At 42.2% G+C, this 72,089-nt stretch overlaps 1 protein-coding gene across 1 annotated transcript; it reads right to left on the bottom strand.

The window, feature by feature from the left end:
• Positions 1 to 25,533: 25,533 nt before the first annotated feature.
• Positions 25,534 to 69,050, bottom strand: si:ch1073-15f12.3 (laminin subunit beta-3). The gene is made up of 16 exons (XM_034167637.1): positions 69,003 to 69,050; positions 68,772 to 68,892; positions 67,564 to 67,752; positions 64,832 to 64,987; positions 61,902 to 62,095; positions 61,489 to 61,585; positions 58,337 to 58,706; positions 57,119 to 57,273; positions 56,749 to 56,960; positions 54,439 to 54,645; positions 52,543 to 52,687; positions 52,111 to 52,318; positions 37,733 to 37,874; positions 34,639 to 34,815; positions 34,047 to 34,206; positions 25,534 to 26,763 (listed from the first exon to the last, which is right to left on the bottom strand). The coding sequence occupies exons 1-16, from the start codon at positions 69,048 to 69,050 to the stop codon at positions 26,624 to 26,626; spliced, it is 2,721 nt and encodes a 906-aa protein (XP_034023528.1). The 3' UTR covers positions 25,534 to 26,623.
• Positions 69,051 to 72,089: the final 3,039 nt, after the last annotated feature.

Here is a 72,089-nt window from a genome sequence, read left to right as displayed (position 1 = left end):
TGCAGAGAGAGCCGTGCCCCAACTACCCACACCTGTGTCCCAATTACACACGTGCTGCACATCAAAAGAAGTATGTTAACTACGATCAGGCACACACACCCACACTCTACCTGCCACCCTGTGACATCTGTACACTACAATACTGTAAACACAAGTTTCATTGTCTTGAATTTGTACTGTACAGTACTCTGTCTTTCTTTAGGTATTTGTAAAAAATTTCTCATTCTTTGTAAAAAAAAAAAAAAATAAGTAAATAAATAAAAACAGGGAAATAACACTTTTGTTGCTAAATACTGTAACTTTCAGCTCTTGTTTGAGAAAAAGTAAATACAAATATATTGACTTCAGTGTTGTGTAAAAGAGAGTGTGTTGCTGTCGATTTGAAAGTGTTTCAAAATGGTGCATGTGTGTATGATTTTGTTACTAGGATGACATTTTTAGAAGAGATTGTTGGGTTTTGACTGTTTCGTTTTGACAGAGCTGTGAGGAGTTTTAAGGTGTTGTGTCTTATCTTGCTTGTGTGTAGAGTTTTGACACAGCGAGCCAAATTTTGCAAAATGTGTTCAAGCAGTTAGCAACAACTGTAACATCACCTAACACGGCCAATCCAGCCATGAAGAGCATCAGCTGCTGGATCTCCACAGGCGTCTTCCACAGCTTGGAGAAGAACCAGACATGTTTGTGGATTTCTGTCATATACTGTCCATCTCCAGGAAGAAAAACGTCCTCAGTAGGACTGAGGCATGGAGAATCTGGAGGGAGATAAAGAACTAAAAAGTGTGTGTGGGCAGTGAAGCAGTTAGGAACCAGACCAGCCTGGTGGGAACTTACGTAGTCCCAAATGACACCGTGTCTGAGTTGCTGTGTACTGTCTGTCTGATCTGGTGGAATGAGTGTGTTGTGTCGCGTGTCCAGGAATGTGATCAGATGGATGGTGTTGTAGGGGTCACGACGCCGCGGTGGCGAATCGCTGCACACAGGGACTTCAACAACGGCATGCTGGCTGATGATGTTCCTTCCCCTCCACCATCTGTTTGAATCCAACCTCATCAGTGAAGACAAGCTGGTGCTCCGCTGGAGCCGCCTCCAGCTCAAGGACTCACACGTGACCGGATCAGACACAGACATGGAGCGCTCACTGCTGTCATTATGATTACAGTACTGACGTGTGTGTCATTTCCTCAGACTCTGGATGTGGGAGTCTAAAGGACTTACAGTTCTGTCGTAAGTCTTTAACTTTTTGTGGATTCTGTAGACCCGCTTCATCCTCACACGTGTTCTCTGCCAGACAAAACAGTGTAAACTGTGTAACAGGTGTGTGTCTGTCTGATGACTGCGTGTGCACAGTCGGACAAATAACGTCACGATTTTGAATGACAGTTTGTTGCTTCTGAAATCAAAAGATTTTCGTCATGAAAACTGTCAAATGCAGAGAACTAAGTGTAGTGTTCTGAAAAAAAAATGTGTTTTTGAAGTGAAATTTGGGTGTAAAGCAGGAAATAAATTCAAATAAATAAATAAATTGATTGATGGACTGGATTGTGTTTGTGGCTGATCAGAGTTGGTTCAGGGGGTTTTGGTTCAGTAGGTTCATGTTGTGGTCATTGTGTCTCAAGTACCAGTATTTGTGTGGAAACAATTGTGAAAAACTGTAATACAGGCAACAGAACAGTTACCATTGTGTCCCACCCAGAAGTGGAGCAATATCTCCACCTAGTGGCCATTTGCCATTAATGCAGGTTCAATAGAGTTTCACTCAGTGTTCTAGTGGACAGTAACTGTGACGTCTGAGTGGACGTTTGTGTTGTTGCTGTTTTGCAGGTTTGATCATATTCTTTGTTGGATTTTGTTCATTTGAGCCTTGTTATCCTTAGTTTGGTCATGGCAGTGCTGAAAAAACTCTCCCTCTGAAAACAAGCCGAACTGTCTTGTATTAAGCAAAGAAATCTGTCAATGGGGTAAGAAAAATGGACTTAATTAGAATTCTCAAAACTAGCAAAAATTTGGAGGCGTTGAAAAATCAAAACATGCCTGAAAACCAGACAGAAATGCTAAAACTGAAGCAATCTGTGCTAAATTCAAGCAATTACAGCACACTTATAAATGGACTGCTTTTATATCGTGCTTTTCTATCTGCATCAGAATGTTGATGCGCTTTACAATGATGCCTCACATTTACACCCCAATGTCAGGGTGCTGCCATGCAAGTCACTCACTGCACACCGGGAGCAACTAGGGGATTAAGGACCTTGGGCAAGGGCCTTTATTTAAGACAGAATTCTTTGAAATGAGTATTTTAGTCCCTGATTGAGCAGAAAGAATCCATATCTTAAAAATAAGATCATAATTACCAGAAACATAAGAAAATAAGGTTTTTATTTTTTTATTTAGCTAGTGTATAGAACTGATGTCGAACTGGCACAAGCTTTACACCAGACACCAGATGCCCTTCCTGATGCAACTCCACATTGCATGGAGAAATGTGGTAGAGGTGGGATTTGAACCAGGAACCTTCTGCACTGAAACCAAGCACACTGGCCACTCAGCCATGACCCCCCCCCCCCCCCCCCCCCCCCCCGCTGACTGATTTTATTTCAGCATTCAGAAAAAAAAAACATTTGGCAGAAGATAAACATAATATCAGCAGAACATTGGACAATTCTGAATGTATAACACAAAGTTAAATAAATGGACTGCATTTATGTAGCACTTTTCCATCTGAATCAGAAGCTCAAAGCGCTTTACAATGATGCCACACATTCACACAAACACTCCAGCCTCAGGATGCTGCCATGAAAGATGTTCATTAAACACTAATTAAGGACCTTGAGCAAAGCCTGACCACTTCCAGCATCTTCACCTCACTGACCTTCTGGTCAGCAGAGGTTTGAACAGAAGACCCTCTGGTCTCAAGTCCAACGCTTAACCCTCTGGGGTCCAAGGGGATTTTTTGGACAGTTCACTCGCCTGGCATAAATGTCTTATTATTGCTGTTAACAGCTCTCCCTGCATCCCACAATCAAGTTTTATGTCTCTTTTTTCAGGACAACCTGTGCTTTCAGAATATATATGTTTTTGTTGTGTTTTATAAGTGTAATAAAGGTTTACAATCAAAATAGGCAAGGAAAAAATAAAGCGAAAAATAATTTTCCACACACATTTATTCAAAACACACAGCAAACTATAATAAACAACTGTTTTGACACTTTATAAAGGTAATTTGAGGTCTTGTGTGAAAGACTGTGCAACAAAAAGGTTCAAATAATAAACACAAATGCACATTTTGAACAATATATACAAAATGGTCTATGCGTTTTGTTGTCCATTGATATGGTAAACAGTGCTTTATGCAGAGAAAGTAATGGTGCAGGGCACACTGAGTATGTACTAATACGTAGTATGTACTCAGAGCACCCAGGGAGCTATTCAAACAGGTAACACTAGTAACACATCACTCCTGAAAATGATCTTTGGCTTTTCACGTTACGTAAATCTGCTCTACAATTGGATTTTGGAAAACCATGTGCCGGTGAACCAATTCCGATTGGACACTCACATTGTGCACGTCATCACAAAGCTTCTATGAGGAGTACAAAGATGGCCGATGGCTGGCTCGAAAGTCCGCGGAGTTAACTTTTCAGCAAAAAAAAGTACGTTTCTATCTCATATCATTAAAAAGCTATTTATAATTTAGTAAAGTTTGGTCTTAGTCGTCGTATACGATGGCATCGGCCCCAGAGGGTTAACCACTAAAGCATCACGGATAGACAGACAGAATCCACTTCTAGCATCTTTACATCACTAAATTTCATTGAAATCCTTTCAAGTCAAAGAAATGCCGGTGATGATGTCACCTTTTGGAATGTGTTAATTCACAGCATACAGTAGCTCCTGTCTGACTGACAGACACCTTGATGACCACGTGAGACTTGGTATCTCCAACTCTGAACCCAAATCCAGAGAATTTCCGAGTACAACAAGGTTGTGTAGGAGTGGCCACAAATCCTGGCTATCATCATCCATTCCTGCTCCAGCTGCAGCCAAGAACACTGACAGACATAAAGGAACATTCCGAAGGTCCTGTTAAACTTTCACAGCGAAAAAAGGTTTGAAAGTGATTTTGTGTTGCCTTTTGTGTTGCCTAAGTACAGTAGTAGTGGGTATAACTAACCAAAAAGTTAGCTTTGATAGCCGTTAATCCACTAACTGAAAAGTTAACTTTTATAAAGCGATAAACCCCTAAAAAATTTAGCAGAAGTTACAGATAAAAACTAAAACAATAACTTTCAGTATTGACTTCAGTGCACGGCAGCTACTGGTACAACAACGAGTCAGTGCTTCTGTCTCAGATCAGCCTTCTTCAGCAAAAGAGACCTAGTGACCAGAGAGAAAAGCGGGAGGAAAAAAATCATTTCCCTTCACACCATACAGAGCTGTCTGCGTATCACTGGAGTCATACACAGGCAGACAGTTTTGACTTATGGTTATAATTTTCAACAAACTAATTCCAGACAAGTTATTGAAATTAACACTATGTCTGTCATTTTACAAAGTGAAAATATCAGCTATATGTTTTAATTTTGAAGGTTTTAGCATTTAGACACACATGCCGCAATGCATTATGGGAACATTAGTTTCCTGATGTCAGTGGTGGTTGGTCGGTATAACCATGTACTGAAACGTGTGGTGGGTTTTACAAATAAATCTGTATTTGTAAATATGTCATTTTTTCATTTGTTAAAAAAGGCAATTTGAAAACTGAAAATTCTGCTTGCTAACTGATTCATCACTTTTAGTGAATGTGTGGCAAATGCTCTTCACACTGCCATGAACATTGCCATCTACTGGCCAGTCGATGGCAGTGTTCATGGCAGTGTGAAGAGCAAGAGTGGCCGCTCCAGCCAGTTGCAAAGGCAATATGTGTTTTTGTGTATTTCCACATGAGGACAGCATGCACACGAACACGCCTCACAGTGAAGTGTTGTAAGGTCATGTCCTTTATAACAAGGTATGTGTTCTCCAGCTGTGACATGCGAGTCCACAGATCCCAACAGCAGCGGCTGGCGCGGACACACCCACTTTACCGAACAAAGTCATCACAAAGAAAAAAGATCCCACTCTCTGTTCCTTTGTTATGTGAATATGTATTTTATGTATTTGTTATGTAATTATGTATGTAGTTATTGTTGTATGTATTTATGTAATTCTCCTGTTCTCTGTGTTTTTAAAACGTCGTGCACTGATGAATGAATGTGGTGACGGCTGTACGAGGCGTTCAAATGCAGCTCAGATTTTCCACGAGTGCCATTTGAGTCCTCCTTCTGTCTTATGTGTGAAGGGGCCCTTAGAATTCTTATTTTAAGATTAGCCTTGTTTGTAAAAATAAGGAAAACAATCTTGTTCCTTTGCTTGGATGATTAGAAATCTGTTGCCTTACCTTCTTACTGCTTAAATACAGGTTGATATTAGCTGGAAAACTCAATTAAGAAAAAGTGAGATTTACACAAAACACAAGTCTAATTTTATTTAAACAAGTCTTTATTATTTTCTTATATATCGTTTTTTGCAGTGAGCGGGTGGCCCCTCTGAATCTTTCCTCGAGAAATGCCTGAGGGTGTTGTTCCTTACCATGGTTGCCTACGTGCTTTCTCTGGAGGTTTCTTAGGTTCCACGTTACCCTTCTGAAGCTCCTTGGGGTGACTTACGGTGTGATTTTGTGAGACATTGAAAGTTCCTGTAGCTGCCGTTTCTCTCGATGTTACTAAAACAGGTGAGGACGTGATATAGAGAATCAAAATCAGCTGTGATAACAAATGACATAACTTCAGTCTTTATTCTTGCTTTGTGGGGTAACACATCAGGGGTGTTCACTTAGTCCTTTACACTTTAGATTTTTTTTTTTTTTTTGGAAGTACTAGCAATTACCATTAGAATCAGCATGTTCCAGAAACTTAAGGAGGTAATAAAGAGTACAAATGACTGTTTTATGCAGATGATATACTGGTGTCTGTAACTGGGTTGGTGTCTTCACTATTAAATATATTTTTTTCTTTTTTTGAGGCAAATCAATAAGCTGGAACAAATCAGAGGCCACGCCAGTTTCAGAAGTTTTGCTTTTCAAATAAGGTGCATAAGTTTAATTTTAGATGGATTCCAGCAGGAATGAAGTATCTTCTAATCAAATTGAGGATTTGGAGGTGAAATCCAGTGTCATTAAAGATGAACACAATCTGTATGAATGGCAAAAGATCAAACTTAACTTATGGGGTAAAATTAACATCATGAAACAGCTCCCCACTTTAATTATCAAACGACCCAATACAATTTAAAACAAAACAAAAAAACTGTAGCAAAATGGACTTGGAGGCCCCCCTGCACCTCACCACCACACCCTGTCTACCCAACACCAACATGAACCGCATCATAGACACATGTTTAAGGTCACACTTTATATCAATAAAATACTTCTTTGACAGTGCATTTGAACATCTGCAAAACCCATCACCATCCCATAATAACCAACATACAAAGAGTGCAAACTGTGTAGTACCTACAAAATCCAAAATACTTCAAAAAAATGTACACAGTAACCGAATCAAACATACTTTAAAAATATTACAGGTGAAGCACCGCACAGCAGCACGAAGCCATGGTACACTGAGTCCCAAACAGGAAGTGCCAAATTTTGAGTCCACAGTGAAACAGGAAATGTCAAATGTTGAACACTTCCTGGATTGACAATAAATGAGATCTCGTGGGATCTCACAGGAATTCAGTGGGAGGTGGAGACTGAAACAGGAAGTGCCAAATTTCGAGTCCAAAGTGAAACAGAAAATGTCAAATGTGTTTAATTTTGGAAAGTTTTTTTTTTTTTTATAATTGCCCCTAGTTTTGATCTGTTTTGTTTTTGTCCTAATTAACCTGTTCTTTGGTATGTTGTTTTTGCTGTTGTATTTAATCCTCTGAAAGGTTTCTGTGTAACTTTTTGTTTGTCTCATTAAATAATAAAAAAGTCAAATGTTGAACACTTCCTGGTTTGACAATAAATGAGATCTCATTGGATCTCGCAGGAATTCAGTGGGAGGTTGAGTCTGAAACAGGAAGTGCTAAATTTTGAGTCCACAGTGAAACAGGAAATGTCAACTGTTGAACACTTCCTGACATGGGTGGAGCTGGGTGGCACTGAAATCTGATTGGACACCCCAGGTGCCATCTGGATGATTGACATGTCACGGCACCATGTTTGACTGAAAAGAGTCATTTTGTAATTGGTGACACTTATTGACTGCTGGGTCCCTCCTGTACAGTAGTTGGTGCTGTGTTCCACAAAAAAGTTCTAATCCAACTTAGGAGAAGAAGAACAATGTTTGAGCCAGTTTTGAATCTGAACACATCATCTGAACCACAAACTCCTGGTTATGTTGGTGAATAAACGGCCGTTTTCTAATAGCAAATATCTTCAACTTGGTATAAATTTAATTAAAAATATAAAATACAGCTTCCTGATGGAGTGGTGTAGAGGAGAGTTTTTCTTAAAAAGAAGATCTGATAGTTCAGCTAATTTGGCCACATTGTGCAGTGCTACTGTGAAGTAGCTGAAAAGTTAGAATCTGAATTTACATCAGCATAAAAAAAAAAATGCTTAAAGTGGCAGGGGGATAAGAGGGTTAGACTTTTAGCCATGCATATGCTCCTCAGAAGCATTTACTGAAAAAAGTTTGAAGGACCTAAATCTGAAGAGCTTCACTCGTTCATGTCTGTGACATACACATATTAATAAAAACAAGCTATGAACTAAAGTCATATTTACATGTGAACAGGCATAAACAGCACAATGGACTGCATGTACAACCACAATTCCAATGAAGTTGGGACGTTGTGTAAAGTGTAAATAAAAATAGAATACAATGTTTTGCAAATCCTCTTCAACTTGGTTATGGTCTAATGGTTAAGGTGTTGGGCTTGAGACCAGAAGATCCTCGGTTCAAATCCCAGCCTGACTGGAAAATCACTAAGGGCCCTTGGGCAAGGTCTTTAATCCCCTACTGCTCCCAGTGTGTAGTGAGCGCCTTGTAGGGCAGCACCCTGACATCGGGGTGACTGTGAGGCATTAACAGTCCAACAGTCCTGGGTCTCTGTTGTCATATTTTGTGCTTCATAATGTGCCACACATTTTCAACGGGCAACAGGTCTGAACTGCAGGCAGGCCAGTCTAGTACCCGCACTCTTTTACTACAAAGCCACACTGTTGTAACATGTGCAGAATGTGGCTTGGCATTGTCTTGTCATGGCTGGAATGTGCATAAATAGTTTTACGCATCCGGCATAAACCTTGTGCCAATTCAACCTGCCTTGGATTTGGTGTGGCAACCCCGAGTGCAAACAAGGGAGCAGCCAAAGGGACTTATTTTTTACTTGATAAAACGTTCTTACCGCGATTGTTTCTGGATGACAATGTTTTGGGGTTTTTTTGCCAGCTTGCACTCGGCCAAGATGGACGCATTTTCTCTTTGCTCCCTCCCTCCTTATCTTTCCTGCTTCTGTGGTGTGTTGTCTGTGAGGCTCCAGTTTTTGCTCTTCTGAAAAGCGACAAAAATGGATCTGTTAAAGTGGTCTCTGAACGCAATTGACACTATTTTTTCTACAAGACATTCGGGGGCAGAGGACCCGACCTGTCCTGCCGGGATGCATGTGATGGGCTACGTGATGGACTCGTGGAGGAGATGGCAGGTCATGTGCCTTTACACGCTGTCTGTGGAGGACGTCGAAGATGTGTATTTATTTGGCTTTCTGGTGTGTTGCGCGGGCATAGCACTGGTTTACTGGAAAATTAAAAAAGTGGAGGCTGTTTTGATTGGGCCATCCAGATTGCCCCACTTGATTGATTCGATTGGAAGGACAGTGACTGCTTAGTCGGCGGGTGTTAACCGCACGTAGGAAACCATCTCTGGGAGGATTGCAGCGCTGGAAAATCGCCTTGACCATCAGTAAATGACCACATCTCCTTTCTACATTCAGATGCATTGAGAGCCACTTTGTTCTCAGAACTGTGGAATCTTTCAGGCGTCTGCTAATCAGACATTCATTTGGCTTCCCCAAGACAGCTGCACTTCAAGGCCACTGCAATAAAAAAAAACCTCCAAGAAGTTTAAACACTCAAGCCTCGCTTCCCTGGTTTCCCCCTCCCTCAGCTTCTCCAGCTCTGACGTTGACTGTGAACAGTGACTGCTCAGAGCTGAACCCCCCTCCCTTCCAGGATTCAGTCATGGCCATTGTTTAGCGCCAAAAGGGCTGCTACCGGAGTGTTCTGATAAACTGGACTTTCAAATCTCGGCTGTCGTCCTGTGTTCTTGTTTGTCTGTGTGTTTACTGTTCTCTGTGCTGATAAGAGTTTTTTCCTCATTGTTGTGGCTTCTCGAAGGCAGCGACCTTGAGGGGTTTTTTTTCTCTTCCTTACCTTGTGTGTGCTTTTTTATATGTGTTTATGTACCAGGCCGGCTTATGTCTGTTACGTGTGTGTTGTTTGTCTTTGGGTCGGTCATGGTTTGCTCAGCCCTGCTGTGACCTAATGCAGGGATGTACATCTAGAGCTGGTCCCCGGGCGCCTTATGGCGACTTCTGCTCCTAACTGGCAATTAGGATGGATTAAATGCAGTAGACACAATTCATTGTGCAGGGAACATGTTCCTTTGTGCATATGACAATAAAATTTGTTTGAATCCTTGCTGTTCATCCCACATATGGATGAGTCATCAGCGATACAAGGATGTTATGCTCAGCTCTTCGGATCTTTAGTTATTGATCCGTTCAGATATTGTCAACATTCAGGCAAGACGCTGGACTTGGGAGGTTGGACAAATTTGGACGACAGTCAAATGGAACACTGACGTTACGGAAACTATGCAAACGATGAGGAACCGTCAACACAGAAAGCAAAATGAAATATGGACAAATTGAGGTTGTTGTCAGGATTCGTTCATATTTTGAACAGTTTGAAAACTCTGACGAAGTGCCAGCTACAGGAACGAAGCTGGATGACAGTCAAATGATGTCTCCAGAAGTCAACATAAGTCCAGACTTCTCGTTTCGTTTTGGCTTCAGTGTCCTTTGTTAGTGCCGTGTGACCGAGGCTTAAGAGGGAGGAGATGTGATATTGTAGATATTATGTTTGTATGTCTACCTATGAGTCCTTTGGTGTTATGCCCATAAGAGTCCAGCAGAGGGCGATGTGAGACTGTTGAGCTGCCAAGTGTACATGTTAAGGTTACCAATGAAGTTGTCCCAGTGTAGTTCAGTAGGTTACTTTTTGGGAAACTCGATTCACAAGTGGACATTAATCATTGAAGAAGATGCAGCGCTGTTAATATAACACAGCCACACAGGTAGTTAACATAAACATTAGATTTTGTTGACACGCAGGCCTAATTAATCCAATGTAAAGTATGAGTTACCGCTGTCCTGCATTTTCTTTTCTTACTCTTCTTTCTTTCCTGGCTTCCTGACAGATAAATCTGCGTCATGATTGCTGAAGATTTATATTTGTTGGTGTGCCATCAAGATGAGCTCCACTGTGCAACTGCACTGTGCATGTGGATCTCTCTCAACCCCGGATTTTACACTTCACCTGTCGAGTTGAGCTGTGTCACGTGGCTGGCTACTGTAGCTCTAAAGAAATACTACAAACACTCATGTCATGCTCAGGTCCTTGGACACAGTGCACGAAATGCATAAGTGCATTATAAATTAATCTAATTATCCAATCAAAACCATTATGTTAAGAGGCACACATTGATTAGATCATTAGATCAGCAAGACAGAAAGAACCCTGTCATTATTGTAATTATTATCATTCTAAGTAATATATATTACTTACTTCTATACTTTATATATATATATATATTAATTACTTACTTATATAAGTTATAAGTATTTAATTCTATAAGTTATAAGTAAGTAAGTTGATAAGTGGAATAACCAACATAAAACCACCAGAGATCTTCCTGGTCATACAGCTTTGAAGAAAAGAAGACTTGAATTCCAGCGCTGTGCAGTTGGGTGACGCAGTCAGGATTGGGTCCAGTCAGGGTCCTGGTCATGGTTTCATCACCTTGCCCTGCTTCTGTTTTTGATGATGTGTTTATCTTCTGTTGTGGTTCTGTCAGTGTTGGGGTTTTCGTCTCCTGTCTCCTCTTTGTTAATCTCTGTTTCCCATCTTTTATCTGTTCTGATCTTCCATCTCTTTAGGTTCTCTTAATATTATTTCCCAGCTTCTTATCTTGTATCACCTGTTTTCTGGTCTGTCAATGCAATCTCCCAGCTTCTTATCTGGTTTTACATCTTTGCATTTTTTTGTTCCTCTCTCTGTTTTTTTTTTTGTTTTTTTTTTAGTTTGATGGAGTGTCTGAATGTTTGCTGCCCCCTGGTGTTCTCTTAAATTCCCTACATGAAAAATCAGTAAGGTACGTCTTCAATAATACATTCCAATTCTAAGGTAGAACTCCACTACTGTATACTAGGGTATATCTTAATATCTAAAAAAAAAAAAAGAAAAAAAATAGTAGAATAAAAGAGCAGAATAGAGTAGAGCCACTTAGGTGCCTGGTCTTGAGAACCAGGGATGTAGGTTATGTCATGTCATGTCATCATGTCTCTAATTTAGTGCACCTGCTTGGCTCTGCACCTGCAACAGTTAAGTCTGGTTTTATATATAGTGACTCCTGCTTGTCCTTTTGGTTGTGGGTCCATTGCCTTAATGCAGGTTTGAATGCTGGTATGTTTGTACATAGAAGGTTGACGGTGTGTTTCCTGCTGCCACTTTGATTTTTTTGCACTTTGGAGTTGAACTCCTTTACTAAGCAAGAAAGACTTTTTTCTGAATTAACGCTGAGGTTATACTTTTTAGGTATGAAGAAAGGACTGTTTTGGTTTAATCCTGTTTTTGAGTTGGAATTCCACATCTAAGAAATAAGAGACATTCCTCAGCTGATCAATCTGAGTTTTGTCTCATTTGAAGCAGTTTCTTCCATTTGTGTGTCACTTTTTGATAAAGAAGACTCCAACGTTGATTTCCACCTACAGAGAAAGATTTCTCAGTTTGAATTCACTTTTATGAAGAAGCTAAACCTCAGTTTGATCCAGTCTGTGTTGACTCGCACCATCCTTGAAGAAAGGAACTTTCAGAGTTTGAATTCTGTCTGACACAAGGTGGCAGGAAGGACTAAGGAGCACACAAACAGAGCTGGACAGTAACACACCCAGTGAGCTTATATAACCCCAGGTGACCAGCGGCATCTCACCAACAGGTGTGCATGGAAAGCACCAGAACAAGGGCGTGGCCAGAGAGAGGGAAACACCCACCACCAAAGAGCAAGGGACAGACGAGAGATAGAGAGAGAGAGACAGACCCAAGCAGAAAAACCCAGCAAGAGAATAAACATACAAAAACCAATGAAATAAGAAAAATAACAAACAGATAAAAGAAGAGAAATAAACACAGATAACTGACACATACACCCAAGCAGTTATGAAGTTTTGTGTATCACATACAATTGACACAATATATTTACATCAACCTACCTCCATGTTCAGTCCAAGGCTTTGCCTTAGTTACATTATGGAGACAGGTGTGTGTGTGTGTGTGTGTGTGTGTGTGTGTGTGTGTGTGTGTGTGTGTGTGTGTGTGTGTGTGTGTGTGTGTGTGTGTGTGTGTGTGTGTGTGTGTCCCCACATCATGTACATTAACACAGATACACTCCAACTAAGCTGTAGAAAAATCTCAAGGATGATCAGTGGAATCAGGATGCACCTGAACTCAATTTTGAGCTTCATGGCAAACACTGTGAATACTTATTTTAAATTTTAACCTTTTATTTAACCAGGTTCACCCCATTAAGATCAAGACCTCTTTTGCAAGGGAGACCTGGACAATGCTAAAGTTTACAATCCACCTAAACTGCATGTCTTTAATTGTGGGAGGAAACCGGAGCACCTGGAGGAAACCCATGCAAACACGGCGAGAACATGCAAACTCCACACAGAAAGGCCACAGGTGCAAATCGACCCCATGACCTTCTTGCTGTGAGGCAAACATGCTATCCACTAAGCCACCGCGTTGCCCTTACTGTATCTATGTGATTTCTTAGTATTTTTTATTTTTAATCAATTTGAAAAAATCTAAAAAAAAAAAGTTTTTTCACATTGTCATTATGGGGTATTGTGTGTAGAATTTTGAGGGGAAAAAAATGAATGTCATCCATTTTGTACTAAGGCTGTAGCAGCGCTGTGAATACTTTCTGGATGCACCGTAAACTCTGAATTCAGAAACGTCACACTGGACACACTGATGACGCTGTTTTTGGAAGTTGGATGTATAAACATAGTCGGCAACTTCCTGTTTGTGTGTTGTTTGTGCATTCCAGAGAATTGTTAGCTGATACGATCAATGCATGTGTGCTTTTTTATTTAGCATCATTCAAAAAGATTCATGGATTCATACGCAAGATACATTAATTTAATTTAATTAATTAAATGAAGATACATTCAAATGATATCCAGTAACATGTCTGAGGAATAATTAAAATAAAGTAAAGGGCACCCGCGTGCACGCGGTGACTGAGCTGAAGAGCGGCAGCAGGTTTTCATTCATCACTGAGGTGTGAAATGATTCAGCCTGCACCTTTTCATTTGGTCTCGTCCACCAGCTGGCTGGACTCCACCATCTGTGACAGCTGAGGCTTTTGAAAAGCAGCCGTTCTGTGACACAAAGCGATTCACGGCACTGATGAAAGCACTCATTTAAGCCATTCACTCAAAGATCTCATTGTGGGCTTTAATTGGATATTTTTTCTGAAATGATTCATCCTCAAACTTTCACTTTTTTCCCTTAAATTGACTTTTTCCCTCTAAAAAGAAATCAGAGTTTCTGTCAGATTAGAAATGCTTCCTGTTGTGTGCTGTAATAGAAAAAAATTAAAATAAAATCCATTAAAAAGCTTTTATAGAACAACTAATTAGGCTTCAGTATAGTGTGTCAAATATTGTACAAGCATGTTTTTTTAATGAATTATAGGGAATATAATTTTGGCAGACACAGGGCCGTAACGAGCTAACACCAGGCCCAAATACAGGCTGGTCAAAGTGGGCCCCTCATCAGACGGCAGGGTGTGAGCAGCGATCTGACCACTTATATTTCAAAATATAAGGCATAAATAATATGTATATGTCGTGGACATGAACAAGTGAACCTCTTCAGCATCAGTAGGGCTGCACAATATGGCCAAATTATCGTATCTCAATGTTGAAGCCAAATATTATATCTCTGTTGATATCAGAGCTCTCACGTCTCACTCATTTGGAGTGAGACTCACACTTTAAAACGGTCCTGTCAGGTCTCATGCACTTGGCATGAGACTCAATATGTTGTCACGCTCTCATACTAATGTCTGACATTCCACCAAAATGACCTGCAAGACCAGATTTGGTGGAAAATAATTCTTTGAGCGTATCTCAACTTGAGAGCTCTGCGATATGATATTATACAATATGACTATGATTTCACACAAAGTGCAGCAACAGTGAAAATGAAGCATTCTGAAACAAAACCACACCCATTTTGCACTCATCATAAGGTTAGGATACAGCGCCCTCCAACAGTCTTGGAACACTTAGTATTTCACACATTTTAATTTGTTTATGCCATTTTAAATACAAAAAAAAAAAACATCTAAAATGATCCTCCTCAAACTGAAAGCAAATTTCGAATACTTGATATAAATTAATTAAAAATATAACAGCCGCGATGATGGTTTACATAAGTAATGGAACTCCAATCTTGGACCAGAGCAGCCTGGTGGAATCCCACATTGTCCCATGTGACAACATGTGGCATCTGCTGGTACATTCTCTTGGTCACTGGGAATGATTATGTGATGCAGGAAATCTAAGAATGTGATCAGTGTTGTTGGGGCCAAGAGTGGCATCATGGTGACTGACTGCAGCACACAGTGTGATGTTACCTGTGATAACGCCTGTTATCTGAGTGCCTGGCAGCTACGAGGACAGTTTTGAACAGGCTATTTTGGCTCCGCCTTCTTGTGCACAATCCCACCTGATTTGTGCGCCGGACGCTGTATATAAAATAATTATTTTGTAGCAGATTAATCATTTTCTGTCAGAGATTGGATGTTGAAAACACCTCTAATCGCTTCTGGAATCACAGTGGACCATTTCATTTGGCCCCTTTTTGTCCCTCTCTCTCTCCTGCTCCATGAAGTGGAGAACAGATTTTGGAACAGCTTAAAAGGTAACTATTTTTATTGTAATAATGTGGTAAAACAGTTGCATGTTCATTCCTTCTTCATGAGCTGCTGTAAAAGTATGTTTATGATAAATTTAACATCTTGATGAGCTGTGCTCTGTGTGCACTGACGCAATGACTCGCGCTCAGAAAGAGCTTTTACGCAAAACACCAGCTTGAAAAAGAGTGAGTCAATAACACCCGATCACAAAGTTAAAAGTTGGCTCACGGTGTCAAATGTGTTTTTAAAGCTGCAGATGGAAAGGAAGCCAATGAGAAGGAGCGCAGAAACGACTGTCCAGGAATGCATTATGGCAGCATGGGCAAAAGAGTGATTTTCCAGTCAGTAACGGACGAACACAAAGTTTAAAGTTGGATCACGGCGTGAAAATGCCTGTTAAGCTGCAGAAGAAATAAATCCAGCAAGAGGTGACTTTCCAGGAACCTGCGGTTCGGTGCATTTAATGACTCTGTGAACAGCAGCCTGGTGCATGGCGCACACCCGCCGCACTGTACTGGAGCATCTATTTTTGGACTGTGTTTAAAAAAATGTTACAACATCTTGAATAGATGGTGTGAATTGAAAATCAACACTTAAAGGGACCACGTGTGGGAGGGCTGGAAGTTTGGTTAAACCCATACCTAAACGTGCACTAACGTTGCGTTAACATGGCGCTACATGGATCATATGTGGTTGACATGGATCATAGGTCGGTCATGGCTCATTAGAGGCTGACACATGGTACATGTGAGGTACAGAGAAGCACATAGAGGCTTCTTCATAACGGACACGTAATAGATGAAAACGTGGATCATTCTTCAAATAATCGCTGACACACCCATGTGTGGCTTCATGGTTTATTATTCGATGGGACCGAGGCTTAAGGTGACAACTTTCTTCTAGGGAAAATTCTAACAAATGTCTAAGAGGAATCTTAAGTTTTTATTCTTTATTCTGAGAATAACATGACTAGGAGCTGTTTTTAGCCTGAGGCTGCTTTGTGTGTCCTTCCTGTGTGGACTCTGCGTGTTCTCCCCGTGTTTGTGTGGGTTTCCTCCGGGTGCTCCGGCTTCAACCCGCATCCAAAGACATGCAGGTTTAGTGAACTGGAAACTTTACATTGTCCGTAGGTGTGAATGTGTTTGTCTGTCTGTGTGTCCCTGAGACACACTGGCGTCCTGTCTGGGGCGAACCCGCCTCACGCCCTGTGACTGCTGGGATAGGCTCCGCCCCCTGCAGCCCTTAATTGGAGTAAGTGGTTGAAGATGATTGAGTGAATGACTGTAAACTCCCACACAAAATTTATGTTCTACTTAAGATGATTAAACCCCCACCCAGAATTAACTACATTTTCTTAAAGTTCATCAAACACCCACCCTAAATTAAATTAATCTTTATCAAAGTTAATTAATGAGTACAGCACCTCAGCTGTTATAAGACCAGTGAGACATCAGATGTGGCGATGGAGGAGGAGCTGAACTGCTTCTTTGCACACTTCGAACAAGAGTCACCTGAGGAGGAGGAGCAGGAGGAGGAGGAGGTACCACCACCACCTGCCCACAGTGGCTGCAACCTCACTGTAGTCATCAACTCAGCCAGAAGATCATCGGCTGGGCTTTCCTCTCCCGAGAGGAGCTCTGCCTCAAAAAACCCAACATCCCGCCTGCACACCTCCTCTTCTAACTGCTCCGCTCAGGCGCTACAGGGCGATCAGAGCACGCCCAAACAGTCTGAAACCCGTCTTTATCACAGGCCCACCACTGCCATCACCGAGGACCTGAGATAACCACGTCTCACTCATCAGACATCCCTCCAAGCTGATCCATCATGTGCAATAAGATCAACAGAGATATGTATCAACTTACATTTATTTATACTTTCTATCTCTTAAAAATGGTTACGTTTTGTTTAGTGTGTATATTCTACATGCACCAAAGTTAAATTGGTGCACTTGTACAGTGACAATGAAGAGGTCTGACCTCGTCCCGGGTCACCGCTGAGAGTGTCCTTACTGTGGGGGTGCTGAGGCTGCAGCGCCTCCTGCTGGAAGACTCTGCAGCGAATGCTCTGAATACAGCCAGCAGGATGATCTGTGCTCCTCTGTCCTCCGTCAGCATCGCTGGAGACACCTCACACTCCCTCTGCAGCCTTCAGGGAGAAGGTACCAGACCTCCAGGTCCTGTTGAACATCTTCATCCAGCAGGCTGTCCTCTACCTCCCCCCTCTGGCCACTGACTGTAACACACTCACAAACTCCACCTCAGCTGTTTGCTCAGATTCAAGATTCAGTTCACTCACAGTTTTTTTTGTTGTTTTGTTTTTTACTGTCTTCTGCACCTCCTCACTCTCCTGCTGCATTCATACTACTGTCACTGGTAGATATAGGTTTGATTTCTATTCCTCCAGAGTGTCTGCTTATCTTTTATACTGCTGTTATTCTTTTCTTCTTATATGACTAAGGTGAGAGAGAAACAGAATGTTGATTCTCCTTTATGTCCTGTACATATGCTGAAATGATAATAAATAGTCTTTGAATCTTGAAACACACCCTAAATTCAATTTATTTTTATTAAATGTAATTAAACACATACCCTACATTAAATTATTTTTATTCAAGTTAATTAAACACACATCATAAATTAAATTATTTTTTACTGAAGTTTAATAAAAATGAATTTAAATTGGGGTGTGTGTTGAATAAAATTGCCTAAATGCACACAGTAAATTTAATTAATTTTGTGACCTGACACAATGCAAAAAATAATAATCAGATTTTTCTTGACACTTCTGTGTCTTTTCTGTGACAACTTCCTAAGTGTGCACTGGATTTTACTGAAATCTGCAAATGTACCGTGTGACCCACAATAACTTTTTTTTGGTAAGAGGAATAATTTTTTTTAATTCATATTACTTTGCACCTGCACACTGTCATGTTCTGTGGTTGCTCTTTTCATCTGCCATGTTTGACTTTAGTTTGGATGTTGTGTCTTCTGTGTGTCTTCCCTGTCTCTTGGTGCTGGGTGGTGGGCGTGGCACAGTCTTGACCACGCCCACTTCTAGATCCTTCCACACAGGTGTTTCCTATCAGCAGCTCATCACCAAGGAGTATTTAAGCCTCACTGGTTGCACTTGTAATTCGCCTGATCGTTGCACCTTGTGCCTTCGCTTCTAGCTCTGAGTTGTGTGTTTTTCCAAGTCCGGTTTCCACGTAGTTTATCTGACAACCTGCCTGTTTGTACTGACCACCCTTTTTGCCTGATGATCCTGATCTGTTTGCTGCCTTATTGTGTACCCAACCCACTGAGTAACTCAGTAAACGCCTTTCTTAACCAGAGCTATCGAGTCGAGTCCTGCACTTGTGTCCAACCATTTCTGTCCGACACTCCTGATACACACAATTGTCTCTTTTTTGTTTTGTTTTTTTCTTCAGTAGTAGTCACATGACAATTACATCAATTTGAGAGTTTTTCTGGTTTTTTATGTATTTCACTTTTGTGTTTGATGAGCGGGATTAAGCTCCGTATCTGTGGGGTCATAAATTTTGTATATATTTTTATATATATCACGGTTGTGTTTGATGAGCGGGATTAAGCTCCGTATCTGTGGGGTCATAAATTCTATATATTTTTATATATATCACGGTTGTGTTTGATGAGCGGGATTAAGCTCCGTATCAGCTTTCAGGCTCCTCTCCTGTGGAACCAGCTCCCAATTCAGATCAGGGAGACAGACACCCTCTCTACTTTTAAGATTAGGCTTAAAACTTTCCTTTTTGCTAAAGCTTATAGTTAGGGCTGGATCAGGTGACCCTGAACCATCCCTTAGTTATGCTGCTATAGATGTAGACTGCTGGGGGGTTCCCATGATGCACTGTTTCTTTCTCTTTTTGCTCTGTATGCACCACTCTGCATTTAATCATTAGTGATCGATCTCTGCTCCCCTCCACAGCATGTCTTTTTCCTGGTTCTCTCCCTCAGCCCCAACCAGTCCCAGCAGAAGACTGCCCCTCCCTGAGCCTGGTTCTGCTGGAGGTTTCTTCCTGTTAAAAGGGAGTTTTTCCTTCCCACTGTCGCCAAGTGCTTGCTCACAGGGGGTCGTTTTGACCGTTGTGGTTTTACATAATTATTGTATGGCCTTGCCTTACAATATAAAGCGCCTTGGGGCAACTGTTTGTTGTGATTTGGCGCTATATAAAAAAATTGATTGATTGATTGATTGATTGATTGATCTGTGGGGTCATAAATTTTGTATATATTTTTATATATATCACGGTTGTGTTTGATGAGCGGGATTAAGCTCCGTATCTGTGGGGTCATAAATTTTGTATATATTTTTATATATATCACGGTTGTGTTTGATGAGCGGGATTAAGCTCCGTATCTGTGGGGTCATAAATTTTGTATATATTTTTATATATATCACGGTTGTGTTTGATGAGCGGGATTAAGCTCCGTATCTGTGGGGTCATAAATTCTGTATATATATTTTTATATATATCAATCAATCAATCAATCAATTTTTTTTATATAGCACCAAATCACAACAAACAGTTGCCCCAAGGTGCTTTATATTGTAAGGCAAGGCCATACAATAATTATGTAAAACCCCAACGGTCAAAACGACCCCCTGTGAGCAAGCACTTGGCTACAGTGGGAAGGAAAAACTCCCTTTTAACAGGAAGAAACCTCCAGCAGAACCAGGCTCAGGGAGGGGCAGTCTTCTGCTGGGACTGGTTGGGGCTGAGGGAGAGAACAGTTGATGAACGGGATTTTGCCTTCTTGCTCTCGGTCGGAACGGTCGCATTTTTCTCACCTCCTCCCTCCCCAACTTTCCTGCTACTGTAGCGTGTTTTGTCTGTGAGGCTGCCAGCCCTGCTCCTCTGGAAAACGGCAAAATGGATCTGATCAAGTGGTCTCTGAATGCAATTGATGCTATTTTTACCACAAGACACTAGGGAGCGGAGGACCCGACCTGTCCTGCTGGGACATGTGGCGGGTTACATGATGGACAGCTGGTGGAGGTGGCAAGTCATGTGCCTGTACACGTCTGTGGAGGACGTTGAAGATGTTTACTTATTTGGAGCTGTGGTGACCGGGTTTCTGCTGTGCGGGGTGGCCATAGCACTGGTTTACCGGAAAATTAAGAAGGTGGAGGTGGCATTAATTGGCCCGTCCAGGCTGCCCCACATGAATGATTCGATTGGAAGGGCAGTGTCAACTCAGTCGGCGGGTGTCAATCGCACATTGGAATCCATCTCGGGGAGAATGGCTGCACTGGAAAACTGCTTTGATCATCAGTGAGACCACATCTCCTATATTCAGATGTATTTGGGAGCCACTCTGAAGCTTCTGACTGTGGAATCTGCCAGGCGTCTGTTAATCTGGATATCTATTTGGTTTCCAAACACCAGCTGTCCTTCAAGGCCGCTGGGATAAAATCTCCCCCCGAGGAACACTCCTGATAGCCTCGGTCCTCGTCTCCCCCCCTCCCTCCCTTCCTTCCCAGTCCTGAGATGTTGACTGTGGGACCTTGAGACTCTGGTGGACTGATTCAGGACTGGGATCCCCCCAGGATGGACAGATAAGGCCTGTTGATGGCACCACACAGGCGGCCTTCCGGGCTGTCTGTCTGGACACTGGACACATCCACGTCTCGGCTGTCATCTGCCGTGATTTGTTTTTTGTTATGACTGTTTTTCTGTGCTATTTTTTTTTTTGCTCTCCAGTGGTGCTGCGTGAGTTCAACACAGCAGCAATGGAGGTTTTTCTTTTCCCAATTCTTTCCTTGTGTGTGCTTTTATATGTGTTCATGTACCGGACTGGCTTATGTGTGTTGTTGTTTGTTAAGTGTGTCATGAGGCCGGTCAAGGTTTGCTCAGCCCTGCTCGTGACCTAGGGCACGGATATACATCTGGAGCTGGTCCCCTGGCACCAAAAAAGGCGACCTCGCTCCTAACTGGCAATTAGGATGGGTAAAAATGCAGTAAACACATTTCATTGTGCAGGGAACATGTTCCTATGTGCATATGACAATAAACTCCTTTTGAATCCTTGAATCCTTGAATCCTTAAGCTCTGTATCGATAGGGTCATAAATTCTGTATATATTTTTTATATATATCACAGTAGTGTTTGATGAGTGGGATTAAGCTCCGTATCTGAGATAGTAGATTCTGTTTATATTTTTATATACCATGAGGCCAATAAGTGTTTGATCCACTGTCAATTTTGCAAGTTTTCCCACCTACAAAGAATGTAGAGGTCTGTAATTTTTATCATAGGTTCACTTCAACTGTGAGAGACAGAATCTAAAAATCAAATTCAGAAAATCACATTGTATGATTTTTAAATAATTTATTTGTATTTTATTGCATGAAATTAGTATTTGAACACCTACCAACCAGCAAGAATTCTGGCTCACACAGACCTGTTAATTTTTCTTTAAGAAGCCCTCTTATTCTGCACTCTTTACCTGTATTAATTGCACCTGTTTGAACTTGTTACCTGTATAAAAGACACCTGTTCACACACTCAATCAATCACACTCCAAACTGTCCACCATAGCCAAGACCAAAGAGCTGTCTAAGGACACCAGGGACAAAACTGTAGACCTGCACAAGGCTGGGATGGACTACAGGACAACAGGCAAGCAGCTTGGTAGAAGACAACAACTGTTATGATTATTTATTACAAAGTGGAAGAAACACAAGATGACTGTCAATCTCCCTCGGTCTGGGAATCCATGCAAGATCTCACTTTGTGGGGTAAGGATGATTCTGAGAAAGCTCAGAACTACACAGGAGGACCTGGTCAATGACCTGAAGAGAGCTGGGACCACAGTAACACATTAGTAACACATGATGCTGTCATGGTTTAAAATCCTGCAGGGCAGCAAGGTCCCCCTGCTCAAGCCAGCACATGTCCAGGCCCATTTGAAGTTCATCAGTAACCATTTGGATGATCCAGAGGAGGCATGGGAGAAGGTCATGTGGTCAGATGAGACCAGAATAGAGCTTTTTGGAATTAACTCCTTACCATGTTTAGAGGATGAGAACAACCCCAAGAAAACCATCCCAACGGTGAAGCATGGGGGTGGAAACATCATACTCTGGGGGTGCTCTTCTGCAAAGGAGACAGGACGACTGCACTGTATTGAAGGGAGGATGGATGGGGTCATGTATTGCGAGATTTTGACAAACAACCTCCTTCCCTCAGTAAGAACACTGAAGATGGGTCATGGCTGGGTCTTCAACATGACAATGACCCCAAACACACAGCCAGGGCAACTAAGGAGGGGCTCTGTAAGAAGCATTTCAAGGTCCTGGAGTGGCCTGGTCAGTCTCCAGACCTGAACTCAATAGAAGGTCTTTGGAGGGAGCTGAAACTCCAAACCTGAAAGATTTGTAGAAGATCTGTATGGAGGAGTGGACCAAAATCCCTGCTGCAGTGTGTGAAAACCTAGTGAAAAACTACAGGAAACGTTTGACCTGTGGAACTGCAAAGGTTTCTGTACCAAATGTTAAGGTCGGTTTTTCGATAGGATCAAATAGTTATTTAATGCAATAAAATGTAAATTAATACAGTGTGATTTTCTGAATTTGATTTTTAGATTCTGTCTCTCACAGTTGAAGTGTACCTACGATAAAAATTACAGACCTCTACATTCTTTGTAGGTGGGAAAACTTGCAAAGTTGACAGTGGATCAAACACTTACTGGCCTCATTGTATTTCACAGTCATGTTTGATGAGCGGGATTAAGCTCTGTATCTGTGAGGTCATATACTGTCCCCTCCAAAAGTATTGCAACACTTGGTATTTCATACATTTAAATTTGTTTATGCCATTTCAAATACAAAAAATACAAAAACAGAAAAAAAAATCTAAAATTATCTTCCTTAAACTCAAAGTGACAGCAAATCTCGACAACTTGATATAAATTAATTAAAAATATAAAAGCCAAGATGATGAGATGCATAAGTAATGGGCCCCTTTGGTATAATACCTGTAAATAATCAGTTTTATTGCCAGTTTTCTTCAGACAAGTCAGGGGATGGATACATGAACATTTCCAAGTGACTGAATATGTGTTGGAGTTTATTTACACCAATTATGAAGAAATACAAACAGTATGAAACTCTATCGTAAATCTGCACCGAGTAGACAAATCTCACAACCAGTTCACAGTCAAAATCCACTGAGCAATATTGATCACACAACTATAACCTAATGTGCAATATTTTAATTCTTTTTGAAGTAACACTCATTGGTGCAATATCTGTTTCATCCACATGTGCAATGTACGAGGTCTGTTAGCCGCTCATGGTGCTGGACAAACAACACCTCCGTGTTTGAAACCATTTGTAAGATTCAGATGGCTTTCAGTGGCTTTTCAGTCGAGTGAGTATCCGAGAAATTGTTTAACAGCTGGGCATGTTCCAACTTGTCCTGTGAGACTTCCAACACGGAGGTGTTGTTTGTCCAGCACCATGAGCGGCTGCGTCCCGACACGCGAATCCGTCCGCACGTCTTTCATTACAAAATCTCCTTTAACAGTGGAATGTGCCGATAAAGTGTTGATCCCGACCTCTTCTGAAACTTCTCTGCTAGTCACACGACATCCTGCATCAACAGAGCCTTAAATTTGGAAGTGATCTGCTCTTTCCAGCCTGTCGATGGCCGCTCGAGGCGCGGTGCGCCCTCCGCCGCCGTGGGCCGTTTTTAATCCAATTTTAATGGTCCTTAATCCATGTGATACCGATAGAATCTTCACCGAAAGCCATCTGAATCTTCCAAATGGTTTCCATCTGGCTGCCTGGCAGAGTTTCTGAAAAAATTTTCATGGAACAAAGTGGCAGTCGCTCTGCCATTCCTAAACAATAAGGGGGCTGGACCAGTGCTCACTCAAAGCCTGCCCACAGGCGAATGACGCAACCGACAGGCGTGAAAAAACTCACACATGCGCACGAAGGTTCAAGCTTGTCTGATGCAAGCGCACATGATTCAAATACATATAGTTTTTGAAAAAAATAAAAAGGTCGGATACTTTTCTAACAGACCTCGTACACTTTATTATCTGTGCAATATCCACTATGTTTGGAATACAAGTGTGCAGAAACTGCTGTGAACTATACCATTACCCTGGTCCTGTCCTGTGCCTGTGCACCGGGTGACCTTTTTATTCTTTTACACATTTATATTTAATTACTTGAAAGCTCTGCTCAAGAATTACAGTGTACCCAAACCTTGCACGCAAGTACAAATGCAAATAAAGTCTCTGTCTGTCTGTCTGTCTGTCTATCTCCAAACCTGAGTGACTGTGCAAAAAGGATAAGAGTGAGGAAAGCCACCAAGACACCCAGAAGAAGTTACAGGCTTCTGTGGCTGTGACTGGAGAAATTGTGCACGGTGCATGTTTTGCATTTTGTATCTCCAGTTATCCATCTTCATGATGAAGTGGTACAGAGGAGGATTTTCTTAAAAAGAAGACCTCAAAGTTCAGCTACAGTTTGCCAGAAGGTGCACCTAACATGCAAGCCTAGATTTGATCTTTTAGTGAAAGAAAATCCTCCTGTGTACCACGTCATAAATTCTGTGTACATTTTTATATATTTCACTGTCGTGTTTAAGCTCTGTATCTGTGGGGCCGTAAATTCCGGACATAATTTTATATATTTCATGGTTGTGTTTGATGAGCAGGATTAAGCTACGTATTTGCTAGTATGTAAATTCAGGTATATGTACATATTAAAAGTGTGTGCATGTGTGTAACTTCAATCATGGAGAAACTGTGACAGCTGATGTTTGCTGTTTTGTCTGCTTATATATTTTGGGTCACACATGAACGCCACTGAAACGGAAAGTGGATAGGACTAATTTTTTGGGGAGAATTTAGGGATATTAGGCAACAACAGTGAAGAATGGATGTTGATATTAACCAGTCCCTGGTAACCAGACGAGCTCTGAACGAAGGAAATCACCTTCTCGTTGTAAAACATGACATCAACTAAATGTACCAAATAATAAATACAATTATTCACAAAACGTTTTTCATTTAATTTCCTGCAAGTTCAGTTAAAATCATACTAGAAACTTTGCATAATTTATTACCACCCTTGAAAAATGTCAGCTGCCTATTTTATAAGCACGACCCAATCTAGAGCCCGTGGATCCCCACAGGGAAACACGCTGCTTTTTGTCAATTTTACGGTTGTGTTTGACAAGTGGGATTAAACTCCATATCTGCACAGTTGTATATTCCAGTTCTATTTTCATACATTTCACCCTGGTGTTTGACAAGCGGGATTAAGGTGGTACGAGAGCACTCCACAGGTGTGTTCTTTGTGAGGAATTCAGACATTTTATTGAAATATATGGATCGGTTGGTGATCCGATGAATGTAATCCTCTAACAGCACCAAAATAACAACTGCCAACTACTTCAGTAGATTTCTTTAGTCATAACATTTGCAAAATGTGGTTTGCTTAATAAAATATACTTTATTATGATCACAGCACCACAAAACACAATGCTAAAAGAATGTTAGCATGAAAACTGGCTAGCATCACATAACGTTAGTGCGAGCTGAGCTCTGGGATTTAGGATGTTTACGTAAAGTTACAGTTTTGCTCCACTGGTTATCTTCAAGTAAACTGACATTATCTGAAAAAAAGAGACAACCTCATCATGTGTGGTTTTTCAAACAAACTCAGACGGATTTGATTTGGTGGTTTTGTCGTTTCGTGTTCGGTGTCCAGTTCTTAGTTCCAGTCCAGTGTCGATGTCCAGTACACCAAAGTTTTGACCATTTCTTATTAAACTACATACAATAAACCTCAAAGAAGAAGAAGATAAATAATGTTGAGTGTTATTCTAAAGCCACAGGCTGCACTCCCACATACAAACATGAAACATTTATCTGTCAATCCACAGAAGGTTGTTTTTCACTTTGTGTCTGTTGTGTGTTTTTGACTTTTTCTTGGCTTTTTGCAGCATCACACATCAGAAGTCTCTGCATTCTTTGTCCCACTGGAATCTAACATCTGTTCTTAAACTTGTCGGGGGCAATGATGAAGATGATGATGATGATGATGATGATTAACCAATGACACCTCACCTGTGCCTCTGCTGACTCACTACTCCCGCCCACTTTCAAATGATCCAATCATATCATCAACTCTCAAAACATTTGACTGACAGTAATTTCATTTCTGTGTAACATTAAATAGAACATGGTTTGGGGGGGTGCCTGAAGGCTGATGATGGACATGCAGACATGGTCAAACTGTGCAGGAAGCGTGCACGTGCCGATCCTGGTGCTGACTGGTGGTTTTCAGGCCAGGCAGGTGTTGAACGTGTGGAGTCTCTTGTGGAGTTCAGCAATGAGTTCTTGGAGCCTGGCTTCGAGTCCTGGAACCATGATTGACTTTTTCAAAATCTCGTCCTGCAGTGACTTCAGAGAGTCAGCCTTACCTGAAACATCAAGAACAATCGTCATGTGAAGCCACGACAGCCCACCTCATCTGAGACCAGACCCAAAACCCTGAGTTCTGCATTTACACGAAAACCCAAATTAGACGTGTTTAATAACGTCCACAAACACTGGACTGACTCTGTTGAGACAAAACAGAACAATCGGGAACAACACGGCAGAGCAGGTGAGATAACGTCAGGACTACTGTGCTGTGAAGCTCTGTCACACCCATAACCATGATTATTTAGAACATGGCACTGCTATTTGTCCTGTTGGACCAGACTGACCACACTCTGACCTGTTAGACCAGACTGAACACACTCTGACCTGTTAGACCAGACTGAACACACTCTGACCTGTTGGGACTGGTCTCATCTGTTGGACCGGACTGACCACAGTGTGACCTGTTGGACCGGACTGACCACAGTCTGACCTGTTGGACTGGTCTCATCTGTTGTACCAGACTGACCACAGTCTGACCTGTTGGACTGGTCTCATCTGTTGGACCAGACTGGCCACAGTCTGACCTGTTGGACCAGACTGACCACACTCTGACCTGTTGGACTGGTCTCATGTGTTGGACCAGTCTGACTAGCAGTAGTGGCTTGTTGTATGGGCGCAGTACATATCTGCGCTGCAAAGTGGTGATCATATCACTGTGTAATTGGTAAACTAGCGCTCACTGCTTCTACAGGCACTCGTGCTTCCTGAGAGGTGCACAGAAGAGAAGCAGTGTGTGAGAGGTTCCATGCGCGGTTTCCTCCCCATGTGCTCTGCTCCGCTCTGGATGGACCATCCTGGTCTGCTCGGCAAGATTCTGCTGTTCGGCTCAGCAGCGTCTCCTCTGGCAGGGCGACGTGCACTTAGGACGCAGCACAGAACCAGAATGACAACTCTGCACCACATTTCTCTGCAGATTATGCAGCACCCAAACAAAGGAAGGTGGAGGCAGGCAGCCAGTTTATAAACTAAAAGACCTTTGAAAGCGGACAGACAGGGTGTAAGAACGGGTTTGAATCTCACCAGAGAGGACAAACTGTCCACTGGTGGAAAAAATAATTCTCAGAAAGGACCATCTGCCTATTTGTAATGGAGGGTTTAGAACTTGAGCTCCGTTCATAATATTAGCTGAAGTGACGTGAATCTGACATTTTTTTGTGTGCCTGCATGTGCCACCCCGGGCAGGGTCTCACCCGGGGAGGAATTCAATGTTTAACCGCTACTGCTGGCAACAGTCAATTTACAACCCCAATTCCAATGAAGTTGGGACGTTGTGTAAAATATAAATAAAACCAGAATACAATGATTTGCAAATCCTCTTCAACCTATATTCAGTTGAATACACCACAAAGACAAGACATTTAATGTTCAAACTGATAAACTCTACATAATATAATCAGAAAATTCAGAGAATCTGGAGAACTTTCTACACGTAAGCAGCAAGGCTGAAAACCAACATTGAATGCCCGTGACCTTCGATCCCTCAGGCGGCACTGCATTAAAAACCGACATCATTGTGTAAAGGATCTTACCGTGTGAGCTCAGGAACACTTCAGAAAACCATTGTCAGTTAACACAGTTCATCACTACATCTACAAGTGCAAGTTAAAACTCTACGATGCAAAGAGAAAGCCATACATCAACAACATCCAGAAACACCGCCGCCTTCTTTGGGCCTGAGCTCATTTGAAATGGACAGACACAAAGTGGAAAAAGTGTGCTGTGGTCTGATGAGTCCACATTTCAAATTGTTTTTGGAAATCATGGACAACTTACACATCTGTGATGGCACCATCAATGTTGAAAGGTACATTCAGGTTTTGCAGCAAAACATGCTGCCATCCAAGCAACGTCTTTTTCAGGGACGTCCCTGCTTATTTCAGCAAGACAATGCCAAGCTACATTCTGCATGTGTTACAACAGCGTGGCTTCGTAGTAAAAGAGTGCTGGTACTAGACTGGCCTGCCTGCAGTCCAGACCTGTAGCCCGTTGAAAATGTGTGGCGCATTATGAAGCGCAAAATACGACAACGGAGACTGTTGAACAAGCAAGAATGGGAAAGAATTCCACCTACAAAGCTTCAACAATTAGTGTCCTCAATTGCCAAATGCTTATTGAGTGTTGTTCGAAGGAAAGGTGATGTAACACAGTGGTAAACATATCACTGTCCCAGCTTTTTTGAAACCTGTTGCAGGTATCATTTCAAAAAGAGCAAATATTTGCACAAAAATTCAATTCAATTCAATTTTTTTTTTTTATATAGCGCCAAATCACAACAAACAGTTGCCCCAAGGCGCTTTATATTGTAAGGCAAGGCCATACAATAATGATGTAAAACCCCAACGGTCAAAACGACCCCCTGTGAGCAAGCACTTGGCTACAGTGGGGAGGAAAAACTCCCTTTTAACAGGAAGAAACCTCCAGCAGAACCAGGCTCAGGGAGGGGCAGTCTTCTGCTGGGACTGGTTGGGGCTGAGGGAGAGAACCAGGAAAAAGACATGCTGTGGAGGGGAGCAGAGATCGATCACTAATGATTAAATGCAGAGTGGTGCATACAGAGCAAAAAGAGAAAGAAACAGTGCATCATGGGAACCCCCCAGCAGTCTACGTCTATAGCAGCATAACTAAGGGATGGTTCAGGGTCACCTGATCCAGCCCTAACTATAAGCTTTAGCAAAAAGGAAAGTTTTAAGCCTAATCTTAAAAGTAGAGAGGGTGTCTGTCTCCCTGATCTGAATTGGGAGCTGGTTCCACAGGAGAGGAGCCTGAAAGCTGAAGGCTCTGCCTCCCATTCTACTCTTACAAACCCTAGGAACTACAAGTAAGCCTGCAGTCTGAGAGCGAAGCGCTCTATTGGGGTGATATGGTACTACGAGGTCCCTAAGATAAGATGGGACCTGATTATTCAAAACCTTATAAGTAAGAAGAAGAATTTTAAATTCTATTCTAGAATTAACAGGAAGCCAATGAAGAGAGGCCAATATGGGTGAGATATGCTCTCTCCTTCTAGTCCCCGTCAGCACTCTAGCTGCAGCATTTTGAATTAACTGAAGGCTTTTTAGGGAACTTTTAGGACAACCTGATAATAATGAATTACAATAGTCCAGCCTAGAGGAAATAAATGCATGAATTAGTTTTTCAGCATCACTCTGAGACAAGACCTTTCTGATTTTAGAGATATTGCGTAAATGCAAAAAAGCAGTCCTACATATTTGTTTAATATGCGCTTTGAATGACATATCCTGATCAAAAATGACTCCAAGATTTCTCACAGTATTACTAGAGGTCAGGGTAATGCCATCCACAGTAAGGATCTGGTTAGACACCATGTTTCTAAGATTTGTGGGGCCAAGTACAATAACTTCAGTTTTATCTGAGTTTAAAAGCAGGAAATTAGAGGTCATCCATGTCTTTATGTCTGTAAGACAATCCTGCAGTTTAGCTAATTGGTGTGTGTCGTCTGGCTTCATGGATAGATAAAGCTGGGTATCATCTGCGTAACAATGAAAATTTAAGCAATACCGTCTAATAATACTGCCTAAGGGAAGCATATATAAAGTGAATAAAATTGGTCCTAGCACAGAACCTTGTGGAACTCCATAATTAACCTTAGTCTGTGAAGAAGATTCCCCATTTACATGAACAAATTGTAATCTATTAGACAAATATGATTCAAACCACCGCAGCGCAGTGCCTTTAATACCTATGGCATGCTCTAATCTCTGTAATAAAATTTTATGGTCAACAGTATCAAAAGCAGCACTGAGGTCTAACAGAACAAGCACAGAGATGAGTCCACTGTCCGAGGCCATAAGAAGATCATTTGTAACCTTCACTAATGCTGTTTCTGTACTATGATGAATTCTAAAACCTGACTGAAACTCTTCAAATAGACCATTCCTCTGCAGATGATCAGTTAGCTGTTTTACAACTACCCTTTCAAGAATTTTTGAGAGAAAAGGAAGGTTGGAGATTGGCCTATAATTAGCTAAGATAGCTGGGTCAAGTGATGGCTTTTTAAGTAATGGTTTAATTACTGCCACCTTAAAAGCCTGTGGTACATAGCCAACTAACAAAGATAGATTGATCATATTTAAGATCGAAGCATTAAATAATGGTAGGGCTTCCTTGAGCAGCCTGGTAGGAATGGGGTCTAATAAACATGTTGATGGTTTGGATGAAGTAACTAATGAAAATAACTCAGACAGAACAATCGGAGAGAAAGAGTCTAACCAAATACCGGCATCACTGAAAGCAGCCAAAGATAACGATATGTCTTTGGGATGGTTATGAGTAATTTTTTCTCTAATAGTTAAAATTTTGTTAGCAAAGAAAGTCATGAACTCATTACTAGTTAAAGTTAATGGAATACTCAGCTCAATAGAGCTCTGACTCTCTGTCAGCCTGGCTACAGTGCTGAAAAGAAACCTGGGGTTGTTCTTATTTTCTTCAATTAGTGATGAGTAGAAAGATGTCCTAGCTTTACGGAGGGCTTTTTTATAGAGCAACAGACTCTTTTTCCAGGCTAAGTGAAGATCTTCTAAATTAGTGAGACACCATTTCCTCTCCAACTTACGGGTTATCTGCTTTAAGCTACGAGTTTGAGAGTTATACCATGGAGTCAGACACTTCTGATTTAAAGCTCTCTTTTTCAGAGGAGCTACAGCATCCAAAGCTGTCTTCAATGAGGATGTAAAACTATTGACGAGATACTCTATCTCCCTTACAGAGTTTAGGTAGCTACTCTGCACTGTGTTGTTATATGGCATTAGAGAACATAAAGAAGGAATCATATCCTTAAACCTAGTTACAGCGCTTTCTGAAAGACTTCTAGTGTAATGAAACTTATTCCCTACTGCTGGGTAGTCCATCAGAGTAAATGTAAATGTTATTAAAAAATGATCAGACAGAAGGGAGTTTTCAGGGAATACTGTTAAGTCTTCTATTTCCATACCATAAGTCAGAACAAGATCTAAGATATGATTAAAGTGGTGGGTGGACTCATTTACTTTTTGAGCAAAGCCAATAGAGTCTAATAATAGATTAAATGCAGTGTTGAGGCTGTCATTCTCAGCATCTGTGTGGATGTTAAAATCGCCCACTATAATTATCTTATCTGAGCTAAGCACTAAGTCAGACAAAAGGTCTGAAAATTCACAGACAAACTCACAGTAACGACCAGGTGGACGATAGATAATAACAAATAAAACTGGTTTTTGGGACTTCCAATTTGGATGGACAAGACTAAGAGACAAGCTTTCAAATGAATTAAAGCTCTGTCTGGGTTTTTGATTAATTAATAAGCTGGAATGGAAGATTGCTGCTAATCCACCGCCCCGGCCCGTGCTACGAGCATTCTGACAGTTAGTGTGACTCGGGGGTGTTGACTCATTTAAACTAACATATTCATCCTGCTGTAACCAGGTTTCTGTTAGGCAGAATAAATCAATATGTTGATCAATTATTATATCATTTACCAACAGGGACTTAGAAGAGAGAGACCTAATGTTTAATAGACCACATTTAACTGTTTTAGTCTGTGGTGCAGTTGAAGGTGCTATATTATTTTATTTTTTTTAATTTTTATGCTTAAATAGATTTTTGCTGGTTATTGGTAGTCTGGGAGCAGGCACCGTCTCTACGGGGATGGGGTAATGAGGGGATGGCAGGGGGAGAGAAGCTGCAGAGAGGTGTGTAAGACTACAACTCTGCTTCCTGGTCCCAACCCTGGAAAGTCACGGTTTGGAGGATTTAAGAAAATTAGCCAGATTTCTAGAAATGAGAGCTGCTCCATCCAAAGTGGGATGGATGCCGTCTCTCCTAACAAGACCAGGTTTTCCCCAGAAGCTTTGCCAATTATCTATGAAGCCCACCTCATTTTTTGGACACCACTCAGACAGCCAGCAATTCAAGGAGAACATGCGGCTAAACATGTCACTCCCGGTCTGATTGGGGAGGGGCCCAGAGAAAACTACAGAGTCCGACATTGTTTTTGCAAAGTTACACACCGATTTAATGTTAATTTTAGTGACCTCCGATTGGCGTAACCGGGTGTCATTACTGCCGACGTGAATTACAATCTTACCAAATTTACGCTTAGCCTTAACCAGCAGTTTCAAATTTCCTTCAATGTCGCCTGCTCTGGCCCCCGGAAGACAATTGACTATGGTTGCTGGTGTCGCTAACTTCACATTTCTCAAAACAGAGTCGCCAATAACCAGAGTTTGATCCTCGGCGGGTGTGTCGTCGAGTGGGGAAAAACGGTTAGAGATGTGAACGGGTTGGCGGTGTACACGGGGCTTCTGTTTAGGACTACGCTTCCTCCTCACAGTCACCCAGTCAGCCTGCTTTCCCGGCTGCTCGGGATCTGCCAGGGGGGAACTAACGGCGGCTAAGCTACCTTGGTCCGCACCGACTACAGGGGCCTGGCTAGCTGTAGAATTTTCCACGGTGCGGAGCCAAGTCTCCAATTCGCCCAGCCTGGCCTCCAAAGCTACGAATAAGCTACACTTATTACAAGTACCATTACTGCTAAAGGAGGCCGAGGAATAACTAAACATTTCACACCCAGAGCAGAAAAGTGCGGGAGAGACAGGAGAAGCCGCCATGCTAAATCGGCTAAGAGCTAGTAGCTACGCTAAGCTAGCGGATTCCTAAAAACACGCAAAGTGAATAATGTGTAAATAATTTAGAGGTGATTCAGCAGAAGGAGTGCTTTAGTTAAGGCACGTAAAGATTACACTGGGAAACAAATCGTAATCTAGATAACTAGATCAATCTAACTGCGCAGATTAAACAGCTAACAGATACAGAAAAACACAGCTGTGCTCCGGAACAGGAAGTGATACAATACCGCAGTGAGAGCCAACCACCAGTAGAGGCAAGCAAGCAAAAAACAATAAAGTTTATCAGTTTGAACATTAAATATCTTGTCTTTGTGGTGTATTCAATTGAATATAGGTTGAAGAGGATTTGAAAATCGTATTCTGTTTTTATTTACATTTTACACAACGTCCCAACTTCATTGGAATTGGGGTTGTAAAAAACCTGCATTTTATAACCAACCCTGTGGATCATCCGAGACATTCAGGTGGCAAATCCTCTAAATCCTGGAGCAAACACATTGACATGACCAAAAGTTAGACCTGATTTCTTTCATGATGCAATACAGCAAAAGATTAAATGAACACCAAACTACAAAAGTCTTCTCCTGGCTGGTAGTGTGTGTGTGGGTCCTGTGTTTTTTTAAGAAGACAGTTGTGCTGGAACAGGGGTGCATCACCTTCCAGAGCATTCATCATATCTGCAGTGGTGTTAACCGCAGCTTCAGCATCCTGCTGCAGCCGAGCCAGACGCTCGCCCAACGAGTCAGAGCCATCCCCAGGTCCACTGCTGTCCGCTGCCTTCAGACGATCCAGCTCCTTCTCCAGAGCCAAGAGGTCCTACACCACACAAACACAGCACGATCAGATATAAACTACACAGCAGGAGACAGTTCTCAAAAACTGAGTGAGAAGAGTGAGGAAAGCCACCAAGACACCCAGACAATCCAGAAGAAGTTACAGACCTCTGTGGTTGTGAATGGAGAATCTGTGCACAGCAACAACTGTAGCAGCTGAAGGTCTAAGAAGAGGTCAGTAGGAAGATGAGGGAGCACTAACACCAGGAAGAACAGAACAGAAGGCCGTGACTGTCGCGAAGGAGAACATGCTGTGACCAAAGAACAGGCCCAAGATGAAGAAAGAAAACTACAGTGGTGCCACTTAACGTAAAGATAAGCTAAAAGGGAAAGACGAAGCACAAAATAAGAGGATTAAAATTAAATGTGTGTTCTTGTTTTGATGCCACCTGGACCGTTTCAGAACGTCTCCTACCTTTTTCGCAGCAGCTGCTTCTTTATCAGCTTTGTCTGCTTGGTCCGTTGCATTGTCAGCTTGTTCGTCTCGCTCCATCAGCACCTCCTTGAGTTTGTCCAGTTGGGGAGTCATTGGACTCAAAAGTGTCAATAAATCATCCAGGGCCTTTTGTGCTGGGTCCAGCTGGTCCTTCGTCTGAATGAAAGGAGAAGAAAATTGAGGAGAAGGAGGATAAGAAATACAATGAAATCAAATAAGAGAAGATACAACATGTCAAAGGATTCAGGGGGAAAAAAGAGAATTCAATTGCATTTTATTCATTCAGCCCAAAAATCATCAACCGTCTCAGTGGGCTGTACGTCTGCAACATCACGTATCTCCAGAAGATCCTCAGAGGATGAGCGTTCTACACATACAAACATGCTGTGTACTATATACTTATGAGAGAAGACCTACACAGGTCGCCTGTACAGGTGGACCTCAGCGAGGAGAGGACGGACACACTCAGTCTCACACCCATGTCCTCACATTTTGACACAAGTCACTTATTTTGTCAAAACATCAATCGGACAGTCGGGATGAGTGGGGAAATGCTTATCTTACTTCTATCCATAACCAAAACACAGATGGATGTTCCATGATGATGCAGGAGTGAAGCTGACACACTGCCAAAGAGAAACGGTGCAGTTGAGAGGAAAAAAAAAAGCTTCTCCCTACCTGTCACAAAAAGATGCAACAGAGGTACCAAACTCATCACATCATGATGGTCAGGAGCACTGACCCAACCCTGTGCTCTTATTGTGAAAGACTCTTGTGCAAGAAGCAGGAAGTGGTCTGTGACAGTGGCTAGCTTCGTAGAAGCCCCAGTCACATGGTGAAGGAACTACCTTCAGATTGGGTTTGTTTTTTATCTGACAAAAGTCATATTTACCCGAGGCAAAAATATGGTCATCGGGTATTGCGAAGGCCTTGGGTCCGTCCATCTGTCCGTCCATCCATCCAACTTCCTCAAAGCCCAGGTGCAACATGCCCAGGACTGTCTGCAGTTTTCATACCGGGCAGGTGTTGGTGTGGAGGATGCTGTCCTCTACCTGCTACACTGAATCCACTCACACCTGGATAAGCCAAGCGGCACAGTGAGGATTCTCTTCCTGGACTTCTCGAGTGTCTTCAACACCATCCAGGCCCTTGTGCTTCAGGACAGACTGAACAGGATGTGAGTGGACCCCTGCCTGGTCACTTGGATCTCCAGCTACCTCACCGACAGGCCACAGTATGTCAGGCTGAGGGACACCACGTGTGACACTGTGATCAGCAGCACCGGAGCACCCCAGGGCATGGTGCTGGCCCCTCTTCTCATCACCCTGTACATCTCTGACCTCTGTTAAAACTATGAGCTGTGTCACATCCAGAAGTTTGCAGATGACAGGAGCCTAGTAAAGGACTTTGCTGCCTGGTGCCACACAAACCATCTACAGCTCAAAACCTCAAAGACAAAGGAGCTGGTCATTGACTTTGGGAAGTCCAGATCAATCAATCAATCAACTTTTTTCTTATATAGCGCCAAATCACAACAAACAGTTGCCCCAAGGCGCTCCACATTGCAAGGCAAGGCCATACAATAATTATGAAAAACCCCAACGGTCAAAACGACCCCCTATGAGCAAGCACTTGGCCACAGTGGGAAGGAAAAACTCCCTTTTAACAGGAAGAAACCTCCAGCAGAACCAGGCTCAGGGAGGGGCAGTCTTCTGCTGAGACTGGTTGGGGCTGAGGGAAAGAACCAGGAAAAAGAGATCGATCACTAATGATTAAATGCAGAGTGATGCATACGGAGCAAAAACAGAAAGAAACAGTGCATCATGGGAACCCCCCCACAGTCTACGTCTAAAGCAACATAACCAAGGGATGGTCCAGGGTCACCCGATCCAGCCCTAACTATAAGCCTTAGCGAAAAGGAAAGTTTTAAGCCTAATCTTAAAAGTAGAGAGGGTATCTGTCTCCCTGATCTGAATTGGGAGCTGGTTCCACAGGAGAGGAGCCTGAAAGCTGAAGGCTCTGCCTCCCATTCTACTCTTACAAACCCTAGGAACTACAAGTAAGCCCGCAGTCTGAGAGCGAAGCGCTCTAATGGGGTAATATGGTACTACGAGGTCCCTAAGATAAGATGGGACCTGATTATTCAAAACCTTATAAGTAAGAAGAAGTATTTTAAATTCTATTCTAGCATTAACAGGAAGCCAATGAAGGGAGGCCAACACGGGTGAGATATGCTCTCTCCTGCTAGTCCCCGTCAGTACTCTAGCTGCAGCATTCTGAACCAACTGAAGGCTTTTTAGGGAACTTTTAGGACAACCTGATAATAATGAATTACAATAGTCCAGCCTAGAGGAAATAAATGCATGAATTAGTTTTTCAGCATCACTCTGAGACAAGACCTTTCTGATTTTAGAGATATTGCGTAAATGCAAAAAAGCAGTCCTACATATTTGTTTAATATGCGCTTTGAATGACATATCCTGATCAAAAATGACTCCAAGATTTCTCACAGTATTACTAGAGATCAGGGAAATGCCATCCAGAGTAACGATCTGGTTAGACACCATGCTTCTAAGATTTGTGGGGCCAAGTACAATAACTTCAGTTTTATCTGAGTTTAAAAGCAGGAAATTAGAGGTCATCAGATCCAGTCTGTATTTCCTTTTTGCAAATTGTTTCTTGCTTCTACTTTTGATACTCTGTGTGCTTCTGTCCAGTGCTGCTTGAACCTCAGTTTTCCTGAGGGAGTCTATCCAAGGGATTAATAAAGTTCTATCTAATCTAATCTGACCTTAGAATTTAGGTCAAGGTCACTCATCAATGGCCTAAACCAAGATTTCCAAGCGGTCCACCAGTGGTGCATCTTTGGTGGGCCTGCACACAGCCTGTGGAAAGTTATCAGGAGCACGAAGGCAGGGAACAAAGACATATTTTGACAAGTGAACCATCTCTCTGGATCACTCACTGCTGGTTCAGAGACACCCAGTTTAGAATCAGAATCAGAGCAAGATTCAAGAGTTGGTTTTCACCTTATGGTTGAGATAATAAAAGGTGCAGTAAGTCTTTTTCCTACCTTAGTGAGGCTTTTGTTGAGGTTTTCTACTTTGTTCAGGCTCTCCAGCAGATTGCCTTCCAGGTCCAACATCGAGTCCTCTGCTGGAAGCAGATCCTTCAGCAGCGTGTCCACATTGTCCTTTATTTCCAGCGATGTGTTCCTGATGATGTGCAGGTAAAGAAACCCCGAGCGACCACGTTATCATTTATTTATTTATCTGTCATTGCCACAAACAAACAAACAAACAAACCCAGTCAACCTCAGTGACAGTTTTGTGAAACCTGCTGTTTATTTCATAAGTACGTTTGTAGTTTATGGTTTTCAAATGACTCATTATTAAAATCTCTGCCAGGAGAACTACAACCCCAATTCCAATGAAGTTGGGACGTTGTGTAAAATGTAAATAAAAACAGAATACAATGATTTTCAAATCCTCTTCAACCTATATTCAGTTGAATATCGGAGCTGCGTCAGTCACAGTCAGTCAGAGCTGCGTGTCGTCAGAGCGAGCTGCAAAAAGTTTGTACCTGAGTTTTCAGAGGTGGTGTTTGTAGTTGCCATCTGCCACGCCGGTGTTTGCCAACCCGGACAGTGGGAATACCACCTCAACCGGCAACTTAGCCCCGCGACTGGACAACAACAATGTCCGAGGCCCAACGTGGTGAATTCACTGAGGCCGCGCGCTGCGTCATTAGAGCCGCGCGTCACGAGTGCCGCTTCCCCGAGGCCTCGTGCAGCCACCGCGGATCCATCAGCGCGGAAACACCGAGGCCGCGCGGCACCAGCGCAGTGCAGATCCATCCCGGTGACAAACAACGCAGGCTGTTAACATCGGCGATCGACAAGCTGCTCATAAGCCGACCATGGGGCCTAAGAAGGTTCTGACAGCGGAGGAAGGTGACGATATTAAAAAATCTCTGGACTTTCTATCAGAGGAGATTTCTGTTGTGAAGCAGCAACAGAAATCAATCATGGATCTGGTGGAGGAGGTGAAGGCATTACGGCTCCAGAACGCCGAGAAAGACCGGCATCTGGTGCAGCTGGAAAATAGAGTGGCTGAATTGGAGCAGTACACCAGAATTAACGACGTCATCATCACAGGTCTTCACATCAAACCACGGTCCTACGCACGGGCGGTAACAGATGAGAGCGGAGGGGAGCCCAGTGAACAGGAGGTCAGCTCTGTGGAAAAACAGGTTGCTGATTTCCTCCTATCTAAAGGTATAGAAATGGATTTAAATAACATTGAAGCGTGCCACCCTCTGCCCCGGAGAAATGACGGTGATAAACGAACCGTCATCATGAGATTCATCAACAGAAAACACAAAACAGCACTGTTAAAACAAGGAAGAAAACTGAAAGGGACAAACGTATTCATCAATGAACATCTCACCAAATGGAATGCCGACATCGCCAGGAAAGCACGCTTCTTAAAGAAACAGGGAAAAATCCAGCACACATGGACTTCAAACTGTAAAATATTCATCAAACTGAACGGATCACCAGAACAAGCAAAAGTCATGGCAATAAGGAACATCGAGGAGCTGGACAAATATGAACAATAGGTATGAGGACTCAAACACATCACAGCACCATGATGCAGACTGGAGCAACCCACTCATCCACATCATCTACACCCGGAGACAAGAGAGACATAATGACTAAGGATAATGATCCGTTTATTTCTGCCCAGGAGCTCTGTCTAGATACATTTAATTATAATAACTCTGCTAACCACCCCTTCGAATCTGAAAATGATCCTGATACCTTTTTCAGTGAGAATATTGTGAGACAGTGCAAATATTTTACAGAAGAACAATTCAAAAATTATAAAATCAATGATGAAAATTTTTCAATTATACATTTCAACAGCAGAAGTCTTTCTCGTAATCTGTCCACTATTAATGATTGTTTGAAAACATCCAAAAAACGTTTTTCAGTTATTGCAATTTCAGAAACATGGTTAAATGAGGATAATAAAGATCTGGTATATCTTGATGGTTATGAATTGTTCCTGGTTAATAGGCAGACGAGAAGGGGCGGAGGCGTTGCATTGTTTGTAAGGTCAGATTATAAGTGTAAACTCATTAACAACATGTCATTTACAGTGGACAACATCATGGAATGTGTTACCATAGAAATGACATCTATAAACTCCAAAAACATAGTTGTTAGTTGCATTTACAGAGCTCCTGGGACAAATATTGACACCTTTGAAGACATTATCTTAGGAATGTACAACAAAATCAACAGAAATAAGCATTTATTTGTCTGTGGAGATTTCAATATAGATTTTTTAAACCCTCACAATCATCCACAAATTACCTCATTTATAAACACCTTGTACTGTTTAGGACTGTTTCCAACCATCATTCATCCTAGCAGAATAACTATGGACTCAACAACTCTCATTGACAATATTTTAACTAACGTTATATCCGGTAATCTTAGTGGGGGACTACTGGTCAGTGATATCAGTGATCACTTGCCAGTTTTCTCAGTCTTTGAATTGGAGGGTTGTTGTATGTATCAAAGCAATATCAAATTCATGAGTAGAAAAGTAACACCTGAAACAATTGATAATTTAAGGGAGGATTTATCAAGTCAGAATTGGTCAGATGTTTTTGTTGATGATGTTGACAGGTCATATGATGCTTTCATTTCCATTTTTTCCAGTTTGTATAATAAACACTGTCCATTTGTTGACAAAATATATAGAAATCAATATAGCAACAAACCATGGATAACTAAGGGACTTCAGAGGGCATGTAAAAAGAAAAACGTACTAAGGAACTAAGGAAGCTGAAAAGTAAGTATAAAACATATAAGAATAAGTTAATCAATATCATGAGACTCAGTAAAAAAAAACATATTATAATGAGTTACTTGTCAAAAATAGAAATAACATCAAAAACACATGGAACATATTAAATGAAATAGTAAAAAAGAATAGAGTAACTAGAGATTATCCTTCATTTTTTCAGAGTAACAACTACATCACGATTGATAACGACGAGTCTATTGCTGAACACTTTAATGAATACTTCGTTAATGTGGGTAAAAATCTTGCCAGTAAGATTGACTCATCAACTAATAACTTCTGGGTAAATAATTCAACGTTTAACAAATCTGTTTCAATGTTCATTGGTGGTACTCATGAAAGGGAAATACTTGATCTGGTTCATGGTTCAAAAAGTAAGAAATCGACTGATTTTAATAATTTGGATATGGCTTTATTAAAAAAAGTTATTGATTGTATAGTAAAACCGTTCAATTATATTTGCAATATGTCACTAAGTACTGGTAAATTTCCTTCTCAAATGAAAATAGCCAAAGTAATTCCTCTGTTTAAAACTGGTGACAAACACACATTTTCTAATTATAGACCTATATCACTCCTGCCACAATTTTCCAAAATTTTGGAAAAAATATTTGCTAAAAGATTAAATGATTATTTACTGAAGCATAACATCATTTGTGAAGAACAATATGGATTCAGAAGGTCTCGAACTACATCACATGCTTTGATGGACTTTGTGGAAAGTATAGCAACTGCAATTGACAATAAACAATACACAATAGGTGTTTTTTTTTTTTTACAGAAAGCGTTTGACACAATTAACCATGGAATACTATTAAGTAAACTGCAGAAATATGGAATCAGAGGTCTGGCATATGAATGGATAGCTAGTTATTTACAAGGCAGATTTCAGTATGTTCAATTCAATAATACAAATTCTGAACTCAGGGATGTCACATGTGGGGTGCCGCAGGGCTCAGTGCTGGGTCCTTTGTTGTTTATAATCTATATAAATGATATAAGTTGGGTGTCGAGTTCACTGAGATGTGTCCTTTTTGCGGATGATACAACTGTGTTCTGTAGCGGTGAAAATCTTGAACAGCTTCTGGACATAGTGGAGAAAGAACTGGAAAAATTTAAGGTTTGGTTTGACGCTAATAAGTTGTCACTCAACCTTGGGAAAACTAAATGTATTATATTTGGAAATAAACAGGCACCCAAATGTAAAAATTTAACTATAAACAATAAGGAAATTGAGTTAGTAACAGAGAATAAATTTTTAGGTGTTATAATTGATAATAAACTTAGCTGGAAACCACATATAAATTATGTGAAATCAAAATTGTCAAAAACTATAGCCATTTTGTATAAAGCCAAAGACCTACTGCCGCAAGAAGGGTTACTTACTTTATATCATTCTCTGATGGTACCATATATGACATATTGTGTTGAGTCATGGGGAAACACTTACAAATCAAATACCAATCCAATATTCCTTTTGCAAAAACGAGCCATACGAATCATCTGCAATAAACAATATCGTGAACCAACTCATTCTCTATTTGTGTCTTTAAATTTATTAAAATTCATTGATTTGGTCGATTACATTACAATTCAAACTTTATTTCGAGCGAAAAACCAAGCCTTACCGAGACATGTCCAGAGTCTGTTCCGATTGAGGGAATCCAGATATAGTTTAAAAGGTTGTGCAATTTTTATGAAACCACCAGTAAGAACAAATGTAAAGGGTTTTTGTGTGTCTGTGGTTGGGGTGAGGAAATGGAACAAATGTTCAACAGAGGTTAGAATGAGTAGTACCTTAGTGAGATTTAAGAAACTACTCAAAAAGAACATTATGTCTAAGTATCATAAAGAAGCAAATATAATTTGATTTATATGGAATGTTCAATTTATAAGTGGGACTTATTGTATATTTGAATGTGTGGGTATGTATATGCGTATGTAGATATATAGATATGGGTAGGTGTATATGTATATAAGTGACTGTGTATATGTATGTATATATTTATGTTTGTAAAGTATATACGTATGTATATAGGTATATGTGGCACAGCCCAAGCAGAGGGTCACCCCCAAGAGCCTGGTCTGCTTGAGGTTTCTTCCTTATAGGGAGTTTTTCCTCACCACAGTTGCCTAGTGCTTGCTCTGGGGGTTGGTAAGGTTAGTCCTTACTGGTGTAAAGTGCCTTGATTTGACTTTCTTATGATCTGGTACTATATAAATATAATTATAAGTGAATAGTATATTGATGTGTATGTCTGTGAGTCGACATGTAGTAGTGAATTTATATTTATGTAAATATGACTGATTAGAATTGTTGGACTTGTACTAGCAGGGGTGGGCGCTAATAAGCTTTGCTTCAGCCCACACCCTTTCGGACTCACTAGTTTTGTCTGTGTTTGTTTGTGGAATTGTTCATTTTTTTCTATTTGAATATTTTGTGTGCCGAATTAAAACTTTGTCAAACTTTGAATACACCACAAAGACAAGATATTTAATGTTCAAACTGATAAACTGTATTTTTTTACTTTATTATTTTTTATATTTGCTCATTTTGAAAATGGATGCCTGTAACACGTTTCATAAAAGCTGGGACAGTGGTATGTTTACCACTGAGTTACATCACCTTTCCTTCTAACAACACTCGATAAGACTTTTTGACACTTTGCTTTTATATATCATCATGTTGTATGGGGTTTAATTTTGGCATGTTTGGGTTACCGTAGGACAGCAGGTGTGTGTGTGTGGTTAGCGCGGGGATGTGGAATAAAGGAGCCGACTGCTACGCCCAAACGGTCTCTGGTTGTCCCGTGTTTAAATGCTCAACACGCCTGCAACAAACCCTCATCGGCTCGGTTACGTCGACGGCAGCAGTCACATTTCCGTGTGCATACTGAGCTGTTAATTTACTGCGTTGCCGTGCTACCTTAGCTGCCTCAGAATAGCTATCTATGGTTGAGATGAAGACCTGCTGAAGCCCTACACAGCCAATAACACACTTAGCGGAGAGATTAAGGTCGACCTGCCCACTCTTTTTGCTGGTGCACGTCACCCCCCCCCCCCCCCCCCCCCCCACCTGTCCAATTCCAGATGGGTCTAAGACGTCTCCATATACATTCAAATCAATGCCCTCACCTCATAGCAGACTGCATAGTGTGGTGCGTTACAACTAAATCTAGTTATCTGAAGTACTGGAAAACAATTCCATATTCATATCCCGATTAACTGATTAGTTGATTTTATTAATAACCACTTAACCAGTATTTTATCTTTTCATCAAAGGATGCCACACACAATTGCAGATCTACAAACTTCCAACTCACATGATACAATGTGATGTGGTTTTTCATACTTAGGGCAACTAGCCAAAGTTCTGATTGCACACAGATTCATTGTTTTCCACGTAATCTTGGTCATACTTATTCCGCATTACTGGGTTGTTAATTCCAATTTGGAATCACTTAAATAAGAAGGCAGTGCAGTCTCGTTTGAACCCTGTGTGATATGACATTATTATGTAAAACCAGCTGTCAAGAATTTGTTTGTGATATTTGACAGTTTGAGGTTCGATCAACAGATAAATTCTGTTGTCAAAGCAAGTTTTTTTCACCTTCATCTTCTGGCTAAAGTAAAGCACTTCCTCATTAGATGTGATCTTCAGAGGGTCATTCATGCTTTCATCAGCTCCAGAATGATTATTGTAATGCACTATATTCTGGCATTAATCAGTCGTCTCTGCACATCTCCACTTGGTGCAGAATGCTGCTGCTCATCTTCTAACAAACACTTTTAGACACAAGCATGTTACACCTGTACTGTACTCACTCCACTGGCTTCCAGTTCATTGTAGAATTGATTTTTAAGATTTTAATGGGTTTTTTTAAAGCTATTTTGGCCTCACACCTCCTTATGTGACTGAAATTGTAACTCTCATCACATACAGTAGGACATTACGGGCGTCAGCTGTACTTAGATGTTCCGAGGTCAAAATATAAACTCTGGGGTGATGGTGCTTTTGCGGAAGCAGAACCCAGACTGTGGAACAAGTTATCTCTGGACTTACACACTATGCCTGACTGAGCACTTTTTAAATCTAAGTTAAAGACTTATTTATTTAAACTGGCTTTTACCAGCTAGTGAGGAGGTGACATGTTCTGTTTTTATGTGCTGTTTTAAATTTTATTGTATGTGTGTTTTATTTTTGTGAATCTGTGTTTTTACTGTTAAACACTTTGGTCACCATCTGGTGCTATAAAACACTTTATAAATAAATGTTGATTGATTGATTGATTGATTGATTGATTGTAGGATTTGACCTCCGCTCCCATTGTGCAATGTAAACAACATAACTTCACACGGGCTGCAGTCACCGAAGCAGTCACGAAAAGTTTTTTGTTTTGTTTTTTGGTTCCGAGTGAAGAAGGGAAGACGAGGCAAATGGGAGACGTCATGTTGGTAAGTGTTAGCCTACACAGCTAACCAGAGCAGCCGTGTTCTCTTGGCTGCAAACCGCCTCCACACGTTTGAGCTCTGGGTCATAAACAACCCACAACACATGTCCATTTTCCACCACATCGTCACCTTTTCTTTGCATTTTCACTTTGTTCCCTTGCAATTTGTCCAAAAACTCGAAATGCCGTGGTTTTTTTCCCCGGAAGTAGATAAATTACGTCATATGCATCATATTTTACCCCTTTAGTGCCCGCTCTCAAGCGAGACTGCGGCTGAATTTTCCAGGGCTGAATTTTAGTCCCAGTCCAGCCGTGAGATTGATGCAAGGAATCTTTATGTAGAATCACAGAAATAGTTACTGAGCAGTTTTCATACTAACCCCTGGCAATAATTATGGAATCACCGACCTCGGAGGATGTTCATTCAGTTGTTTAATTTTGTAGAAAAAAGCAGATCACAGACATGACACAAAACTAAAGTAATTTCAAATGACAACTTTCTGGCTTTAAGAAACACTATAAGAAATCAGGAAAAAAGATTGTGGCAATCAGTACCAGTTACTTTTTAGACCAAGCAGAGGGGAAAAAAATATGGAATCACTCAAATCTGAGGAATAAATTATAGAATCACCCTGTAAATTTTCATCCCCAAAACTAACACCTGCATCAAATCAGATCTGCTCGTTAGTCTGCATCTAAAAAGGAGTGATCATACCTTGGAGAACTGTTGCACCAAGTGGACTGTCAATTGAAACAAAGGAGAGGATTATCAAACTCTTAAAAGAGAGTAAATCATCACGCAATGTTGCAAAAGATGTTGGTTGTTCACAGTCAGCTGTGTCTAAACTCTGGACCAAATACAAACAACATGGGAAGGTTGTTAAAGGCAAACATACTGGTAGACCAAGGAAGACATCAAAGCGTCAAGACAGAAAACTTAAAGCAATATGTCTCAAAAATCGAAAATGCACAACAAAACAAATGAGGAACGAATGAGAGGAAACTGGAGTCAATGTCTGTGACCGAACTGTAAGAAACCGCCTAAAGGAAATGGGATTTACATACAGAAAAGCTAAACGAAAGCCATCATTAACACCTAAACAAAAAAATAACAAGGTTACAATGGGCTAAGGAAAAGAAGTCGTGGACTGTGGATGACTGGATGAAAGTCATATTCAGTGATGAATCTCGAATCTTCATTGGGCAAGGTGATGATGCTGGAACTTTTGTTTGGTGCCGTTCCAATGAGATTTATAAAGATGACTGCCTGAAGAGAACATGTAAATTTCCACAGTCATTGATAATATGGGGCTGCATGTCAGGTAAAGGCACTGGGGAGATGGCTGTCATTACATCATCAATAAATGCACAAGTTTACGTTGATATTTTGGACACTTTTCTTATCCCATCAATTGAAAGGATGTTTGGGGATGATGAAATCATTTCTCAAGATGATAATGCATCTTGCCATAGAGCAAAAACTGTGAAAACATTCCTTGCAAAAAGACACATAGGGTAATGTCATGGCCTGCAAATAGTCCGGATCTTAATCCAATTGAAAATCTTTGGTGGAAGTTGAAGAAAATGGTCCATGACAAGGCTCGAACCTGCAAAGCTGATCTGGCAACAGCAATCAGAGAAAGTTGGAGCCAGATTGATGAAGAGTACTGTTTGTCACTCATTAAGTCCATGCCTCAGAGACTGCAAGCTGTTAGAAAAGCCAGAGGTGGTGCAACAAAATACTAGTGATGTGTTGGAGCGTTCTTTTGTTTTTCATGATTCCATAATTTTTTCCTCAGAATTGAGTGATTCCATATTTTTTTCCCTCTGCTTGGTCTAAAAAAGTAACCGTTACTGACTGCCACAATTTTTTTTCCTGATTTCTTATAGTGTTTCTTAAAGCCAGAAAGTTGCCATTTGAAATTCAATTCAATTTCAATTCAATTTTATTTATATAGCGCCAAATCACAACAAACAGTTGCCCCAAGGCGCTTTATATTGTAAGGCAAGGCCATACAATAATTACGTAAAAACCCCAATGGTCAAAACGACCCCCTGTGAGCAAGCACTTGGCGACAGTGGGAAGGAAAAACTCCCTTTTAACAGGAAGAAACCTCCAGCAGAACCAGGCTCAGGGAGGGGCAGTCTTCTGCTGGGACTGGTTGGGGCTGAGGGAGAGAACCAGGAAAAAGACATGCTGTGGAAGAGAGCAGAGATCAATCACTAATGATTAAATGCAGAGTGGTGCATACAGAGCAAAAAGAGAAAGAAACACTCAGTGCATCATGGGAACCCCCCAGTAGTCTAAGTCTATAGCAGCATAACTAAGGGATGGTTCAGGATCACCTGATCCAGCCCTAACTATAAGCTTTAGCAAAAAGGAAAGTTTTAAGCCTAATCTTAAAAGTAGAGAGGGTGTCTGTCTCCCTGATCTGAATTGGGAGCTGGTTCCACAGGAGAGGAGCCTGAAAGCTGAAGGCTCTGCCTCCCATTCTACTCTTACAAACCCTAGGAACTACACGTAAGCCTGCAGTCTGAGAGCGAAGCGCTCTATTGGGGTGATATGGCACTGTGAGGTCCCTAAGATAAGAAGGGACCTGATTATTCAAAACCTTATAAGTAAGAAGAAGAATTTTAAATTCTATTCTAGAATTAACAGGAAGCCAATGAAGAGAGGCCAATATGGGTGAGATATGCTCTCTCCTTCTAGTCCCCGAACTTTTAGGACAACCTGATAATAATGAATTACAATAGTCCAGCCTAGAGGAAATAAATGCATGAATTAGTTTTTCAGCATCACCCTGAGACAAGACCTTTCTAATTTTAGAGATATTGCGTAAATGCAAAAAAGCAGTCTTACATATTTGTTTAATATGCGCTTTGAATGACATATCCTGATCAAAAATGACTCCAAGATTTCTCACAGTATTACTAGAGGTCAGGGTAATGCCATCCAGAGTAAGGATCTGGTTAGACACCATGTTTCTAAGATTTGTGGGGCCAAGTACAATAACTTCAGTTTTATCTGAGTTTAACAGCAGGAAATTAGAGGTCATCCATGTCCTTATGTCTGTAAGACAATCCTGCAGTTTAGCTAATTGGTGTGTGTCCTCTGGCTTCATGGATAGATAAAGCTGGGTATCATCTGCGTAACAATGAAAATTTAAGCAATGCCGTCTAATAATACTGCCTAAAGGAAGCATGTATAAAGTGAATAAAATTGGTCCTAGCACAGAACCTTGTGGAACTCCATAATTAACCTTAGTCTGTGAAGAAGATTCCCCATTTACATGAACAAATTGTAATTTATTAGATAAATATGATTCAAACCACCGCAGCGCAGTGCCTTTAATACCTATGGCATGCTCTAATCTCTGTAATAACATTTTATGGTCAACAGTATCAAAAGCAGCACTGAGGTCTAACAGAACAAGCACAGAGATGAGTCCACTGTCTGAGGCCATAAGAAGATCATTTGTAACCTTCAGTAATGCTGTTTCTGTACTATGATGAATTCAAAACCTGACTGAAACTCTTCAAATAGACCATTCCTCTGCAGATGATCAGTTAGCTGTTTTACAACTACCCTTTCAAGAATTTTTGAGAGAAAAGGAAGGTTGGAGATTGGCCTATAATTAGCTAAGATAGCTGGGTCAAGTGATGGCTTTTTAAGGAATGGTTTAATTACTGCCACCTTAAAAGCCTGTGGTACATAGCCAACTAATAAAGATAGATTGATCATATTTAAGATCGAAGCATTAAATAATGGTAGGGCTTCCTTGAGCAGCCTGGTAGGAATGGGGTCTAATAGATATGTTGATGGTTTGGATGAAGTAACTAATGAAAATAACTCAGACAGAGCAATCTGAGAGAAAGAGTCTAACCAAATACCGGCATCACTGAAAGCAGCCAAAGATAACGATACGTCTTTGGGATGGTTATGAGTAATTTTTTCTCTAATAGTTAAAATTTTATTAGCAAAGAAAGTCATGAAGTCATTACTAGTTAAAGTTAAAGGAATACTCGGCTCAATAGAGCTCTGACTCTTTGTCAGCCTGGCTACAGTGCTGAAAAGAAACCTGGGGTTGTTCTTATTTTCTTCAATTATTGATGAGTAGTAAGATGTCCTAGCTTTACGGAGGGCTTTTTTTATAGAGCAACAGACTCTTTTTCCAGGCTAAGTGAAGATCTTCTAAATTAGTGAGACGCCATTTCCTCTCCAACTTACGGGTTATCTGCTTTAAGCTGCGAGTTATACCACGGAGTCAGGCACTTCTGATTTAAAGCTCTCTTTTTCAGAGGAGCTACAGCATCCAAGTTGTCTTCAATGAGGATGTAAAACTATTGACAAGATACTCTATCTCACTTACAGAGTTTAGGTAGCTACTCTGCACTGTGTTGGTATATGGCATTAGGGAACATAAAGAAGGAAACATATCCTTAAACCTAGTTACAGCGCTTTCTGAAAGACTTCTACTGTAATGAAACTTATTCCCCACTGCTGGGTAGTCCATCAGAGTAAATGTAAATGTTATTAAGAAATGATCAGACAGAAGGGAGTTTTCAGGGAATACTGTTAAGTCTTCAATTTCCATACCATAAGTCAGAACAAGATCTAAGATATGATTAAAGTGGTGGGTGGACTCATTTACCTTTTGAGCAAAGCCAATTGAGTCTAATAATAAATGCAGTGTTGAGGCTGTCATTCTCAGCATCTGTGTGGATGTTAAAATCGCCCACTATAATTATCTTATCTGAGCTAAGCACTAAGTCAGACAAAAGTTCTGAAAATTCACAGAGAAACTCACAGTAACGACCAGGAGGATGATAGATAATAACAAATAAAACTGGTTTTTGGGTCTTCCAATTTGGATGGACAAGACTAAGAGTCAAGCTTTCAAATGAATTAAAGCTCTGTCTGGGTTTTTGATTAATTAATAAGCTGGAATGGAAGATTGCTGCTAATCCTCCGCCTCGGCCTGTGCTACGAGCGTTCTAGCAGTTAGTGTGACTCGGGGGTGTTGACTCATTTAAACTAACATATTCGTCCTGCTGTAACCAGGTTTCTGTAAGGCAGAATAAATCAATATGTTGATCAATTATTATATCATTTACTAACAGGGACTTAGACGAGAGAGACCTAATGTTTAATAGACCACATTTAACTGTTTTAGTCTGTGGTGCAGTTGAAGGTGCTATATTATTTTTTCTTTTTGAATTTTTATGCTTAAATAGATTTTTGCTGGTTATTGGTGGTCTGGGAGCAGGCACCGTCTCTACGGGGATGTGGTAATGAGGGGATGGCAGGGGGAGAGAAGCTGCAGAGAGGTGTGTAAGACTACAACTCTGCTTCCTGGTCCCAACCCTGGATATTCACGGTTTGGAGGAATTAAGAAAATTGGCCAGATTTCTAGAAATGAGAGCTGCTCCATCCAAAGTGGGATGGATGCCGTCTCTCCTAACAAGACCAGGTTTTCCCCAGAAGCTTTGCCAATTATCTATGAAGCCCACCTCATTTTTTGGACACCACTCAGACAGCTAGAAATTCAAGGAGAACATGCGGCTAAACATGTCACTCCCGGTCCGATTGGGGAGGGGCCCAGAGAAAACTACAGAGTCCGACATTGTTTTTGCAAAGTTACACACCAATTCAATGTTAATTTTAGTGACCTCCGATTGGCGTAACCGGGTGTCATTACTGTCGACGTGAATTACAATCTTACCAAATTTATGCTTAGCCTTAGCCAGCAGTTTCAAATTTCCTTCAATGTCACCTGCTCTGGCCTCCGGAAGACAATTGACTATGGTTGCTGGTGTCGCTAACTTCACATTTCTCAAAACAGAGTCACCAATAACCAGAGTTTGTTCCTCGGCGGGTGTGTCGTCGAGTGGGGAAAAACGGTTAGAAATGTGAACGGGTTGGCGGTGTACACGGGGCTTCTGTTTAGGGCTACGCTTCCTCCTCACAGTCACCCAGTCGGCCTGCTTTCCCGGCTGCTCGGGATCTGCCAGAGGGAAACTAACGGCGGCTAAGCTACCTTGGTCCGCACCGACTACAGGGGCCTGGCTAGCTGTAGAATTTTCCACGGTGCGGAGCCGAGTCTCCAGTTCACCCAGCCTGGCCTCCAAAGCTACGAATAAGCTACACTTATTACAAGTACCATTACTGCTAAAGGAGGCCGAGGAATAACTAAACATTTCACACCCAGAGCAGAAAAGTGCAGGAGAGACAGGAGAAGCCACCATGCTAAATCGGCTAAGAGCTAGTAGCTGCGCTAAGCTAGCGGATTCCTAAAAACACGCAAAGTGAATAACGTGTAAATAATTTAGAGGTGATTCAGCAGAGGGAGTGCTTTAGTTAAGGCACGTGAAGATTACACTGTGAAACAAATCGTAATCTAGATAACTAGATCAATCTAACTGCGCAGATTAAACAGCTAACAGATACAGAAAAACACCGCTGTGCTCCAGAACAGGAAGTGATACAATACCGCAGTGGTAAAGAAATGACTTTAGTTTTGTGTCATGTCTGTGATCTGCTTTTTTCTACAAAATTAAACAACTGAATGAACATCCTCCGAGGCCGGTGATTCCATAATTTCTGCCAGGGGTACAAATCGAGAAGTGTGCAAAATGTCTTTTTTCTGCTTGGGGGGGTCTTACAGTGATGCAAGGACAGTTCATTTTTATTCATTAATTGTCTGAAGCCAACATGAGAGACTTTATTAAGCAGTTTTTCTGCAATAAATTAAAAAGAGTGAAAAATGCCATTTTTGACCCTTCTGGGGGTCGTTGGGTCTGTGTGTGTGTGTGGGGGGGGGGGGGGGGGGGGGGGGGGTCCCACAGGCATTCCATCAGAAAGTTCAGCTTCCCATAATCAGACACTCCCCCAAGGATTGAACCAAATTTGAAAAAAATTCAATGACCAGATTTTAAGAAAATCTTTGTGTGGCGCACCGCGCACCTCACACAAATGTTGTTGATACTAAAATAAATAAATTAGCCAGTGAAAAGTACTTTTTTTTTGTTCCAATTTGTCATCCACATTTAAAAATGGAGCTGAACCAAGTGGCAGAAACCATGTTGGAAAGCAGGCCGTGGACTCTGAAGAGGGACTGGACTACCTGGTGTCCTTGGCTTTTTGAAGCAGATTCCTGGCCTTGTCCAACTGTGGCTCCGCGTCCTTCAACACGGCTGTGCTGTCTGGCAGACTGGCCACCAGCTCTTCCAGCTTTAACTGCTTCTTCTTCAGGGGATCCAGGTTCAGAGAATCTTTGGTTTTCAAAATCCAGTCACTCACATCCTTAACGTGGGTGAGGTTAGCGGACGGGTCTACATGGAGACAGGAAATGACAAAACACTGAGGATGACTGTCCAGACTCACTGATGATGATCCCAGATACAACCAATCAAATCAAAGAAATCCCGGGTGCTGCCTTATCCAAGTAGCCATTTAGACATGAACCTACTCATGAGTCCGTCTATTTACTCATGAAACGTCCACTCATCCATTCACTCATTCATGCAGCGTGCTTTGGCACTACATGAGTCCTTACCTGACAGGAAGTCTTTGAGCTTTTTGACGGCGTCCTGTGCCTTCTTTAAGCCGTCATCCAGCTCGTCTCTGGCTTCCTTTGACTTATTGGACAGTGTCTCTGTCTGCATCCTCACCTCATTGGTTGCGTCCTGTGTGTCTTCGAGCTGTCAGCAACCATCCATTCATGAAATAAACACATTGTAAAACATGCGTTCAAACCCCCCAGTTTTGTAGTTTTACTCAAACATGTTAAACCCTGACTAACAAACTGACAAACATGATATGTCAAACAGTGATTCAGTTTCAGAACACGAGGACTCGTCACATTGGATCCTCAGCTCATACATTACCATGACCACCTGTCTGGCCTTTTGCAGGTTCTGGAGTCCGAGGTACTGAGCAGTGAGTAACTGGGACAGACTACCCCCCCATGAAGACAGTGGGGCTGCCTGCCGCCATTACTTGCCTGGAACAAGGTGTAGGTGTGGAGGAACAAGCATATGATGTATTCAGTGTTCAAGAAGAAGCCTAACTACATGTGAAGTTCATCCATTTATCATTTTCAGCAATTTATCCAGCATCCACTAACCATCCAGGGGACACGTCGCTGGAATAATACACAAGCAAACCAAAGCTGCTGTTTCAATCAATCTGGTGCAAAGTTCATCAGATGGAATAGGATTTGTCCTCATAATATGTTCTTTTAATTTGGAGGGTTATAAGATGATTGCATGTATTGTTTTTGAGTTTCTGTCCACGCCAGCTGGCTGGGATGGACTCACTCCCCTATTCACTCTGTCACTCCCAAACCCATCTACATTTTACCATCCAGGACACTGGGTGGTTCTATGGTGGAGTGGATGTAGCAATGTGTGGCACAGCACACGCCCTCAGACTTGACTTGTGCATATATGAGGAAGCAGCCTTACCTTCAGCCACTTCCTCTACATACACCTGGAGTGTAACTGTTCAGGATCAGCGGTGTGTCAGTACCTCAGGAAGACGGCACCAAAGGACACAGTCTTCCCAGTGAATAGAAAAGGCTTGTCTGAAGATCAACACATTGGCTATGATCATGGCATCACAAAACCAGGCACTCGGTAGCAGAACTCACCTGCTCCAAACACAGTCCAAGGTGAAGGCTGTGCAAAGACTGAGACCATCCCACAGACGGCAGCAGACCCTAAGAAGGTGGAACAGCATACACTGACAGGGACAAGAAAGTGACTGAGGCAGTGGACAGGAACAGCTGTGCCAAGTACACACAAGACAACCGTGAGTCCACTATGGAAGTACACCCAAAGGTAAAGATCCTGTGGGACATCAGGTTCAAGGCTGACAAGCAGGTGCTGGCCAGATATAGTGATGGTCAATAAAAAGTGACAGCAACACCACGGAGGAGGAGCATCAGAAGATCAGAGAAGTACCAAAGGCTGAAGGAAGAACTGGACCAGACATGGGTTGTGAAGTCCAAAGTGGCCCCAGTGGTAAGAGGTGCCTTCAGGGCTGTGGCCCCCAAACTGGGAGAATGGCTCCACCCTGCTGCACTGCTCTGGACCCACACATTGCAACTATAATAGCTGAAGTCTCCAAAGGTTCTGTGCAGTAATGTAGGTGTTCCGAGAACTGTGGTCTTCCTGACAAATGCCCAGGCCTCTGTTTGAGGAGCCGCCCCCCCCCCCCCCCCCCCGAAATCGTGTGGTGAGTATGAAGTACCAAATAAGAATTACAACCTCTGCATAGCTGTATAAAAACCTGCACTCCCTCAGATGTAAGTACTCAAATTAAACAGTGTGATGTTTTTTTTCACAAACAGTTTGTACTTCACATCAGAGGGTGATCAGTCGAACCATCTCCATCAAATGTGTTTGGTTTTGTGGTTTCAGTTCTGAGCGAGGAGCCCACAGTCGTCTACCTCTTCTGCGGCATCTCTGATCTTGTCTGTGATCCTGTGTAGTCTGTCTTTGACATCCTGAGCGTCAGTAACCGCTCTGTTGCTCAGAGGCAACGCGCCCACGCACTTCGTCCCCTGAGCACAAGGTGGCACTTTGTCAGGTGAGCACAAGTTTCCGCCATCACACTGGAGGGGGGTGCAAGGTTCCGAGCGGACACTCCCACACACCTGAAGACAAAGAAGTGTTGCAGAAAAACTCAATTTAAACCTAAAAGTATTAAATGGGAAATAAAAGAAAAAGTACTGTACATCTTGTCTGACAGGAAGATTGTTTGCTTGTTTTGTCCATTTGTTTTTCCCTGTTTACAGCTCACAATGTTTTTTTTTTTCTGGAGGTCTCAGAAATGCTTGACTCAATGAACACATTGGTGTGTCTGTCTGTCTCTCTGGGCCGATGTGTGCATTATATCTTCACAAAGACTTCATGTCACAAACAGCCTGATTTACTAAAGTTTCAGGTGTTTAAAAATGTGTGCAAACTCAAGATCACATTCAAACAAATATGCAGCCTGATCACCTAAAGGTACACACTGAGAGCTGTGGCTTTCAAATTGACAAAATAAAATGTATTGTCCATTTAATATGTTTTCCTGGGAGAATAGACAGTTTGGGGTGTGTCTCCCCAAGTGCAGAAAACATAACATGCAAATAGGTCAGTTTAGCCCACACAATGTCATGTATCAAGGTCCAAAAAATAAATAAATAAAGGCACATTTGAAAGCAGGATGCTAACTGCTGCTAGATTACAGATGAGCTGTTAGGGGTATGCATTTCTTTATTTTTCATTCAATAATCTTCTTTCACACACAAAGCACCAGAATTAAACATTAATTTAGAGTTGCCTGTTTACAAAGAAAGACATTCATCATATCTTTCTATTTCACCATTTTCACCAACGTTACATTTTTATGTGGGTTTGCTATGCCCAGGGGCTGAAGCAGCAGGTCAGCACCCATGCCGTGGACAGCTCCTCCTACAAATACAACAAGCACGTCTATATCATTCTCAATCTATGTCACATCCTCTCCAGTTATGTGATCGTGAAGAGAATATATTAACATCAGAGTCAGTTTGTGGTGTGATACGCACCTCTGTCGTAAAAAAAAAGAAAAAAAAAGTGATTTGAAGAGCATCACATTGAGGCTTTTAATACTACTGCTATTAATATTAATATTATTTATTCAGGATGTCCTAAGTCACCACAGTATAGAGACACAAGGAATGGACAGTGAGTATATTTACAGCATTGTGACTTCATTTAATAAAATCAAAATCATCTTATATGTAGCAAGTGATTTTCATGGCAGCGAGGCTGAATCCAGGCTTGGACCACACACCTTGCACTTCCTTTGAAAGAGCAGGCAAGCCATTTTCAAGGAATAAGGAATAAATGACACTGTCATTTAAAATGTGTGTTATGCTGCACATAGCTGCAAGTGACTGGCTGGATTTCCTTTTGCACTTACAGCCATTAACACACACAAAATCCTCATTTACAGACGGCTGTCTACATCATGTTACCGCCCACTCTCATTTACGGTAAATGCACTGCATTTATATAGTGCATTTACTGTCTGCATCAGAAGCTCAGTGTGCTTTACACTGAGGCCTCACATTCACCCATTCACACAGACGCACTCACACTCCGATGTCAGGCTGCTACCATGCAAGGTGCTCACTACACACTGGGAGCAACTCGGGGATTAAGGACCTTGCCCAAAGCCCTTAGTGATTTTCCAGTCTAGCTGGGCTTCGAACCGAGGATCCTCTGGTCTGAAGCCCAACGCTTAACCACTAGACCACCACCTCCACATTTACGCAAACTCATCTGTTCTGTCTGTAGTCTATATGTTCATTTATTTGTTAATCTGTTTGTCACCCTTTCGACAGGAGCTTTCATAAATAATATGAATGAATTGATGATGTTGTTAAGTTGTTAATCTGTTAAACTTAAGCAGCTGTCTGTGATCATTTGTGATCACAGACAGTGTGTGTGGCTCTTAATGTGATAGTGGGTGAGATGTCTGCTTTCTTAAAACATTTGATACCTACAGAATAAGTGTTTAATTCACCCAGATATTAAGGTTTTTTCATCCTGGATTCTGTTTTTATGTTTGAAAATCATCAGTATGGAGTTAGACTCCAACCACGGACAAGTTAAAGAGACTTACAGTAAACCGCTTCTTGTCCAAGCAGCACACACAGTCTTTATTGGCCACTTTTTAAAATCATGTAGATTGTTGATGAAGCGTGCGCGCGTGGTGGAAGTACCTGTTTGGCGACAGGAGTGAGGTCAGGTCTGGTGGCCAAAGTCTGGTTCAGTTTCTCCAGGTCTCTGGTGTTGGCTGGCTGGACTTCATTGCGTTGGTCTATGGTGTCTTGTCTGATAGCAGCTGATTGGTTCACCACTTTTCCAGTGCTCTCAACTTTTTTGGACGCATCTCTAGACTCGTCGTATGAGTTCTTGATGGCAGACAGATCCCCTGAATGAGCAGCAGGAGATTATTATTCCAAGCCTCACCTTCACAACATTCACGCTGAGGTTTGACAAAATCCCTTCACTGGTATTTGACCAACAGGGATGGTCAGAAAGATCACTCTGTGAAAGACACAACAAGAGTAAGCCTGTGTGCTCACTGACCGGTGGAGTTTCCACTGGTTGAGGTGTTCCAGGTGCCATTCCTGGTTTTGTAGTCCTGATTCAGTTTGTCCAGCAGATCCTGGATTTTGTCCAGTTCTGGGTTCAGACTGGGTTTTCTGTCCAGAGGTGACAGCTCAATGTCATCCAACTGGTCTCTAAAGGACACCAACAAAGAGTTGCTCAGTTAGGCAGAAGGGTCAACAAGCCATTGTTGTGAAGGTTCAAATGTTTCCTGTAAAGATTCAAACATTTTTTTGTAAAGATTCAAACATATGGTGAACATATGATGTAAATATGTTTGTTTCTGTATATTCATTTCCCTGTTGTTCTCTGCGTTCCATTACCACTTCTGTCAACTACACATAAAAATGATTCAAATACAAATAATAAATGTTGATGAGTACAATACCAGAAATATGTACAGATGAAACATTCCATTCTTTCCATTGCATGAATAGAAAACACTGATTATTTATATTTTATATAACACCTAAAAAAAATGTGTCATTTGATTGGTGATTTGTATGTCATGTAACATTGATCATTCATCCCTTTTGCAATTGTGTTCCATTAACTGCAATTTTAATTCCATACATGTTGTACCATCGTATGCTGTAACCACCTTAATGTAAAAACTGTTTTGGTGACCGATGACAATTTGAACTCTTCTTTTTCTTCTAACATAAAAAACAAATCCAGTGTGCTGCCGTAAGCCGTCTGGAGGTGTTTGCAGTGTTCACTGGGACGTCTCCAGCTGAAGTAGGAGCACTGTCAGATGAAGAGCACAACAAATGTCTGTTGCGATTTTTTGCTGGACTGAGTTAAACAGATGGCAAAGAATTGTGGATTAGACTGGATGGGACTGGATTGCTAAAAGTTCATGTTGGACTGTCCTTTTTGTTTATAGGTTAATAAAATATCAAATATATCAAATATGCACAGTACATGATGTCACTCAAATAATCAATGTCACATGACACACAATCCACCAGTTAAACCATAAGGATCTGTTTAGGTGACCTAGAAAAAAGCAGTAACTCAGTACTTGCTGAAGCGTTGGGTCTGAGCTCCGGCTTTAATCTGATGAGGATGAGGACAGAGACCAGAGACCAGAGAAGGTTTTGAAATCCAGTGTTTGAATTTTAACGCACAAACTGGTTCTAATCTCAAGTTCCTTTTGCTTGTGAATTCTTCTTGAGAACCTGAGCAGTCCCTCACCTGAGCTGGTCCAGATCAGACAGAGCCTCACTGATCTGTTTGGCAGAACTTGGTGGAAGGACGATTGAATCGCGGATGAGCTTGAGTCTGTCCACTAGTTTCTGGATGCGAGGTCCAAAATCTCCGACATCACCGGGACCTCCAGGACGAGGGGGGAGGCTGCGGTGGAGCCTCTCCAGAGCAGAGCTCAGGTTCTGTGTTTGGGCATCAAGTACAAAGAAGCAGGATGGACACATTTCACAAGCAGGGAAGGAGTCACAGTGCCCCCTGCTGCAGGAGTCACAGAGTGCACCAGTGACACCCAGACGGCACAAGCAGGCACCCGTTCGCTTGTCACACAGCTCCGTTCCCTCGAGTACACACCGACACCCTGAGGAGGACAACAGCACAGGAGAAAAAGAAATGTTCACTCAACATGTCAGCACGCACACACACAGGCTCACACAAACACACACAGGCTCACTCAAACACACACAGGCTCACACACATTGACTCACACACAGGCTCACACACACAGGCTCACTCAAACACACACAAACACACACAGGCTCACACACACACAAACCCACACACACCGGGTCTCACACACACACTGGCTCACACACACAGGCTCACTCAAACACACACAGGCTCACACACACACATTGGCTCACAACAGGCTCACTCAAACGCACACAAACACACACAGGCTCACACACACAAACACACACACTGGCTCACACACACAGGCTCACTCAAACACACACAGGCTGACACACACACACACACACTGGCTCACACACAGGCTCACTCAAACGCACACAAACACACACAGGCTTACACACACACACAAACTCACCCACACCAACTCACACACCGGCTCACACACACACAAACATACACACACCGGGTCTCACACACACACTGGCTCACACACACAGGCTCACTCAAACACACACAGGCTCACACACACATTGGCTCACACACAGGCTCACACACACAGGCTCACTCAAACGCACACAAACACACACAGGCTCACACACACACACACACACCGGGTCACACGCACACACACACACACTGGCTCACACACACAGGCTCACTCAAACACACACAGGCTGACACACACACACACACACTGGCTCACACACACAGGCTCACTCAAACGCACACAGGCTGACACACACACACACTGGCTCACACACAGGCTCACACACACAGGCTCACTCAAACGCACACAAACACACACAGACTCACACACACACACAAGCCCACACACACCGGGTCACAAACACACACACACACACACACACAAACTCACCCACACCAACTCACACACCGGCTCACACACACACAAACCCACACACACCGGGTCTCACACACACACTGGCTCACACACACAGGCTCACTCAAACGCACACAAACACACACAGGCTCACACACACTCACACAGGCTCACACACACCGGGTCACATGCACACACACACACACACACACACACACACTGGCTCACACACACAGGCTCACTCAAACACACACAGGCTGACACACACACACACAAGCCCACACACACCGGGTCACAAGCACACAAACACACACACACACACACACAAACTCACCCACACCAACTCACACCGGCTCACACACACACACACTGGCTCACACACACAGGCTCACTCAAATGCACACAAACACACACAGGCTCACACACACATACACCGGGTCACACACACACACACACACATACACGCACTCACCCACACCAACTCACACACACAGGCTCACTCACACAGGCTCACTCATACACACACAAACACACACAGGCTCACACACACACACAACACACACATACTCCTGCGCACACAACACAGACATGCATGCACACACCCACACAGGCTCACACACATGCACACACACACACACACACACACAGAATCACACACACACACATATACACAGGCTCACACACACGCAGGCTCACACACAGGCTCACTCACACACACAGGCTCACACACAAACACACAGGCTCACACGCGCATATATACACACACACAGGCTCACATACACACACAAACACACAGGCTCACACGTGCATATACACACACACAGGTCACATACACACACAAACACACAGGCTCACATGCGCATATACACTCACAGGCTCACATACACACACAAACACACAGGCTCACACGCGCATATACACACACACAGGCACACACACTCGCGCACACACGCACACACACACACACACACACACAGGCTCACACACATGCAGTGGTGGGCACAGCTAATCAAAAAGTTAGCTTTGATAAACTCTAATCTGCCACCTGAAAAGTTAGCTTTTATGACGCTAAACCGATAAACCTCTAAAAGATTTAGCAGAAGCTATAGCTAACCGCTAACTTTTAGTATTGACTCTGAAACACTATCAGCTACTGACAAGCCATTTTTAAGTTTAAGCACCGCCGACACTTCTGAGTAAAATCAAAGGTGATCACAAACCCAACACAAACAACGAGTCAGAGCTTCTGTCTTTGTGCGCCCTGCCCACTGCTGCACAGAAGAGTCGTTTCCTTTCAACATGGAACAGCACAGACGTGTGGCAGAAGACATCAAAGCAAAGCAGTATTAACTTATGGTTTGATTTATAAACCAAACTAATTCCGGACAGTTTATCAACATTAACGTCAACTCTGTAATTTTTACAAAGTAAAAATATTGCACATATCTTTTACTTTTAAAGTAATGTGTTCCCTTATAATGCACTTGATCCTTCTCATCTTAGTCTCCCTAACCGTTCATTCCAGCTGTTCCCAACAAGCTTCCAAAGAGACCTGGTACCAAAGACATCCAGTTGTGCCCTCAAGTTACTGACTGGACTCCAAGTCTCGAAGCAGCAGGAACTAAAGACCTTTGTTCTATTGTGAAGGTGACTAGTCATGAAATAATTAACAGTGTCAAAGGTTCAACACAGAGACCTCTAAGGAAGTCAGATGTTCAGGCATCACCCTGCTGCGATTTGAGTTTGGTGATATTTTGTGGTCATTTAAAGAAGAAAAAACAAAAGTTGATTAAATTTTGAGGCCCATCTGATCTTATGTCAATTTTGAAGCTGTCTCCAATATGAAAACTGTGATTTTCACGGTGATGGCTGTGATGTTCTGACTCACGCTGGCAGCCAAACAGAGGGTCTCCGTAAGTGTTGTCTGGACACTCGGTACAGGTCCGTCCTCCAAATCCTGGTCTGCACTGACACTGGCCCGTTTGCTGGAAGGAAGATGAGCACACATCATGTCAGACTGATCAACAGATAACACACACGTCCACGTCTTCTATCCCGACATGATCCAGCTCGTGGTACTAACTGCAGTATTACTGCTGAATGGACTATTTGCACTTGTGGTCTAGGAGATCAGCTGGGGACCCACAGGTCTGGAACTTTCATTCTTGATCCCGCTGATCTTTGTTTTATGTTTGTTTGTTTGTTTGTTTGTTTGTGTTACACGGAGCTGTACTTGTTGTCCTTGTTGCTCTTTTGAATTCTGTGCGTGAAGCTGGTCGTTCCAGGTTGTGGCGGGAATACCTGGTCACACATGTCGCTGAGGGCGTTATCGGCATCACATCCGCAGCGTTCACAGCGGATTGATCCTTTTTGCTTCCAGTAACCTTCAGCACACAGGTCACACCTCAGTCCCTGGAAGTGCAGACGACAGGAGCACTGGGCGGTTACCGGGTCACAAACATCCGAGAAGGATCCATCGACAGAACAGGAACACTCTGCAAGGAGGCACCACAAACACAGTGACACACCGACTGATACTCACATACTGTAAATTTAAAACAGCAGAATCAATTACTGTTTGAATGTATCTATTTGAACATCCCCAACTGGTGGCGCTAAAACAGCAGAGTTAGCAGTGAATGTGAGCATTAAGCGAACGTCACACATAGGTAGCGCTAAAATAGTAGAGTTTGCAGTGAATGTGACCTTTTAAGCTAATGCTTGCACAGGTGGTGCTAAAACAGCAGAGTTCATAATGAATTGAGCGTTTAAGCTAATGTCATGCACAGGTGGCACCAAAACAACATAGTGGGGCAGATATGTGAAAAACATGTTCACTTCTGGCAGAAAGTGTGAAATTTGGCATACAGGAGTATTTTCAAATGCTGAATTAAAAAATTGGCAGATCCAAGAGGTCTAACCATTGGGTTGGCTGCCATCTTGAATTACAATATGGCTGCTATGTTGAAACATTGATAGTCACTATCTTGGGACCCAGGTTACTGAATTTTGGTACACAAGGGTATTTTGATATGCTGAATTAATAATATGGTTAACAATAATAAATTATTACATTAATCATTAAAACTTTTGTTATTAATTCATAATACAGTTAATGTAATTCTACTCTACACAGACCAAGTTGAAGATATTTGCTATCAATTTCAGTTTAATGAAGACAATTTAGACATTAGAAAACGGCCATTTATTCACCAATATAACTAGGAGTTTGTGGTTCAGACGATGTGTTCAGATTCAAAACGGACTCAAACATTTTTCTTCTTCTACTAAGTTGGATTAGAACTTTTTTGTGGAACACAACACCAACTACTGTACAGGAGGGACCTAGCAGTCAATATGTGTCACTGATTACAAAATGGTTCTTTTCAATCAAATGTGGTGCTGTGACATGTCAATCATTCAGGTGTCCAATCAGATTTCAGGGGAGTCCAGCTCCACCCATGTCAGTGTTCAACATTTGACATTTCCTGTTTCACTGTGGACTCAAAATTTGGCATTTCCTGTTTCAGTCTCAACAAAAACAACATACCAAAGAACAGTTTAATTTAAAAACCAGTACAAAACCAGGGGGGAATTATTAAAAAACACACACATACACATTCCAAAGTTAAACGCATTTGACATTTCCTGTTTCACTGTGGGCTAAAAATCTGGCACTTCCTGTTTCAGTCTGAGCTTGCCACCGAATTCCTGCAAGATTCCACAAGATCCCGTCTACTGTCAATCCAAGAAGTGTTCAACATTTGACATTTCCTGTTTCACTGTGGACTCAAAATTTGCCACTTCCTGTTTGGGACTCAGTGTACCATGAGCAAGCTTCATGATTCTTGTATTTGGATTTCATCAAAACCAACAGATTAAAACCTGTTTGACATTGTTAGCACGTTTACTCAGGACTTCTGCTTAAGTTCATTTGAAGTGGTCTCCCAGGAGAGCCTGCACTTTACCTGGATTAGTGGACCAGCACTGGAGCCATCCTCACTCCTACTGACAAACTGTCCTACTGACATTCAAAGGTGATGATTTATCAGAGATTGGAGTACGCCATCTAATGAACCTATAATGTCAGCGGCCATCATTAATTATCATTTTACTTCTGTATTCCAAGCACTTCTGTATAAAAGTGCTTGGATCCTGCAAAATCTGAAATCAGCATACTTCAAAGATTCTGTATGCAAATTTACATCATTTCTGCTGGATGTGAACATCTCGGGCCATTTTTGTTACATATCTGCTCCACCAGCAGATTTGACAGTGAATGTGAGCTTTTAAGCTAACGTCGTACACAGGTGGCGCTAAAACAGCACAGTTGACAGTGAATTTGAGCGTTTAAGCTAACGTCATGCACAGGTGGTGCGAAAACACCAGAATTCACAGTGAATGTGAGCTTTTAAGCGAATGTCATACACAGGTGGCGCTAAAACAGCAGAGTTGACAGCGAATGTGAGCGTTTAAGCTAACATCGCGCACAGGTGGTGCTAAAACAGCAGAGTTGGCAGCGAATGTGAGCATTTAAGCTAACGTCGCGCACAGGTGGCACTAAAACAGCAGAGTTGACAGCGAATGTGAGCGTTTAAGCTAACGTCATGCACAGGTGGCACTAAAACAGCAGAGTTAACAGCGAATGTGAGCATTTAAGCTAACGTCACACACAGGTGGTGCTAAAACAGCAGAGTTGACAGCGAATGTGACCATTTAAGCTAACGTCGCGCACAGGTGGTGCGAAAACACCAGAATTCACAGTGAATGTGAGCGTTTAAGCTAACATCGCGCACAGGTGGTGCTAAAACAGCAGAGTTGACAGCGAATGTGAGCGTTTAAGCTAACGTCATGCACAGGTGGTGCGAAAACACCAGAATTCACAGTGAATGTGAGCTTTTAAGCGAATGTCATACACAGGTGGCGCTAAAACAGCAGAGTTGACAGCGAATGTGAGCGTTTAAGCTAACATCGCGCACAGGTGGTGCTAAAACAGCAGAGTTGACAGCGAATGTGAGCGTTTAAGCTAACGTCACGCACAGGTGGCGCTAAAACAGCAGAGTTGACAGCGAATGTGAGCGTTTAAGCTAACGTCGCGCACAGGTGGCGCTAAAACAGCAGAGTTGACAGCGAATGTGAGCGTTTAAGCTAACGTCACGCACAGGTGGCGCTAAAACAGCAGAATTGACAGTGAATGTGAGCGTTTGTTGGGTCGGTGCTGTTGGACTCACTGGTGCAGCCGTCAGGGTTGGCGGCGTCCAGGCCATAGTAGCCTCTCTTGCACTGGTCACAGTATCGACCTTCCACGTGCACTTTACAGTAACAGGAGCCGGAGCTGTCGTCACACTGGCCTCCGTTCACTGTGCCCTCGGCGCTGCACAGACAACCTGGCAACACAAACACCTGGTTTGAGATGTGCAGACGTTTGTCTCTGTGCTGGTCTGAGTGACAGTTCAGTGGGAGGTCATTTGACCTGCTCGAATCATCATCAGTCTGAGAGAACTGTGGGATGATTTTGAATTTATTTTTCTTTATGGTCACACAACATGTAATTTAATGAACTACGAAGACTCATCGTCTGTTCAAACCGCGTTTAATGACGTCTGTGCTCATTTTTCCCACATGTATATACACTCAACAAAAATATAAACGCAACACTTTTGGTTTTGCTCCCATTTTGTATGAGATGAACTCAAAGATCTAAAACTTTTTCCACATACACAATATCACCATTTCCCTCAAATATTGTTCACAAACCAGTCTAAATCTGTGCTAGTGAGCGCTTCTCCTTTGCTGAGATAATCCATCCCACCTCACAGGTGTGCCATATCAAGATGCTGATTAGACACCATGATTAGTGCACAGGTGTGCCTTAGACTGCCCACAATAAAAGGCCACTCTGAAAGGTGCAGTTTTGTTTTATTGGGGGGGGATACCAGTCAGTATCTGGTGTGACCACCATTTGCCTCATGCAGTGCAACACATCTCCTTCGCATAGAGTTGATCAGGCTGTCAGTTGTGGCCTGTGGAATGTTGGTCCACTCCTCTTCAATGGCTGTGCGAAGTTGCTGGATATTGGCAGGAACTGGTACACGCTGTCATATACGCCGGTCCAGAGCATCCCAAACATGCTCAATGGGTGACATGTCCGGTGAGTATGCCGGCCATGCAAGAACTGGGACATTTTCAGCTTCCAAGAATTGTGTACAGATCCTTGCAACATGGGGCCGTGCATTATCCTGCTGCAACATGAGGTGATGTTCTTGGATGTATGGCACAACAATGGGCCTCAGGATCTCGTCACTGTATCTCTGTGCATTCAAAATGCCATCAATAAAATGCACCTGTGTTCTTCGTCCATAACAGACGCCTGCCCATACCATAACCCCACCGCCACCATGGGCCACTCGATCCACAACATTGACATCAGAAAACCGCTCACCCACACGACGCCACACACGCTGTCTGCCATCTGCCCTGGACAGTGTGAACCGGGATTCATCCGTGAAGAGAACACCTCTCCAACGTGCCAAACGCCAGCGAATGTGAGCATTTACCCACTCAAGTCGGTTACGACGATGAACTGGAGTCAGGTCGAGACCCCGATGAGGACGCAGAGCATGCAGATGAGCTTCCTTGAGACAGTTTCTGACAGTTTGTGCAGAAATTCTTTGGTTATGCAAACCGATTGTTTCAGCAGCTGTCCGAGTGGCTGGTCTCAGACGATCTTGGAGGTGAACATGCTGGATGTGGAGGTCCTGGGCTGGTGTGGTTACACGTGGTCTGCGGTTGTGAGGCTGGTTGGATGTACTGCCAAATTCTCTGAAACGCCTTTGGAGACGGCTTATGGCAGAGAAATGAACATTCAATACACGAGCAACAGCTCTGGTTGACATTCCTGCTGTCAGTATGCCAACTGCACGCTCCTTCAAATCTTGCGACATCTGTGGCATTGTGCTGTGTGATAAAACTGCACCTTTCAGAGTGGCCTTTTATTGTGGGCAGTCTAAGGCACACCTGTGCACTAATCATGGTGTCTAATCAGCATCTTGATATGGCACACCTGTGAGGTGGGATGGATTATCTCAGCAAAGGAGAAGTGCTCACTATCACAGATTTAGACTGGTTTGTGAACAATATTTGAGGGAAATGGTGATATTGTGTATGTGGAAAAAGTTTTAGATCTTTGAGTTCATCTCATACAAAATGGGAGCAAAACCAAAAGTGTTGCGTTTATATTTTTGTTGAGTGTATTCAATCGTTCTGTGACTTCCTCTGGATTTTATTTACATTTATATATTTTACATGTGGTTCTGGTACCAGGGCCTCATTTAGGACCTTTAACGCGTGTGTTGTGATTAATAAAAACAAACTTGACAGCAAAATGTTCACACGTGTACAGAAGCTGTGTGATTCATGGAACAAACGCTTTCGGAGAGTGTTAAAATGAGTCACAACTCGCAGGTTTAATTCCACGTAATAACACACATACAGTTAGCCAGGGGCAGAGCCAGCATTTTGTAAAGGGGAGGAGCACTTGGGGGGGGGGTGTTTGCAAATGAGTCAGGTGTGACTAAAAGGGAGGAGCTGCGGGGGATGGCCCTCCCAGAATGTTTTTATTTTTAGGTGCTATTTCCTGCATTTTGGTGCATACTTTACCACTAAATACACCACAGATAAAACAAACTTTATAACCTGTTTTTTTATTATTAATTTTAATTTGTATTGTACAGTGTAATGATATGAAATCATGATGACAAGTAACAGGGAACATTTGACATGTCTGTGATTTTCATTCTTTTACTCCATGAAAAGGTGGAGGGCGTGTCAAAGGCGGGATATGAGGCTCGGTTCCGAGCCGTGTGATTTTTTTTTTCCTGCATGTATATGTTTAGTATTCATCCCTGTGAGCACGACCGCTACCTCTGTTTGATGAGATGTATTTTCGGCGTGGTGCGCTTACGTGTGCAGGCGTCGGGCCGGTCCATTCTGCTGCGGGGGTTGGGCTGGTACCCAGGGACGCACTGGTCACACTTGGGCCCCATGGTGTGGTGCAGGCAGCCCTCGCACACGCCTCCACTGCGCCGCCCGCTGGCCTCGAACAGCGCCCGGTCAAAATGACAGCGCTGGGCGTGGTTGTTACACTCACAACCTGAAGGGGGCGCAGGACAGGTTCAGGTTAGCGTCAGACTACCTGAGGGTCAGTGACCCTGTTCTTAACCACACCAGGTCTTTATTTTTAGTCTTTGATGCTGGATAAAATTAGGAATATGAGTACATCACCTTTAAAAAAAAATCTTATGGTAAATGGACTGCATTTATATAGCACTTTTCCATCTATATCAAAAGCTCAAAGTGTTTTACAATGATGCCTCACATTCACCCATTCACACAGACACACTCACACTCCAGTGTCAGGGTGCTGCCATGCAGGAAGCTCACTACACACCGGGACAAATTTGGGGATTAAGGACCTTGCCCAAGGGCCCTTAGTGATTTTCTGGTCAGGCTGAGTTTTAAACGCAGGATCTTCTGGTCTAAAACCCAATACTTAACCACTGGACCATCACCGCCCGTTTCCACATCACCGACAACATTTCTAAATGCACATTCACAGAATTTGAGACTTGGAGGTTTTATTATAGAACATCTGCTGCTCACTAAAATAAACATCTAATCATCCAATCAGGTGGCAGAAACTAAGTCTAGGACCCACAGTCCCGTGGACGCGGTGAAGAGGATCAGAAGACAGACAGACTGCTGATCTCATGGATTTTCACCCAGAGCAGAGACGAAGCGTCCAGAGAGCTCTCTGAGTCAGAGCGAGGTCACAGAAGGACGGCCACCAGTGAGGACGGCCACCAGCGAGGACGGCCAGCAGCAAGTCCAAACCAAGTCCAGACCAGATCATCACCTTAAAGCAGCAGGAGACCACACAGAGGGTCACTTCCCACCAGCTAAGACACTGGACACGGACGGCTTCACCAAAACTGGATGATGGCAGATTGGAGAGATGTTGGTGTGATGAGTCTGAGACTCTAGTCCGTCCAGCGGCCTCTCTAAGGGACAGAGCCGATCTGATTCTGTGTCTGTTTGGAACAGGGTGGCTGATGGTTTTTCTTGTCTCCATGGAGACGGGTGCTGCAGATGCTGATATGATGGACAGCTTACGTTTGCAGGTGTGCGTGTTGTCCTCTTCTGCAGGAGCCCAGGGCAGGTCGTTGTAGAGGTCGGCGCAGCGCTCACAGTTCACCCCGGCGGTGTTGTGCTGGCAGTCACACTGAGGATTCACCTGCACACACAACACACGTCAACCTGAAACCGTCCACAAAACCTTTGACATGTCAAAAACAGGTCAGAACATTCAGTAACAGTGACACGGCGGCGGCCTGAGGGACTGACGATCAGTACATGTGCTTCCAAAACAGGCGGTTCCCAGTTCAGGACCATACGAACCTGTTCTCCTTGCAAGGTGGAGTTGCATCAGGAACCAGCATGTGGATCTGCTGTGGTGATCCCGAGTGAAAAAGGAGAAGCAGAAAGAACTTTGTGATCTCCACCAGGCCGAATGTTCCTCATCGCCAACATACCCATAGCATCAAGACTGGTTTCAGATGACTTTCAATCAATATCCTCATAAAATTTCATCAACACCAACTCAGAACATTTTGAGTTGCAGTGCTGGTAAATCTCTAACACCCCGTCACACATGGCCGGAATCATGCATACTGACATCGGACTTATGAACCATCTGTCGGATTTCAGTTTGAAAACATTCTGACAGCCATCTGCAGAAGTCCACACGGTTGGTCAAAATCAGCCGGCAGCTCCGAGTGTGACGCTCAAAACTCTCTGGAACAAGTGAAACTGGAGTCAAACTGCTTGTACTCGTATGTGTGGACATACTTGACCAATAAAGCTGATTCTGATTCTGATCAGCTCAAAGGATGTGATCAAATTTGATGATAAATTTCTGGAATAAATATTCCTGAATGCTGAAAACCTATTCTGGATCCAACATATGACAGAGATCAATTTCAAAGTAAGTGTTCTCAGACATTATCCAGTGTTCAGTGAGTTCAGTGTTACTGTGTCGCAAACATGCTTCTGGATCTCAGAATATGTTCCAGATCACCTCCAAAACAGTCACGCATTTCTGTCAACATCATGGATCTGCTCATTCAAATCTGTTTATTAGCTTGTGAGTTATCCTGCTATCAGACAAACAAACAGTCAGACAGACAAACAGTCAGTCAGACAAACAAACAGTCAGACAAATAAACAGTCAGACAGACAAACAGACAGACAGACAGACAAATAAACAGTCAGTCAGACAAACAAACAAACAGTCAGACAAATAAACAAACAGTCACGCATTTCTGTCAACATCATGGATCTGCTCATTCAAATCTGTTTATTAGCTTGTGAGTTATCTTGCTATCAGACAAACAAACAGTCAGACAGACAGTCAGTCAGACAAACAGTCAGACAAATAAACAAACAGTCAGACAGACAAACAGTCAGACAGACAGTCAGTCAGACAAACAGTCAGACAAATAAACAAACAGTCAGACAGACAAACAGACAGACAAACAGACAAATAAACAGTCAGTCAGACAAATAAACAAACAGTCACGCATTTCTGTCAACATCATGGATCTGCTCATTCAAATCTGTTTATTAGCTTGTGAATTATCCTGCTATCAGACAAACAAAGAGACAGTCAAACAGTCAGACAAACAAACAGTCAGACAAGTAAACAGTCAGATAGACAAACAGACAGACAGACAAACAAACAGTAAGTCAGACAAACAAACAGTCAGTCAGACAAACAAACAAACAAACAGTCAGACAAATAAACAAACAGTCAGACAAACAAACAGACAGACAAACAAACAGTCAGTCAGACAAACAAACAAACAGTCAGACAAATAAACAACCAAACAGACAGACAAATAAACAACCAAACAGACAGACAAATAAACAAACAGTCAGACAAACAGACAGACAGACAAACAAACAGTCAGTCAGACAAACAAACAAACAGTCAGACAAATAAACAAACAGTCAGACAGACAAACAGACAGACAGTCAGACAAATAAACAGTCAGTCAGACAAACAAACAAACAGTCAGACAAATAAACAAACAGTCACGCATTTCTGTCAACATCATGGATCTGCTCATTGAAATCTGTTTATTAGCTTGTGAATTATCCTGCTATCAGACAAACAAACAAAGAGACAGTCAAACAGTCAGACAAACAAACAAACAAACAGTCAGACAAGTAAACAGTCAGATAGACAAACAGACAGACAGAGAGACAAACAAACACTAAGTCAGACAAACAGTCAGTCAGACAAACAAACAAACAGTCAGACAAATAAACAAACAGTCAGACAAACAAACAGACAGACAAACAAACAGTCAGTCAGACAAACAAACAGTCAGACAAACAGTCAGACAAATAAACAACCAAACAGACAGACAAATAAACAGTCAGTCAGACAAATAAACAAACAGTCAGACAAACAAACAGACAGACAAATAAACAGTCAGTCAGACAAACAAAGAGACAGTCAAACAAAGAGACAGTCAGACAAATAAACAACCAAACAGACAGACAAATAAACAGTCAATCAGACAAACAGTCAGTCAGACAAAGAGACAGTCAAACAAACAGTCAGTCAGACAAACAACCAAACAGACAGACAAACAAACAAGCAGTCAGACAAATAAACAGTCAGGCAAATAAACAGTCAGACAGACAAACAAAGAGACAGTCAAACAAACAAACAGTCAGACAAACAGACAAATAAACAGTCAGAAAAGCAAACATACAGTCAGACAGACAAACAAACAGACAGACAGAAAAACAGTCAGTCAGACAAACAAACAAACAGTCAGACAAATAAACAAACAGTCAGACAGACAAACAAACAGACAGACAGACAAATAAACAGTCAGTCAGACAAACAAACAAACAGTCAGACAAATAAACAGTCACGCATTTCTGTCAACATCATGGATCTGCTCATTGAAATCTGTTTATTAGGTGTGAATTATCCTGCTATCAGACAAACAAACAGACAGTCAAACAGTCAGACAAACAAACAAACAGTCAGACAAATAAACAGTCAGACAGACAAACAAACAGTCAGTCAGACAAATAAACAGTCAGACAAATAAACAAACAGTCAGACAAACAAACAGACAAACAGTCAGTCAGACAAACAAAGAGACAGTCAAACAAAAAGTCAGACAAATAAACAAACAGTCAGTGAGACAAACAGTCAGTTAGTCAAACAAAGAGACAGTCAGACAAATAAACAAACAGTCAGACAAATAAACAAACAGTCAGAAAAGCAAACATACAGTCAGACAGACAAACAAACAGACAGACAGACAAATAAACAGTCAGTCAGACAAACAAACATACAGTCAGTCAGACAAACAAAGAGACAGTCAAACAAACAGTCAGTCAGACAAA

This window comes from Thalassophryne amazonica, chromosome 3 (genome assembly GCF_902500255.1).
Source record: "Thalassophryne amazonica chromosome 3, fThaAma1.1, whole genome shotgun sequence".
Classification (NCBI taxonomy): Eukaryota; Metazoa; Chordata; class Actinopteri; order Batrachoidiformes; family Batrachoididae; genus Thalassophryne; species Thalassophryne amazonica.
The sequence above is the reverse complement of the archived record's forward strand: the minus strand, read 5'-3'. Positions and strand labels throughout refer to the sequence as shown.

Excerpts from the sequence above, each read along its gene's own strand:
- si:ch1073-15f12.3 (XM_034167637.1), bottom strand. The coding sequence starts at position 69,050 with ATGGTCCTGAACTGGGAACCGCCTGTTTTGGAAGCACATGTACTGATC. Across the intron at positions 61,586-61,901 it reads TCAGCGACATGTGTGACCAG|CAAACGGGCCAGTGTCAGTG; the intron begins GTATTCCCGCCA and ends TCTTCCTTCCAG. Across the intron at positions 37,875-52,110 it reads CAAAAAGCCAAGGACACCAG|GAACACATCGCTGGAAATAA; the intron begins GTAGTCCAGTCC and ends GCACATCATCAG.